Genomic DNA, 72089 nt, shown 5'->3' on the forward strand with positions numbered 1-72089 from the left:
TTGTCGCGGATCTTCGATTGGTCATAACTTTTTCGTTATAACTTGGATTTCAGTGTTCTTTATATTTTTAGAAACCTTGTTACAATTTCTACCACTTTGTTCATCCCAATTACAATTATTGATCAATTTATTTTTGACCTAAATTTGACTGGTGTCACATTATCCCCCCGTTAGAGGGAATTTCGTCCCGAAATTAAGTCTAAAGTGATACTCATGGACTAGGTCTAATCTTCCCTTTCCCAAGTGAATTCAGGTCCCCGGTTTGTAATCCAGCGAACATTCACTAACGGGATAAGACTTTGCTTGGTTCTTTTGGTTTCCCTATCCATGATTCCATTGGTTCTTCTACAAAGTGTAGACTTTTATTTTACTTGATTTCATCGAGTGAAATAACAAGTGTTTTATCGGATAGACACCTCTTTAGCTTAGATATGTGAAAGGTGGGATGAATGTTATTAAGTTTTTGTGGTAGTTTAAGTTTATAAGTTATAATACCGATTCTGGTAAGAATATCGAATGGTCCTATGTACCTTGAATTTAGCATTCCACGCTTTCTCAAGTGTATCTTGTCCTTCCGGGGTGAGACCTTCCTATGACAAGGTCATCAACCTGGAATTCCAAGGGTTTTCTTTTATTGAAGCCATAGCTTCTCTGATTAATCTGGAAGCTTTATGTCGCTTCCTGATTCGTATTTTCTTTTTGGTAGTTTCTCGGATGAATTCCAGACCAGCGAAGGTGCTATGTGGAATTTGGACCTCTAGCTAGTTGCGTATTACCTAATTTAGTCCAGTGCTGATAGGATCCGCACTTGCGACCACAGAAGGTTTTGAATGGAGCAACTTTTAATGCTAGCATGGTAAAGGACTCGACTAATTGGTAAATGGGTATTCCATATTTTACCATAGTTGATCGCATACGTTCTTATCCATTCTTCCCAAGGTTTCACCTGCTACATTTTCAGGTTTCAAGGCTTCCTGTTGAACCTCCTTACTTTGTGTGGACAGATTTGAATGAGTTATCATAGTCAATGATTGGCTCTACGACTTGAATACTCTTTCCGACTTAGGGTGTCAACTACTATATTGGCTTTGTCGGGATGATAACGAATTTCGAATCCATAGTCATTTAGTAGCTCGACCCACTGTCGTGGTCTTACGTTGAATTCCTCCTGGTAGAATATATGATGAAGGCTTTTGCTCCGAAGTTCATGATAAGCCTCATACTTGGCTCATCCACCATCACGTCGTGTATACAAGTCGTATATAATTTAGATTTCACAAAACATTCGGATGGGTGACTCTGCCCCATGTCCACAACCAAACAAGGAACAGGAGATAGGGCGGAATTACACATCCTTAATCTTGTTAAGTCTAAATTATATACCACTCTCGTGTATACACTTAGCAGCGATAGATTAACGTAATGAGTTCTTAGTCTCTATTCTTGAACTTGACCTGCGGTACAATGATTTTCCTATGAGATCAATTGGTGTACTTCGGTGGTTACCGACTTCTAAGACTACTTCGGTGCTTTTCGTTTGAAGTTTCCTGTCTACTGAGTAGGCTAAAAGGGCGTGGTACCCTTCGTATGGGTACTTCTGAAGTTTTGAAACGAGAGACAACCTAAGGGTTTGCGTTATGGATTGGAGGAATTTCATCTTACTGCTGATTAAGGAAAAAGTTCTCTTACACAGCATAAGAATTTTCACATGGTAAGGGTCAGGCCAAACCATGTCGAATGAGGATGTCGGAATTTTCTCGACGAAATAGATATTAAGTCGTTCTGGGAGGAATGATTACTAGGATGATATCCTATGTACCTAAGTTTTCAGCGCTTCCGGTTTTATTTTGTTATTACTGTTACGAATCCCCTTTTTGATTTAAAATTGGCGGGTACTACCAATACGAGGGTTCTGATAATTTGAAATTATGAACTTTCATGAAAGGATCCTTACTAGGTCTCTCTATAATCGCTTGGTGTATACAAGTCATGTATAATTAAGATTGGTAAGACCTTTCACTGAGCAACCCTGCCCTAAATCCACAACCAAACAAGGAACAGGAAATGAGGCGGGATTACTCACTCTAAGTCTACAAATCTTAATATAAATGACCCTTATGTATACACTAAGTCATCATAGCTTACCTGTTAGGGTTTCAAATTTTATATGAATGCTGTGATTTAATTTGAACGGGAGAGTAATCATAATTATAGATAATTATCGGGGTTTGGAAGCATACCAAAATATAGCAGGGTTCTTTGATGCTTCCCATGTATTGGGGTCAAACTCATCCTGCTCCCCCGCCGTTCTTCTCTGTTGGACATTCCCTCTTGTAATGTCCTATTTCACCACAAAGGTGACATATGGGAATGGTTCCAACATTGGTAGTTGAAGTGATGAACTCAACCGGAGTTCTACAGATGCGGGAGGTATGCCCCTTTAGGTTGCATCTATTGCAATGCAGCTCTCGGCAAACTCCATGATGATGGTAGTTGCACTTAATGCAGTGTGGGAGGTTTCCTAAGTACAGCGTGGTCGGTACTGGAATAACAGGGCTGATGGGGGTATTGACTGCCCCAGTTCGTTGCCCTCTGTTAGGTTCTTGAGTTAAACAACTCCCTTTCTTGTTCTCGAACTTTTGTTTCAGGATATTAGGCTTAAGGTTCGAAGTGTCCTTACAAATAAGCACTCTTTGCTGTACTTGGCCATCACCACGATCGGGGTTAACGATAGCATTACCACTAACATTTGCATTGTTAGCATTAAGGTGTGCCATGACAGCTACTACAGCTGCTGTGACTGCAGCTTGAAACGTATCCGCATCTATTTGAAGGATTGGTGTTTTGCTGGTGGGTTGGTTACGTTCCTTCGGAGGCATGATTCAGTTTCATGATAAGAAAATGAGCTCGTGAGCGACTATCATTGTCTCTAGATGTATTCTAACCATTTGTATCTATGTATAAATCTTTCGTTTTGTTATATTGTTCTCAATGATTCGACCTGCATCCCTATGATGCAGTCCTGGTAAGGAACATAAATAAGTTTCTAGAATGGTTATGAACTGAGTATCATTCGAACTAAGTTACCTTCGATTGGTGGATATCGTTTTCCAACTTTCGAAATGATTTGAAAACAATTCATAATAAAGTCTACATAAAATAGACTTATAAATTTGAGAAGTAATCACTATCAATTGAGATTTCGTGATCTGATTTATTGTTATTAGCCGTGACAGGAAAAGAGAATAAGCTCAAAACCTAATGTGAGTAATGTAATTACTAACTCACTAGGTTGTATCGATTTACTAGTTATTACTTAGATGAAAAGGTGCTCAAACACTTCTCATGAATCACACGTGGTTTTCTTTTGTTCTTTGTTCTATTCTGGGTGGTAATGATTTGTTCTCTCCTGGTATCTATAGGGTGTCCTTTTCCTCCGTAGGTATATTGAATTCCTGAGCTGTTTTACTTCCGATTCTGACACTGATCCCCATTACTTCGTAATGAAGATTTTAAATCTCGGAAGTTCATGCGAATCTCTCATTTGTGTCTTTAATAGGGTAAGTGCACTAAATGATTTCTATAGTTTATTTACTTATCATCTGTTTCTTTCTTGGAATTCTCCTAATGAAATTCTGTTGGATCCTCCTTGACTCTTCTATTGATTGCTGGAGTAACTACATCCATCTAAGGGGTTTACACGAGAATGGGAATGTCTAATGAGAAAATTTAAATTTTTACTAAGGTGATCCTTTCTGGTCCTTCTAAATTCATATGGTGTGTATCGATTATATAAAATCCAGATCAAATAGACCTTCGAATAAGTAATCCTACTCTAAAACCACATCCAAACAAGGAAAAGGAAGTAGAGTGAAAATCACATATTCTAAGTCTATAAAATCTCGGCTATATATAACCTTAACGTATCCACTTAGTAATTATAGACTTATCAGAAAAGATCTTTTTGACATTTCCCCAAGGTTATTTATGGTATCTAAAATACCTCCATGGTATTTTAATTATAAGTTTGATTCTTGGACTTCTAGATATAAGAACTTGACAAGTTTTCAGTTTTCTTGTTATGGCATCCTAAAATACTCTCATAGTATTTTAATCTTTATGTTTGGTTCTAGAATTCTTTTGGTACTTAGGTAAGTTTTAGACTCGTTGCAACACTACAATCACTCCCAAACACATGTTGGTCATATCTCAAATGAATATAGTTGATCAGGCTATATTGATCCCATATATGATTACGTCACTGTCTAGGTTTAACTGTAATGTCCAACATCCAAATACTTTTGTTTTGTTCTTCTTGTGATACTCATTCTAGTATATATATATTCTGCATGTACTTATACTTTTATAAAATATGGTTATATTTTAAAAGTATAACTCTTGGTCAGAGTGTTTTTATCCCAATGAGTTTATGGTTGTATATCTTTTATGACTGATATACTGAGTTCACTATAAACACTTCTCTTATAGCAATCTGTCACACCCCCAAACCAGAACGGCGGAAATGTTCGGGGGCGGAGGACTTCAGGTAAGCATCACAACACATGCAATATAGTAATCAAAGTACAAACAACCATTGTATTAATAAGTATAAGTTTTACATAAGTGTTTAAACATTACATATTTAAACACCAAAGTAGGTACAGTAGAAGACAAGAGTCGCGGTACGGTACTAGGTAGTCTTCTCAAAAGCTTCGGGAGTGTACCTGTCTACTGGATTCCTGAGAATACAAGTTATTTGGAAAGAGTAGATCAGCATTTAAGCTGGTGAGTTCATAAGTATTTTAGTTCTGTTAAGTATACTCTAAGTTCTTTGGAAAAGTTCACTGGTTCCTCCAGAAAATCCTATATTTCCTGAGGTGATTAACTGATAACCTTAGTAGTTTCCCTCTGTAATTACTTAGTTTATACTAATTATATATAACCTAATATCGAATGGACAGTTAAATGGGTGTATCTGTCGTAAGCCCACAACCAAACAAGGAACAGGAAGTAAGACGGAAGTCACACATTTCACTGTCAATCAGATATTACTTATGTATAACTATGATGTAGAAACTACGGAATTATAGAATTAACCACTAAAGGTCATTTGTGTTATACTAGTTTAAAGAGATTGAATGACTAAGTTCCATTTGATAAGTAGTTTAATTCCATAAACCGTTTCATTTGTAAAAGTGGTTTAATCCCATAAATCTTTTCATTTGTAAAAGTGGTTTAATCCCATAAACCGTTTCATTTGTAAAAGTGGTTTAATCCCATAAACCGTTTCTTTTTTAAAAGTGGTTTAATCCCATAAACAGTTTCCTTTGTAAAAGTATTCTTAGTTATACCTGTTCTATAGTAAAACATTAGTATTAATCCTGGAAAATATTATATTATCCATAATATTGCCTTGTGGTTTTAAATGTTCCAAAACTAGAAGTACAAGTATATTTACCATACTTGATTTCATGATACATAGTTTTTACTGTAAGTAAAAACTAACAGAAGGTATATTTGGTCAGGATGTAATTATCTTTTCTTATTGTTTTAAGAGAAGTATATTACGAAGTAATTTACTCGTTGTTTTATCCATGTGAGTTCTATTAACCATACTAATATGACTGATGTGCCTGCTGCGACGTTCTTCAGGCGTCAGACACGATATGATATTTGACACCATGGGCCTACCGGCCAAACTGTAGCGAACAGTAAAGGTGCGGGATTGTCAGTCCCATATAGATCTATACACAAATTCACACCCCCTACATGAGATTCTGGTTAATAAGTCAGGACTTAAGGTCGTACTTAGTATTAGTACACCATGAAGAGTCTCACAAATTTATTTTTTCAACGAGATTTACGATGTATTATTACCCCGTGATTGCTAACCCTGGTACTCTGTATTGTACCTTTGTTAATGCAACCCGATATGATGTATTATTACCCCATGATTGCTAACCCTGGTACTATGTATTGTACCTTTGTTAATGCAAACCCGGTATGATGTATTATTACCTCGTGTTTGCTAACCCTGGTACTCTGTATTGTACCTTTGTTAATGCAAACCCGGTATGATGTATTATTACTTCTTTAATATGTTGTTCATATATTAAAAGTATTATACATATCCTGGTATAGTTAAATGAATTTTGGTAATTTCCTTGGAAAGTATACAATCGTGAATCATACTTGTATATTTAGTTTTGAATAATAACTTATATCTATTATAATTTATATGTTCTATCTGATTAGCATGATTTCTCATGGATGAACACCTTTGCTCAGCATGATACAAAGGTAATAATACCGAATGTAGTAACCTTTTATATTCATATATATATATATATATATATATATATATATATATATATATATATATATATATATATATACATATATATATATATATATATATATATATATATATATATATATATATATATATATATATATATAAGTAAGAAGGAAACGACCTTCAGACAAATAACATCACCTTAATTCCACATCCAAACAAGGAAAATGAATAAGATAATTCATTAGTCCTAATCCCTTCAAATCTTATTTATATATTTATACATATATAAACCTGATTTTGGCAATTATAATTTGAAATAGTTTATAAAACCTTTTTCAAAGAATTTAACGGAGTTTACATGACTTTAAAGATTTAACATGACTTTAAGTCATTTTGGAAGTATTTGGTAATCCTTAAAAGCATAAGGAAACCCTTTGTGTGATTATTATCACATACAATTATTAACACAATTTAAATTGTGTCAACTTGTATTCCCCCCCTAAAAAACATATAAAACCATTTAAAAATGTATATTATAGGGGTATGAACTCACTTGATAAGTGGTGATTTGGGCAGCGTTTTGTTTCTATAGATGATCTTTCTTGGAGAAACCGTGAGTTTTTGAGTAAAAATCGGGCTTTATGCGGGCAACACTTCGACTGGAGAGACGTTATCTTCTCGAGAATTCCGGGGCTTGCTTCGGGTCTTAGATACGATATCGGGGCCTTGGGGGGTCGTAAGAAAGTTTAGGCGGTGAAAATGTGAAAAAGGGTGAATTTTGGGGTGAAAAACCTCTCAAATCCGAGAAGTCTCGCACCCTTTATATAGGGGTGCGAGGGTTCGGCCGAGGAGGAGAGTCCTCGGACAGGTGGCGAGGGTTCGGACAGTTGGCGAGGGCGAAGGCGAGTCAGCAGACACACGTCAAAAGGAGAAGCGAGGAGGGTGGCAGTCTCGGATGGGTGTCGGACTAGTAGAGGACCGGACTTCGGTCCAATCAGGAGGCGCCTATGACGACTTTGGACCAATCAGCGGGTGATACGCGTAGTGCGGTCCAATCAGCAGTGAACACGTGTCGACACGTGGAAGCCTCGCATGCGAGGGTGACGTGGCCGAAGAGGGTCCATGCGAAAATTCCCGGTTTTCAACATTTCTTGATTTTCGTGCCAAAAACTTGCGAAATTCATAACTTTCGCATACGGGCTACGTTTTTGGCGTTCTTTATATGCTCGCGTAGGTAAAATTATAGTCTACGACTTTCGTTTAGACTTCGTCGGCTAATTTAGACTTTATTTTTAATATTATTATTTTTAACAGATCGGGACAGGAAATCCGTTAAAAATTCATAACTTCTTCATCCGACGTCCGTTTTCATCTGTCTTTTTACCGTTGTACTACTTTTGACGAGACCTTCGATTCTCGTTTAATTTGTGTCGGCTAAATATCGATCGATTTATATTTCGAATTTTTAGCTGTCTACTGCTAAACCGAAACTTAGAAAAATCATAACTTCATCATACGAAGTCAGATTTTTACGTTCTTTTTATGAACGTTCTCGGTTTAACATATTCTACACCTTTAATTTAGATTGTTAAGGCTAAAAATCCTTTATCGAAAATTCACTTTTTACACTGAACAGTGTTTTTCCGGTTTTGTCGCGGATCTTCGATTGGTCATAACTTCTTCGTTATAACTCGGATTTTAGTGTTCTTTATATTTTTGGAAACCTTGTTACAATTTCTACCACTTTGTTCATCCCAATTACGATTAATGACCAATTTATTTTTGACCTAAATTTGACTGGTATCACAAATGAGCTCTAGATTTGATGGTGTTAGGAAAGCAAAAGTGTGAAATATGTATTAAGATGTGAATATAATGAAATAGTTGTAAATATATTCTATTAAGTTTTATTTATCTGTATTAAGTTGTGAATTTTGTAAATTAAATTATGAATAGACTGAATTAAATTGCGAATAAACTGAATTAAACTGTGAATTTACTATATTAAATTACAATTTTTTTATTATAATTTTTATGTTAAATTGTGAACAAGTGAATTAATTGTCAAAATAATATTATAGATTTTTACTTTTATCTTTTAAGATGTTGGTTGTAAAAGAAACTTTAAATAGACTCAAATAAACTATGAATATATTGAAATAAACTAAATTAAAATGTGAATTTACTATATTAAATTGTAAATTTTATATAATTTTTTTTTGTTAAATTGTGAACAGATGAATTAAATGTTCAAATAATATTGTAGATTTTTACTTCTATCTTCTAGGATGTTGTTGGTTGTAAAATAAAATAAAAATTTTGTAGTATACGACATATTTAATTATTCAAAGTGGCAAAACCATGGTCTTCAAATAAGAAAAAAAAACATGAAGTTGATAAAACCAAGACTTTCAAATAATAAAGAAACAAGTACAGTGTTTTTTTTCTTATGTTTATTAGGGAAGGACAAAAAGAAAAGAAAAAAGAATTTGTTTAATCATTCTTTTTACTAGTTAACAAGATATAAAAAAAGATCACCAAAGTTAAATATTTATGAACTTAAGTATATCTCTTGATATAAGAAAAAGTTGCAAAAAGATTGAGATATATTGTTGAAAGGATGTGGACATAAAGATACAACTACTTTTTGGTTTAAAACTTTTAAACAAATAATTCAAGAAACCTTTACGTAACAAATAAAATTTTACCTGATGATTTATAGACCACAAATATTTTATTTCTATGTTTTTATAATCACAAAATATTATTTTTTATTTTTTATTTTTTTGTACTATAGCAGCCGATCGTAAAGGAGGGTTTAAGGAGAATTTGTTTTATTTAATATTAACGTTTAATTCGTCCAAAATACCCTTAATGAAAAAAAAAATAGTTCTTAGAGTTCTTAATCTTTTTTGGTTCTCATTTGAACCACTCCCTATATATATATATATATATATATATATATATATATATATATATATATATATATATATATATATATATATATATATATATATATATGGAAATGTTAAAATGAGAACCACTAATAGTTTAGAAGCATTTTCCCTATGGATATTTTCGTCCATTTCAAAATCACCATTAGAAAAAAAAATCACTTCTTTTTACTCATTCATATTATATTTCTCATATTTCAAGTTCTGATAATATCTTTCATCTTTTCTAAATGCTCCAAAACCACAACCACCACCAGAGACCACCGCCGGAAATCGCCACCACCACCGGAAACCGTCACCACCACCGGAGACCACTGTCTCCCTCGTTGCACCAGATCTGAAGTCCTTCTACTCCACATTTTCCTCTTCTTCTATTTCTGTCAAACACCTCCGTCAAACACCGTCGTATCACGGTTGCTGCTTCAGATTTGCTCCGACAATGATCCACCAAAAACCACTGGATTTTCACTCAAATCTGGAATGTATCAGATCTGGAATCTATGAGCTTACTCGGATCTGGTTCACTTCCTGTCACACCCCAAAACCAGGATGGCGGAAACATCTGGGGGTGGATGACTTCATGAACAGTATCACAACATCATGTACAATAGTGATCAAAGCAAACACAATCACCATTAATATAATTGAAAATGTTACATTGTTTCCAAGTATAGTATATTTCAAAACCAATTACATTATGATGATAAAATGAATAGTACGACGCCGTAACGTCCCATCCTCAAAAGCCTTGTGACTACCTGTTTAACGGTTTCCTCAGAATACAAGTAGTTTTGAAAAGTGTCAACAATTAAGTTGGTGAGTTCATAAGAGTTTTGTATGGGAAAAATCTGTAATTCTTTCCTTGTAAAATGATAGTGTTTGTCCCAAGAAAATCTAATATTTCCTTAAAAATAAGTTGTAGTCTTAAAAACCCTAAGACCAAAAATGTATCAGTATTTCTATACTTAATAAAGTATTACGTATTTTTATTCTTATATAAAACCATTTGAACGCATGTTACCCCGTAAACTAAATGTATTGTTAATTTCCCATGTGAGTTATTACAACCATGCTAAAAACGAAGTTGGCCTGCTGCGACATTCTTCAGGCATCAGAATGTTAGACATTTGTCACCCCAGACCTGTCGGTCTAGCTGTAGCTAGCACCTTAGGTGCGGAATTGTCAGTCCCGTGTAGATCTATAAATAAGTATCATGTTCTCTTAGCGAGATTCTGGTTATAATTCAGGACTTTAGTGTGTACTCTAGTAGGTACGGTGAAGACTTTGTCTCACATAATTGTTTCAACAAGTTTACGTTTTGTATAATGAAAACCCTTTTATGTGTAAATATCACTTTTCCATAGTATTAATATAGTGTATATTAATTGTATACTTTTATATAATTATTCGTCTTGTTCCAAAATGTTATAATAGTGTTAATGACCCATAAACTACACCTATTATAGTTTATTATAAATATTTCGTCGTACCTATATATACACATGTATATAGGTTAACATGTTTAGATGTTCATAAATAACATAGATTATATAGCTAACACAACTATATGAACTTTTAGTATGATAAAGTCAGTTTTCTAGTTTTTGACTTTTTCTTTACGTCACCAAATGGTAAATATTGAAGTATAAACTTTGTAAAAATATATTTTATTACCTTTTTGTGACGTTTAAGTCAAGTTAACATTTTATGTTTAGAACAACATATTTTAGGTCAAATCTCACAAAAATGGTACCATAACCATGTTTTGACCATTGTTGTTAGAAAACCCTAATTTTCACATGAAATGATAGATTTTTAGGTTTTCTTTTTGTAAAACCAAATTATTGGTATTTATAACTAGTCTCATAACATATGTCCAAAATAACATATTTTGATTTATATCCCACAAAAATGGTGTAATAACTTGGTTATAATCATTTTTTCTAGAAAAGTCATATTATGTTCATAAAACCATAGTTTTTTATGACTTTTTCTTAAGAACATATAGCATGTTTATACTCATTTTTCATAAATTTGTATTTTAAACAACAAACCACACATAATTGTTCATAATACTAGGTAATAACATTATTTCATGTAGATAACATTTTTACACAACATGAAAGTAAAGCATGTATAACAACTTGTACAATTATACAAATTTACTTGTATTCTCCCCCTAAAACTTGGATAAAGATGAAAATGAGGGGTATGAACTCACCTTGAGTGTGTTTCTTGGTGGATAAAAAGGTGAAGATGAAAGATTTCAAGTCAAGAACAGTTGAAGAACACTTGATGATTGGAAGATCCTATGGATATTAACACACAATCATGTGTGTAATTGTAACAAAACTAGTATATATATATATATATATATATATATATATATATATATATATATATAGAATATCTAGATTAGTAAGGAAAAACTTACCAAAAGATCAAGAAGCAACTTATGAAGATTATCCTTGAGAGAGAAAGCTTGTTCGTAAGGAAGGAGATGAACAAAAATGAAGAAGATGGGATGGGGTTTCGGCCGAATTAAGGAGAAGAGGGAGGGAGGGTGAGGGGGGTGGGGTGGGTATAGGGGACATGGAGTGGTTTTCTTGAATTTAATATTCAAGCTTGTCTCACTTAATTAATTAATACTACTTTAATAAAGGTATAATAATCATAAAAGATTATTCTTGAAAGGTGGTCTTATTTGTTTACTCTGATAAAAAAATTGGTAATTTTTATAAAAGTTGGTGATTTTTATAAAAAGTGTGGTAAAAATGATATATAATTACTTAATTTGAATCATATAAATTCAAATTATTATAAAAATCATTATCATTAAAAATAATAACACATTACACGAAAGTTAGGATGATTCCTAATTCATTCCGTTAAAGTTTGAGTGTTTAAGCCGGGTAGAAAATTTGTCGCATTTGGTGACGAATTCACCAAAAATGTGAATATGTAATCTTTGTCATGCAATTTGTCATGTAGTATAAAGTTTATGAAGTCAACTACATTGTGTTATGAATATTATTTATACATAAATAATATATAATTGAATTATCGAATTTATGTTACTTATCGAATTTATGTTACTAACCCTAATTAGGGTTTATATTCAATAATTGGTAACAAGAGAGGTAGTTTGTATTATATCTTGCCAATATTATATTAGAAACATTAGGGAATATCATGTTTCTCCTGAAATTCTAATACGAGTTGAGTTGACTTGGTTGACTTTTGTTGACTTTGTTTGTCCAAAATTGACGATTGTCACATCATCCCCCTGTTAGAAGGAATTTCATCCCGAAATTAGCACTACGAGTGGGTTCTCAAGAGCTAGGGAAAAGATGTGGGTATTTCTGTTTCATTTGGTCCTCACGTTCCTAGGTAAATTCAAGTCCTCGCTTGGCGTTCCAACGGACCTTTACTATTGGTATGCGGCTTTGCTTCGTTCTTTTGACTTCCCTGTCCGTGATTTTCACAGGTTCCTTAACGAAGTTGAGACTCTCGTTTACTTTGATTTTGTCAAGTGGAATGAAGAGAGTCTCATCGGACAGGCACTTCTTCAAGTTGGACACATGAAAAGTGGGGTGCACGTTGCTGTGTTCTTATGGTAGCCGAAGTCTGTAAGCTACCGGGCCAATCCTGGAAAGGATCTCGAATGGCCTTATATACCTTGGATTTAGTTTCCCACGTTTTACAAAATGTACCATTCCCTTCCAGGGTGAGACATTCAATAATACGCGGTCACCAACCTGGAATTCCAAGGGTTTGCGTCGTTTATCCGCATAACTCTTTTGTCGGTCCCGATATACTTTTAGTCATTCACGAATCTGAATGATATTCTCTGTCGTTTCCTGCATGATCTCAGGGCCTGTAAGAGTGTTGTTAGACACTTTTCCTCTAGCTATCTGAGTGTCACCCGCCTCAGCCCAACACAGAGGTGATCTACACTTGTGCCCATAGAGGGCTTCAAATGGAGCAACTTTAATGCTAGGGTGATAGCTATTATTGTATGAGAATTCGATGAGCGGTAAGTGGGTATCCCAAGCTTTACCGAAGTCTATCACACAAGCTCTCAACATGTCTTCCAGCATTTGAATAGTTCTCTCGCTTTGCCCGTCGGTTTGTATGTGATAGGTTGTACTCATGTCGAGCCTGGTTCCCAAGGACATTTGTAGTGATTGCCAAAACCGTGAGGTAAACCTTCTATCTCTGTCAGAAATAATGGATATTGGCACACCATGTAATCGTACAATATCCTTGATGTATGTCCTTGTTAGTTTCTCAATTTTGTCTATCTCCTTTACTGGTAGAAAGTGCGCGGATTTGGTTAACCTATCGACAATTACCCATATGGTGTCAAGTCCACCAGTTGTTTTGGGAAATTTAGTTATGAAGTCCATGGTCATCCGCTCCTACTTCCACTCGGGTATATCCGGTTTTTGTAGCAAACCCGAGGGCTTTTGGTACTCTACTTTGACCTTGGCGTAAGTTAAACACTTGCCCACATAAGTAGCGATTTCCACCTTCATGTTTGGCCACCAATATAGTTTTTGAGGTCTAGATACATCTTGTCTGACCCGGGATGAACAAAGTACTTGGTCTTGTGAGCTTCTTTTATGATAATGTCTCTGTACCTACCAAATCTCGGTGTCCAAATTCAATTCATGAGATAACGAGCTCCGTCACCCTTGACCTCAAGGTTTTTATCCATTCCTCGCAAGGCTTCACTTACGACATTCTCAGATTTCAAGGCTTCAATTTGTGCATCATTGATCCGAGTGGACAGATGTGAATGGATAGTCATTGTCAATGATTTTACTCAGCGGCCCGAGTACTCCTTTCGACTTAGGGCATCTGCTACGATATTGGCCTTGCACGTATGATAACGGATTTGGCATTCGTGATCATTTAGTAACTCTACCCATCGTCGTTGACTCATATTAAGCTCTTTTTGATTGAGGATGTGCTGGAGACTCTTATGTTAAGTGAAGATCATACACTTTGTACCATAAATGTAGTGTCTCCAGATGTTCAAGGAATACACTATTGCCCCTAATTCAAGGTCGTGTGTGGAGTAGTTGAACTCGTGAGTCTTAAGTTGTCTTGAGGCGTAGGCAATGACCTTTCCTGATTGCATGAGTACGCAACCTTGACCCTTCTTGGACGCATCACATTAGACCACAAAGTCTCCTGTTCCTTCTAGAAGGGACAAGATTGGAGCACTGCATAAAGCTTGCTTTAGCATCTGGATGGCAGTTTCTTATTTATTCCCCCAGTTAAAGGTCACTCCTTTCTGGGTCAAGGCAGTAAGTGGCTTTGCGATGTTGGAAAAGTTTTGTATGAACCTTCGGTAGTAGCCATCAAGGCCCAAAAACTGACGGATTTCTGTCGGTGTCCATGGCGCTTCCCATTTTCAATTGCCTTGATTTTGGAGGGATCCACATGTATCCCTTCCTTGCTGACCACGTGTCACAAGAAGTCCACCTTTCAAATCCAAAATTCACATTTTGAAAACTTTGCATATAGTTTCTCCACCCTTAGCGTCTCCAAGACTTGTCGTAGATGTTGACTATGCTCTTCCTTACTTCGCGAATAGATTAGTATGTCATCGATGAACACTATCACAAATTTATCTAGGTAAGGTCGGCATACGCGGTTCATTAGATCCATGAACACCACGGGTGCATTAGTCAGTCTGAAGGGCATCACAAAGAACTCGTAGTGGCCGTAACGAGTCCTAAATCCCATCTTAGGAATATCTTCCTCCTTGACTCTGAGCTGATGGTACCCCGACCTTAGATCGACTTTGGACAAGTAGCTCGATCCTTGAAGTTGGTCGAACATATCGTCAATTCGGGGTAGGGATTCTAGATGGCGAGTTTGTTCAACTCCCGATAGTCAATACACATACAGAATGATCCGTCTTTCTTCTTTACGAATAGGAATGGTACTCCCCAAGGTGAGAAGCTTGGTCTGATGAATCTTTTACGTAGCAGTTCAGTCAGTTGACTGGACAGTTCCTGCATTTCTGACGGGGCTAAACGGTATGTGAATTTGGCTATGGTGGTGGCTCCAGAAATCAAGTTGATGTTGAACTCGACTTGTCGCACATGTGGTACTCCCGGAAGTTCTTTTGGGAATATGTCAGGAAAATTGCAGACTTCTAGAATATCCTTGACGTCCTTCACTTCTCTCTTCTCATCAATAACGTGGGCTAGGAATGTGTGGTACTTCTTGTACTGGTACTTTTGAGCCTTGATGCAAGATACGATTCAGAAGTTTTTGCCGGGTTTGTCACCATAAATGACAAGGGTTTTGTTATTTGGTAATTTAAGTCGAACGACCCTTTCGTAACACATGATATCGGCATGGTGAGGGCTTAACCAATCCATGCCAACGATCACATCAAAGCTTCCTATTGTAATAGTCATTAGGTCGATTTGGAAGGAGTGATTGTTTAGGATTAGGGTGCATCCTATGTATATGTCTTTGGTGCTTTCAGTTTTTCCATTAGTCATCTCTAATGTGAATATTTCATTGAGTGATTGAGGTTTTTTTTGAGTATGTGTTTAAACTTATGGCTCACGAAACTCCTCTTCGCACCGCTATCGAAAAGTTTGCATGCATATGAGTTATTGAGGAGAAATGTACTAGTAATGACAACGGGGTCCTTCATCGCTTCCTCGTGCCCCATTGTCAAGACCCTTCCCACGCCTTCGACATTCTTGTTCTTTGCCTTTGGGCACTCCCTTTTGAAATGCCCCGTCTCTCCAGATCCGCAACACGCCTGACTCACCCCAACATTAGTGGCTTGGGTGGTCTGTTGAGCTGGCGCCTTACAGAAATGAGTGGTATGCCCTTTCCTGTTACAGTTGTTGCAGTGCATCTCCCGGTAAGCTCCATTGTGATGGAATTTGCACTTGTTGCATTTAGGCAGGTTCCCATCATATTATTTAGTCGGTGCTGGGGAAGTAGGGACAGCGGCGGCATGGACTGCCACAGTTTGTGGTGTTTTGACAGGATCTTGAGTCAGTTGGCCCTTTTTCTTGTTCCAGAACATTCATTTGTTATCTCCCCTTTTTGGTTGGTCAGGTGTGGGTGTCATAATGCCCTGGCGAACTTCGTGGTCGACAAGCCTTTGTACCAAACGTTTGGCACTGTCATAGGTGGTTAGGTTAGCAGATACAACCATTCCTTGAATCTGGGGGGATAGTCCCCAGATGTAGCATTCCACCTTCTTGTCTTCCGGGGTTACCATCCCGGGGCACATAACTGTCAAGTCGTTAAACCTGGTAGTATAGGCGGTCACATCAAAGTCCGTTATTGTATGGTTCCAAAGCTCTTGTTCTAATTTCTAAATTTCGCCCCTCGGGCAGTACTCCTCCATCATCATGACCTTCAGATCATCCCAACTCATAGAGTTGGCCACGACGAGAGTCAGGGTTTTAACATGGCCATTCCACCGGGATAAGGCCGAGTCAGCGAAAGTACAAGTTGCGTAATTGACTTTACATTCATTTGGGCATGAACAGACTTCAAACACAGATTCAGTTTTCTAAAACCATCTCGTTAAGGTGATAACACCGCTGTCGCCATGAAAAGTCTTGGGCGTGAAGTTTATGAAATACTTGTAAGAGCATACTCGTTGGTGTCCTTGGCTTTCGCCATGATTGGAACTATTGGCACCGTTCCCGTTTTCATTTTCGTTTCCTTTTCCATTTTGTGCCATTAGCGCTAAATTGCGCAATGGCGGTTGGCACAGCGGCTGCCATAACAGCTTGGAATGTAGAGGGGTCCACCCGTGGAGTTGGTGTTGGTGGAACTGTTGGTGTTACGCCGGCAAGTCGGTTACTTCTACGTGGTGGCATTCTTCTGCCATAGGGATTAGAGATGAAATGATGGTAAGTCCTTGATAGTAGTTATAAGTCGGGTATTATCGAAATAGAACATCTCAGTTATATGTTTGTTTTTTCTCCCCTTTATTGTAACTTGTAAACATTTCATAAATTTTTTTTTACTATAATAAGTAAACAATTGCATAACAATTTATGAATCAATAGTAATACCCAACGAAATAAAATGCAAACCATTTCATTGATAATTTTTCATAGTAGTACATTGTTTTGGAGAATTGACCTTCATGGAGGTCTGTAATACACCTAAAACCCAAAATAAAATCGACAGGCATAACGACCCTTAGAACAGTGTAATCACTTATTCATAAGGTCGGACCTACATACATAAGGGAGTAGCACCAATGCTTACTCAAAGGACCTAGTCTATAACAAAAGTTAAGTAGCACAAACACTACTCATGGCGAGTGACATCCTTCGGCCCTCGAAGTCTGCCTCGATCATCCTCTGCTCATGTCGGCATGCCTGTCCATGAGCTCCCTAACCTCAGCTCGGGCAGTCGTGATATCCTCTAGAGGAAAATCGATAATCTTGCATGTCTGATCATGATCTTCATCTAGACAACGAAACCGGGCAGCGATGACCTCAACATTGGCCCCAACATCTAGAATCTGGCCGGTAGACGCCCTGGCATGCTCGTCAAGGCGCAAAATGCGGCGAATCATGACAGGGAGAGCCCTGTCGGCTGAACCGTCGTTATGGATGTCGTAGAAATCTTGGCACATACCGTATGGGGGATGCTGACCATGCTCGTGGCTCCATCTGTGCAGGTCCTCTGCCCAACGGGATGTCGAATCCTGGAGTGGTACACCTGTCAGAAAAATCGTGGGTCTACGAAAGGGAGGTATCCTCTTACGAGGAGTGCGCATCCATAATGGACCACCTAGATGGCGGTATACCTGAAAGCTCGGTTCGGGTATAGGATAGTGCAAATTGCGGACGACAAAGCGTAGGTCGCTGACCTCAAAATCAGCATTGGAGTCCTCCTCCATCAGGTCCTTGTCAATGTCCTCATCATCATCTTGACCTTCCTCCGGGTCCTCCTCATCGGTTGGTGTGTCAGCCTCGACCAGCTCCTCGAGCTCCTCCTCGATCCATACACCATTGCTATTATGGGAAAGTAAGGATCTCCTGGTAGGTGAAATCCGGCCATGTCGACTGTGCGAAGATAGAGGTATAAGGGGCACATAAGGAGTCTAGGTGTATGGTTCTATAGTATCATAAAATGCTCCTATAGTATTTTAAACTTTATGTTTGGTTCTAGCGTTTCTTTGTATGGGGTGTTGGTAAGTTTTAGACTTGTTGTTCACTACGACTATTCCCAAGCACATGTTAGTCATATCTCAAACAAATATAGTTGATCAGGTTCTATCTATCCTAGATATGATTACATAACTACCTAGGCCTATTCGTAGTGTTCAACTTATCTTTTTACTTTTGTATTGTTCGTGTTATAACACGGTTCTAGTATGTAGGTATGTACTTATACTTTATAAAAAAAAATCATTATATATTAAAAGTATACTTGTACAAAATGTTTTAGTCAGAGAGTTTTAGTCTGATTGTATTTATAGTTGTATAATTTACATGGTTTGATATACTTAGTTCACTATAAGCAATGCTCTGATATCAATCTATCATACCCCCAAACCAGGATGGTGGAAACGTCTGAGGGTGGAGGACTTCATGAATAGTATCACAACATAACATACAATAGTGATCAAATCAAACATAACTATCATAAATATAATTAAAAATGTTACATTGTTTCCAAGTAGTGTATGTTTCAAAACCAATTACATTATGATGACAAAATGAATACTACGATGTCGTAACATCCCATCCTCAAAAGCTTTTTGACTGCCTATTTAACGGTTTCCTGAGAATACAAGTAGTTTTGAAAAGTGTCAATAATTAAGTTGGTGAATTCATAATATTTTTGTATGGGAAAAATCTGTAACTCTTTCCTTGTAAAAAGATACTGTTTGTTCCCAGAAAATCCAATATTTCCTTAAAAATTAGTTGTAGTCTTAAAAACACTAAGACCAAAAATGTATAAGTATTTCTATACTTAAAATAGTATTATGTAGTTTTATTCTTATATAAAACCATTTGAACGCATGTTACCCCTTAAACTAAATGTATCGTTGATTTCACATGTGAGTTTTTACAACCATGCTAAAACCGAAGTTGGCCTGCTGCGACGTTCTCCAGGCGTCGGAATGTTAGACATTTGTCACCCCAGACCTGCCGGTCTAGCTGTACCTAGCAGCTTAGGTGCGGGATTGCCAGTGTCGCATAGATCTGTAACATCCGTCTCTCGAGGTATTATTTAATTTAAGTAATTAATATTTGCTAATTGGACTAATAATGGGATAAGTGTATTTTTGGAGTGGACCTTAGCAAAGTGGGACAAATAGTTGGGCTGCCCGTAAGTCGTACGCTGGGCGTAACCTGGCGTACGCGGGGCGTAGAGGCACGCATTGGATATGGGGGGACGCGCGCACGTACGCGCAGCGTACCAGGAGTACGCGTAGAGTATGTGAGCAGATGCCAAAACCTTAATTTTTATGGTTTAAGACATATAAATACCCCATTATAGCCAACCCTGGCTTCCTTACCAGCCCCTCACCCTCAGAAAACCCTAATACGCCCTCATACTCCATTGTTGTGTGTTTTTGGAAGAAGAGAAGAGGAGTTGAAGAAGAAGAACTTGAGTATCTTGAGCTCAAGGATCTCGGACTATTTCATCTTTTGGCACTCAAAGGAGGTATAAAGCTTCCAACTTTCCTCTTAGAAGCTTAGATATAGGATTATGGAGTTTTGGACCTTTTTAGGTCCAAAGGATGGATCTTTATCATGCAACTTCATTTTTGAGCTTAGGGTTTCCACCCTTGGAGCTCAAAGCATTCCTTTTGCAACAAAGTTTCAACCTTTAAGGCCTTTATGTAACCATGCATGAGATCTAGCCATTTCTATGGAGTTAGTTGCTATTATTCTATGTTTGGGCTCATTTGGTGGGTTGCAAGCCACCAAGTGATCGACTTTATGGATCAAGACATTGAGGAGGACTTCGATCTGTGATTATAGCCTTTGGATTAGAGTATTAAGCACTTAATGGGAAAAGTGACTTAACATGGAAGTACGTTGGGCGTACATGCAGGTAGGCGCAACGTACACGCCATTTAGCCAGTACGCTTAGCGTACAGGGGAGTACGCCATGTGTACTAAAAAATATTGGGCTTTTCACCTTTTGCGCCTCGGTTTGGGCCAACTATTGGACTTATCAGTTATTGGGCCTTAGTGGGCCATCAGAAGTCAGATTTTGGAATAAGGACATGGTTGGGCTTAGGGAAATCCCATTTGAGAAGTTGGGCCCAATTTAGAAATTTAGGCCATTATTGGGCCTTAAGTGAGCCATTAATGGGCTTAGAAAGATTAGTTAGAATTGGGCCTTGGATATGGTCCAAAAATTAGAGCAGGGGTAAAATGGTCATTTTACCCTTCGAAGGATTCTCAGTTTTCTGACTATGTATTATTGTATAGAGTTAGCCAGGGAGTCTTGGGAGCAGCCAATAGAGATTCCTCACACACGAGTTTAGCATCCAGTTTGAGTGGTGAATTTCTCTCCAGTAGGAACGGGTCTAAGGCCACAATGTCGGCCCGTTTATTTGTTAGTAGTTCCGGATTACGGTCCGATACCAGGGTGGTCCCGAGAAGAGTATGTGTATGCTTGATGTCTTTGTGATTCATACATGTTATGTTTTATGCGTCCCGGGGCAAGCCCGATACCGGGGCAAGCCCGATGTCGGGGCAAGCCTGATGTATGTTAGTGTATCTGTTATGTGTTATGTGTTCCGGGGTAAGCCCGATGTCGGGGCAAGCCCGATGCATGTTAGTTATATGTTATCTGTTATGTGTTCCGGGCTTCGGTCTGATGTCGGGGTAAGCCCGATGTATGTTATATGATTATGTTATGTGTTTATAATATATAATATGTTGCGTATGTGCCAGTGTAAGCCCGATGCCGGTGTAAGCTCGATGCCAGACGTTGTCTGATGCCGGGGTAAGCCCGGTGTCGGGCAGGAGTCCGATGTCGGGTTCGTCCTGATGCAACTGGGCGGTGTCCCAAAGTTTATGTTACATGTTATATGTGATGTGTATGGTATGTGGTAATTTGGGGGAGCTCACTAAGCTTCGTGCTTACAGTTGTCAGTTTGGTTTCAGGTACTTCAGCTAGCAAAGGGAAGGGCTCGGGATGATCGCTTGGCGCACACCATAATTTTCTAGCCTGGGAGATTTACTCTAATATTTGATATGAGATTTTGACATGTTGACAGATATTATGTTATTTTGAGATACATGTTTTATGATTTTATACTATGGTGATGATATTTATGGTTTTAATAATGATTTAAAAACAAAATTTTTGGACCGTATTTTTGGGATGTTTCAAGTTGGTGTCAGAACCTTGGTTTGAGGGATTCGGGCACACTCTCGGGTGTGTCTGAACTCAAACTAAGGACATGGTATGAAAAATTTTCAAAAGAAAATCATTTTTATAAAAGAATTTTAAAAGAGAATAGAACTTTGAAAAGAGAAAAAGGGTATGGTGCATGCAATCAGCCGAGCTCAAGTAAGTACTCCCAAACTACCCATACAAGTTTATGTTATGATATGTTTATCAGAACCGCATGCTAGTTTAGGACTAAGGATCTAGGAAGGATGCCTTATGTGACTATTATATGTGTATCAGCTTTATGAGAATTGCATGCTAGTTAGGGCTAAGGATCTAGGAAGGATGCCTTATGTGCCTGTTATGTGTATCTCAGCTTTATGAACCACATGATAATACAAATTAGACAATAATCGCCTGAATGTGATATGCTTGATTATGTGTACTCGATGCTCGAATGCTGCTTGCTTTGTGCTTTTAGGAGTTCTAGCTATCTCTTACTAACTAGTAAATGAATATGTTAAGTTATATATTGCAAGAATTAAATAATTTCAGAAGGTTAGGTCTAGCTCTATTGCACAACTCTTTCCTGAGTCCAACTGTTGTAGGGTAGGATCTCTCATTCGAAGAACTATCTAGTCTTAATGATATGTAATAATATTCATGAGCTAGTTAGGGAGAGGTAGCAGGGACTTCTTATGCAGCTGATAGCGGAGAGTGGATTGGTGACTACCCTAGGGAAAGCCTAGGATGAGTTTAGCATGGGATCACCAGTAGTAGTAGAAGGGACTTAGTGGAGTCAAGGCAGTTCTTGAGGAAAGTACGGATAGATGTGGAAGGTAGTATGGGCGTGTACTACTGAAAGCAGAGGATCCGTAATCGAATCAAGGGAGGCTAAGATGAATCTAGGAAACTTGTAGTATATGAGATCCCTCGAGATATGATATGTATACTAATGTTTGTTATGGTATATTTTCAGTATGGTGGTTCTACACACTAGACCAGTTGGCACTTCAGGCAGTGGTGAGGGATCAGGCTCGGGCTTTGGAGCCGGGAAGATGGATGAGCAGAAGAGGGAGTTTATTTCGTCTGAGATCACATGCAGCATTCTAGATCAGACTCTTGTTATCTTTGGATCGGTCAAGGAGGGTATTTTAGACCTTCTGGATGAGAAGCTCAGCGCTTTCCGCACTGAGATAGCAGCCATGATGGGGTCGCACACACTGACTTTCAGGGAGCTCAGGGCTTGTAGAGCTCCCGATTACCATGGGCCTGGTACTCCATTGCGAGTACTAGATGGTTGGCTGATGTCGCCAATGCATTCTGCACCAGAAGATGTCCCAAGGGGGACAAGGTTAGACTTGCATCCTGTCTTCTGAAGGACAAGGCATGCGACTGGTGGGAGGAGGTTGGTAGATCCATTGGGGATGATTCAGTTTTGGATGCTATGACCTGGAGTGATTTCTCAACCAGGTTCAGGGCCGAGTTTGCACCTGTGATTGAGGTGCAACAACTAGCGAGGGAGTTCCAGGATCTTGAGCAGACGACAAAGACTGTGGCGAAGATCACCCCTAAGTTTAGGGAGAGGGACCTTCTTGTTCTGCAGTATGTGGCGGATGAGGAGATGAAGAAGGCTCGGTATCACGAGATGATGAGGAGTGATATTAGACAGTTTGTGAGCCGCTCCAGCTGCAAGACGCTGGAGGACATGATTGGTAGGGCTCGAGAGATAGATAGAGAGAGAGAGAGAGAGAGAGAGAGAGAGTTAGATTTAGAGATGGAGAGGAAGAGGAAACCAGAGGGGGGTCAGTCAGGGAGTTCGGGCAAGAAGCCCAAGGTATCAGATCACAGATCTCGGAGCCAGCAGAGCCACGGCCGTTGTGGAAAATGTGGCAGGATGTACGAGGGAACATGCAAGGCGGGGAGTTCGGGCTGCTATAAGTGCAGCCAAACTGGTTATGTGAGTCGAGATTGCACAACCACTATCACCACCATGACAGCATCAAATCTGATTTGGTTTCAGTGCAATCAGAGGGGACACAAGCGGTCCCAGTGCCCGAGTTTAGCAACAGTAAGGAAGGTGGCCACACCTTCTCCTGCCACATTGAGGATTACAGATTGCCGCCAGGGTCGGGCTGAGGCGCCTACGGCGCGGAGCAGGGCCTTTCGGCACACAACAGAGGAGGCTCGAACAGCTCCTGACGTGGTGACGGGTATGTATCTTTCTCTTATCTCTTTATTGATATTGTTTGTTACTTATGTTTATATGTTTTGTTATAGGATCGTTCTTAGTGAACGGTATATCAGCTTTGGTACTGTTTGATTCGGGTGCCACCCGATCTTTTTTGTCGCTCGCGCTTAGAAAGCGATTTAGTAGAGCTCCAGGGGAGCTGGATTGCCCACTTGATGTAGAGATAGCAGATGACAGGACCGTCAGGGTTACGAGAGTTCATAGAGGTTGTACACTTTAGTTGCTTGACGAGCAGTTTTCAGTGGATCTAGTTCCTATTCCCCTGCGAGGGAACAAGGTTATAGTCGGTATGGACTGGTTGAGCCCCAATAGGGCAATGATCGACTGCACACAACAGTTATTTAGGGTTCGGACTCCTAGTGGGGTAGGGTTAGTGATTCAGGGCGAGAGGCCACAACGCGGACCGGTCGTATGTTTAGTAGCGAGGGCGAGGCGTTACCTTCAATAGGGTTGTGTAGGTTATGTCGCTTATGTGATGGATACCGTGGATAAGGGTAAGGATACAGTTGATGATGTACCGGTAGTGCAAGAGTACCCAAACGTATTCCCAGAGGATTTACCTGGGATACCTCCGGAGAGACAGGTCAAGTTTAGGATTGACCTAGTCCTTGGTGCGGCTCCGATAGCCAAGGCACCATATCAGTTGGCTCCTCCCGAGATGCAGGAGTTGTCTACACAGCTGCAAGAGCTTCTAGACAAGGATTTCATCAGGCCGAGCAGTTCACCATGGGGAGCCCCGATCCTGTTTGTGAAGAAGAAGGATGGGACACATCGCATGTGTATAGACTACTGGGAGCTGAACAGGGTAATGGTGAAAAACCGTTACCCACTTCCGAGGATAGATGATTTGTTTGATCAGATTCAGGGGGCATCTTGGTTCTCTAAGATTGATCTACGGTCAGGGTATCACCAGAAGCGAGTCAGGGACGATGATGTGCAGAAGACAGCTTTTAGGACTCGCTATGTTCATTATGAGTTTGTGGTGATGCCGTTTGGTCTCACCAATGCTCCAGCCGCGTTCATGGACCTCATGAACCGAGTGTGCAGACCGATGCTGGATCGGTCTGTAATAGTCTTCATTGATGACATCTTAGTTTACTCCAAGACTCAGGAGCAGCATGAGGAGCACCTAAGGGAGGTGCTGGAGACACTGAGGAGGGAGAGACTCTTTGTAAATTTCTCTAAGTGTGAGTTCTGGTTGCACGAGGTGCAGTTTCTTGGGCATCTCGTCCACCAGAAGGGTATTCTGGCCGCTCCGACCAAGATAAAGGTCGTGATGCAGTGGCAGATTCCGAGGTCTCCATCTGAGATTCAGAGTTTTTTGGGTCTAGCGGGTTATTACAGGAGATTTATCCAGGACTTCTCCAAAATTTCAGTTCCTTTGACCCGGCTGACCAAGAATTCGGTGGTATTCCGCTGGGGCCTGAGCAGCAGGCAGCCTTCGAGACCCTTAGACAGCGGTTATGCGAGGCATCGATTCTGACCTTGCCAGAGGGAGTTGATGACTTTGTAGTTTACTGTGATGATTCAATCACATGCTTGGGAGCAGTTTTGATGCAGCGGGGCCATGTGATAGCTTATGCGTCGAGGCAGCTGAAGCCTCACGAGGCTAACTATCCGACACACGATTTAGAGTTGGGGCTTTGGTTTTCACCCTCAATATTTTGCGGCATTACCTCTATAGGGTCCGATGTACCTTCTACAAGGACCACAAGAGCTTGAGGTACATGATGGATCAGCCGAATTTGAACATGAGGCAGCGTAGGTGGTTAGATGTGGTAAAGGATTATAATTGTGAGATCCTTTACCACCCGAGCAAGGCCAATGTGGTGGCCAATGCCTTAACCCGCAAGGCGGTAGCGGCCCCGATTCGAGACATTTGTCTGAGGATGACAATGATTACTCCGTTGTTGGAGCAGATTAGAGAGGCGCAGGTGGAGGGCCTGAAGGAAGAACACCAGAAGTGCGAGAGGATTATAGGCCGAGTGGCCTCATTTGATTATGACAGCCGAGGGTTGTTGACCCTGCATGGGAGGGTCTGGGTTTTGTACTGGGGTGGAGTATGGCAGTTTCTGATGGATAAGGCCTATAAGTTGAGGTTCTGCATCCATCCTGGGGCGACGAAGATGTACAGAGATCTTCGACCCGATTATTAGTGGCCCTGCATGAAGTGGGATGTAGCGTGGTAGGTAGAGAGATGCCTGACCTGCAGGAAGGTCAAGGCAGAGCACCAGAGGCCTCACAGCAAGATGTAGCCGTTAAACATCCCCGTATGGAAGTGAGAGGACATTACTATGGATTTCATCACTAAGCCTCCCAGGACCGCACGTGGGGTTGATTCGATATAGGTCATCGTGGATCGGTTGACCAAGAGCTCTCACTTTATACCGATTGAGGAGAGCATTTCAGCCGATAAATTGGCTGAGATTTATGTGAGAGAGTTAGTGGCACGACATGGAGTGCCTGTCTCGGTGGTGTCAGATCGAGATGTCTGTTTTACTTCCAGATTTTGGAAGCGGTTTCATGACGAGATGGGTACTCGTCTCCACTTTAGCACCGCTTTCCACCCCAGACCGACGGACAGAGCGAGAGAACGATTCAAACTCATGTGTTTTGGATTTCGGTGGCAGTTGGGATACGTATCTTCTGTTAGCGAAATTTTCGTATAACAACAGTTACCATGCTAGTATAGACCGGCCTCCCTTCGAGATGCTTTACGGGAGGAAGTGTAGGACGCCAATCTGTTGGGATGAGGCTGGTTAGATGGTCATGGGGAGTACGGAGGTAGTACTCAATACCACAGAGAGGATCTAGCAGGTTCGGAGCAGGCTCCAGACTGCTCAAAGTCGGCAAAAGAGTTACACTGACAAGCGGCGTTCAGACTTGGAGTTTCAGGTAGGCGACATGGTCCTACTAAAGGTGTCACCTTGGAAAGGTGTCATCCGGTTCCGGAAGCGAGACAAGTTGGGACCTAGGTATATCGGTCCTTTCAGGGTTATAGCCTGGGTGGGCAAGGTGGCATATCGACTGGATCTTCCGGCAGAGCTCAACCAGATCCACAACACTTTCCACGTTTCTCAGCTGCGGAAGTGCTTAGTGGATGAGTCAGCAGTTGTACCTTTAGAGGACATTCAGGTGGATGATAGCCTGAACTACATCGAGAGACCAGTGGCTATCCTCGACAGGAAGACGAAAGAGCTGAGGAAAAAGAGAGTGGAGCTGGTGAAGGTGCAGTGGCAGCACCGCAAGGGCACGGAGAGGACCTGGGAGCTGTTTTCGGATGCAGTAGACTTCGAGGACGAAGTTTGATTCAAGTGGGGGGAGAATTGTAACATCCGTCTCTTGAGGTATTATTTAATTTAAGTAATTAATATTTGCTAAATGGACTAATAATGGGACAAGTGGATTTTTGTAGTGGACCTTAGCAAAGTGGGCCAAATAGTTGGGCTGCCCATAAGTCGTACGCTGGGCGTAACCTGGCGTACGCGGGGTGTAGAGGCACGCATTGGATACGGGGGACGCGCGCATGTACGCGCAACGTACCAGGAGTACGCACAGTGTACGTGAGCAGATACCAAAACCCTAATTTTTAGGGTTTAATACATATAAATACCCCATTATAGCCACCCTCTGGCCTCCTTACCAGCCCCTCACCCTCAGAAAACCCTAAAACGCCCTCATACTCTATTGTTGTGTGTGTTTGACCTTTTGAGCTTATTTTGGTGAAGAAAAGCCTGGAAGAAGAGAAGAGGAGTTGAAAAAGAAGAACTTGAGTATCTTGAGCTCAAAGATCTGGGACTATTTCATCTTTTGGCACTCAAAGGAGGTATAAAGCTTCCAAGTTTCTTCTTAGAAGCTTAGATCTAGGATTATGGAGTTTTGGACCTTTTTAGGTCCAAAGGATGGATCTTTATCATGCAACTTCGTTTTTGAGCTTAGGGTTGCCACCCTTGGAGCTCAAAGCATTTCTTTAGCAGTAAAGTTCCAACCTTTAAGGCCTTTATGTAACCATGCATGAGATCTAGCCATTTCTATGGAGTTAGTTGCTATTATTCTATGTTTGGGCTCATTTGGTGGATTTCAAGCCACTAAGTGATCGACTTTATGGATCAAGACATTGAAGAGGACTTGGATCTGTGATTATAGCCTTTGGATTAGAGTATTAAGCACTTAATGGGAAAAGTGACTTAACAGGGAAGTACGTTAGGCGTACATACAGGTACGCGCAGTGTACACACCATTTAGCCAATACGCTTAGCGTATCGGGCAGTACGCCCCGCGTACTCAACAATATTGGGCTTCTCACCTTTTGGGCCTCGGTTTGGGCTAACTATTGGACTTATCAGTTATTGGGCCATAGTGGGCCATCAGAAGTCAAATTTTGGACTAAGGACATGGTTGGGCTTAGGGAAATCCCATTAGAGTAGGGGTAAAATGGTCATTTTACCATTAGAAGGATTCTCAATTTTCAAACTAAGTATTATTGGATAGAGTTAGCCGGGGAGTCGTATGAGCAGCCAGCAGAGATTCCTCACACACGAGTTCAGCATCCAGTTTGAGAGGTGAGTTTCACTCCAGTAGGAACGGGTCTAAGGCCACAATGCCGACCCGTTTATTTGTTAGTAGTTCCGGACTACGGTCCGATGCCGGGGCGGTCCCGAGAAGAGTATGTGTATGCTTGATGTCTTTGTGATTCATGAATGTTATGTGTTATGTGTTCCGGGGAATGCCCGATGTCGGGGCAAGCCCGATGTACGTTAGTGTATCTGTTATGTGTTATGTGTTCCGGGGTAAGCCCGATGCCGGGGCAAGCTCGATGCATGTTAGTTATATGTTATCTGTTATGTTTTCTGGGCTTCGGTCCGATGCTGGGGTAAGCCTGATGTATGTTATATGTGTTGGATTTGTGTCTAAGCCCGTAACTATATTTGGTATGTACTTGACCCGGTTGTGCATGGTCCTTTTGGGTTGCCTTCACCAAAGCAACTTGATAGGATGAGTTATGGAGAAAGAGAGGTTATTATGGTTTATTAATATATTATATGAATAATATATTAAAAGCGAAATCATATAGTTTAATTAATATTAGAGAAGAATTATCTGAGAATTAATTATGTGGCTAAAAGACATTAATTAATTAAAGGGGACTAGAACTGTCAATTGTGTGATAGTTAATATTGGGCTAAGAATCCTTATGGATTAGGGCATGGATGAAATTAATGAGGAGTCCATCTTAAATTTATCCAAGGAGGCCTTATACCAGAAGGTTATCAAGTTACTTTGGACCTAAGTCATCTAATTAGGGTTTTGACTGAAACCCTAGAAGCTCAAGTATATAAGGACCCCTAGGGCTAGCAAAATCGGCCACTTGATCCCTTGGAAGCTTGCAGCCGACTTTTTCCTCTCATCCTCTCTCCTATACATCATTCTATTGCTTGTGGTATTTGTGAGCCATTAGAGGTGCTAAACTTGTGACACTAAGCTTCTTGAAAATTAAAGGATTCTTGCAACCATTGAAAGGTATTGGTTTATTATAGATTTCGATTTCAATATATGCTAGATTAGGGTTTCAAGTCTTGGATGAATTACATGTACAATAGAGAAGCCTAGATCCAAGCATTAGGGTTTTTGTATGAGTACATAGGATTGTTCTTTTGTATAAAACCCATTAGTGGTATCAGAGCCTTGATTGGCTTCTGTTGTATTTGATGCTTTGTGTTTTCATTCTTGCTTGAAAATCGATTTTTTGGTCCTCTGACTTTGGTCCTCTGACTGACAGACTCGGCGAGTCCCAAAGTGGGCTCGACGAGTAGGATGAACTCGACGAGTCCAGTAAGGGACTCGGCGAGTCGGGCAGTTAGACAGAGGATATTTCGGGATTTTATGCCTATTTTGCTGTGGAATAATTACCAAATCGTGTTTAACTGATAAAATACGAATTTTATTAATATTGGATGATTATCCTTGCCAAAATAAAAGATATTTTCAAATTAATTGAATAGTTATTTCCTTATATGATAAATGTTAATTATTTGAATTTATTTGATCATTATCTTGCATAAAAATGGATTAGGTCAAAATTAGATAATCACCATAATTAATTGTTTAATTATTTATTTGAATTTTGATCCAGTTAGTTTTGAAATGTTTCAAAACTTTCCCTCAAGTTTTGTAATTTAATTTTTGAATTAAAAGTTTAAATTTGAAATTATTAAATTCCAAACCCTAGAATTTTACAAGTTTAAAATTCACCCTATAGTATTATAATATTATAAGAATAATTATTATATATATGTATAACTAAATGCTAGTCTTACCGTTAGTATGCCTCATTCACGAAGCCGATCTATAAGGGGGGTATAAGGATATGGCCTATAAAATGGCCGTTTAATGGGTGTCCACTCTCACCCACCGCTTCCTTGATTGGTAGAGGGTCGTTAGCCGAACGGGTAGGATAGGGCAAACCTTTACTCATTAAAAGTATAATGAATTTATAAAGTAACTAAATGTTTTTACAAAATTCCCAATCTTAGTTACTTTAGGCAAAAGTGAATTTGATGCAATTCCATGAAATTACACTTTGTACCCTTACTAAGAGGTTAGTGGAGCATGTGTGGTTAACCGACACACTAATTGGCTCTAAGCAAAGGTGGCAAAGGGTGACTCGATGTTTGTCATAGATCGATGAAGCGTGTGTGGTTAACCGACACGTCGATTAGGTGACTGTAACATTGGGGGCACCATGTACATTTGCATGGTTATTCACACCCGGTTTGTGATCCTCGGCATTCCATTCATAAACTTGTGGGGCATATCGAGATTTAAACATGCCATTGAAAAGTTCAATGAATCTCAAAAGATCTAGGAGTTTCAATACATTTAAAACTTAATTCTCTTTTGTTTTTCATGGTGGAAATTAGTGAATCGTCATTCACTTACCTTCAAATTATTTGCAATTTAAATTACGACATCCCTCTTTTAAGTTGTAAATAATGTTGTTGGATCCTAGCCCTAATTTTTCATTTGGGTGTTTAATTGGGGATTCTTATCTAATCAAACTTTGTCTCTTTTCCTTTTTCAGATGTCTAACTCAAACCACAATGCTTCAAGCTCAAACTCCTCTGGCTCATTCTCACTCATGAATTTGTGTGGGAGGGTAATCTTCGACGGAAACAATTTCAATGATTGGATCCACAACATAAGGATGGTTACCCGCTACGAGGACAAGGAATATGTCCTCGACAAGGAGCTGAAAGAGGTGGATATGAACACTGCTACTCCCGAAGAGATCATTGCCTTCGAGGCCCATGAGCGTGATGCCACGAAAGTCCATTGCATCATGCTGGCAATCATGACTGCTGAACTCCAAAAGTCCTACGAGGACTTCTATCCCTACGAAATGCATCAGGACTTGGTTGAAAGGTATCACTAAAGTGCAACGCAGGAGAGGTACAAGATCATCACTTCGGTGATCACGACCAAGATGAGAGATGGAGAGTTTGTCACTGCTCATCTACAGAAGATGTAAAGGTATGTTAACCGCCTGCTGAAGTTAAATGTTAACTTCGATGAAGAGCTGGCGATTGACATCATGCTTCATTCACAGCCACCCTGCTTCAACCAATTTTGCATGACCTACCACATGAACAAAGAGGAGGTCACGTTGAGCAAACTGCAAGTTCTATTGAGGACTGTCGAGAGTAACCTCAAGGACAAGTCCGTTACACAAACTCCTACACCTACTGCTGCCCCAGTTTTGGCAATTGGGCAAGGAAATGGTGAGAAGAGGAAGGCTCCTTCAAAGAGCCACCATAAGGGAAAGTCTCAAAATGGCACCTCTTCTAGTGGAACCAAGGCTGGTCCCACTGCACCCACCTCAAACCCAAAGGATACAGAGTGCTATCACTGCCACGACATAGGGCATTGGAAACGAAGCTGCCCAAAATATCTGCAAGATATCAAGGATGGGAAGATCAAGCCGTCCTTCGCAGGTATTTACACTATTCAATCTAATGATTCATCACATGCTATTTCTTGGGTTCTTGATACAGGATGTGGTTTTTCACATTTGTTCTGATTTGCAGGGCCTAAGAAGAAATAGGGATGTGAAGCATCGAAAGATAAACTTGATCATGGGGAACAGAAGATCGTCGACTGTCACCAATATTGGAGTTTACTCTTTAGTTCTTAGTAATGGATTACGCCAGATATGGTAAGAAACATCATTTCTTTTCATGGTTTGTATAGACAAGGATTTAGATATTCATTTGATAATGAAAAGGGTTCTATTAATTCTTATCTTAATGGTGTTTTCTATTTTGAAGCATTGCCTTGTAATGGAATATATGAAACTGTGATGGTTGTAGACAATTTAGGATATGATGTGTTGAATGTCAATTCTTCCAATAGTTTGGACAAAGCATTCTTGTGGCATTGTCGTCTTGGACATGTCAACACGAAGCGCATTGCCCAACTCCAAAAGGATGGAGTGTTGGAGTCATTCGACCTTAGGGACGATGACGTGTGCGAGTCTTGTTTTCTTGGAAAGATGACCAAGTCACCCTTCACTAGTTCTTGTGAAAGAGGTATGGGTTTATTGGATCTCATACATACATATGTAGGTGGACCCTTTAGATCCACCACAAGGGATGCAATCCGCTTCTACGTGACTTTTACCAATGATTATAGCAGATATGGCTATATCTACTTAATCAGGCATAAGTCAGAAACCTTTGAAAAGTTCAAAGAGTTCAAACAAGAAGTGGAGAATCAGTTGGGTATGAAAATCAAGATGCTTCGATCTGATCGAGGAGGAGAGTACCTAACTCTTGAATTCCACGACTACCTCAATGAATGCGGAATCGTTTCGCAATTGACACCTCCCATGACACCGCAGTTGAATGGTGTAGCTGAGAGGCGTAATCGAACCTTGCTGGACATGGTTTGTTCCATGATGAGTCGTGCTTCACTGCCTGTCTTATTCTGGGGGTATGCCTTAGAGACTGCCGCCCATATCCTTAACTTAGTCCCTACAAAGAAGGTTGCCAAAACTCCTCACGAGATGTGGACAGGGAAAGCTCCCTCGTTGGCACATATCAAAGTTTGGGGTTGCGAGGCTTTCATAAGAGGAGAGACTCACGACAAGCTCGAACCTCGTAGTGAGCGATGCGGCTACTTGCAGAATTCCTTTGGATATCTCTTCTACAGACCGAGTGACAATGTTGTCTTCGTTGCGAGGATAGGGGTTTTCTGAGAGCGAGAACTCATAAGCCAAGGAGACAGTCGGAGGCAAATCGATCTTGAAGAGCTTCAAGAGTCGAGCGATGAAGGAACCTCTAACATTGGTATTCAACATGAGGAGGAAACTCCTGTTGAACCGATTGGTATTCCACCTGTGTTATATGGTTTTCATATAACAAGTTAAGTTGATACGTTTATTATTGATAGTACACTAATAAATTTGGATGAACCTAACAGCTATAAGGAAGCCATAGCAGGCCCGGAGTCTGCGAAATGGAAAGAGGCTATGGACAGCGAGATTCAGTCCATGTATGACAACCAAGTGTGGAATTTGGTTGACAATGTTCCAGGTCGTAAGACAGTCGGGTGCAAGTGGATTTTCAAGAAGAAGACCGACGTGGATGGGAAGGTACACACTTATAAGGCGCGATTGGTTGCGAAGGGCTTTAATGAAACTCCAGGAGTTGACTATGATGAGACCTTCTTGCCAGTTGCGAAGATAAAGTCTATTAGGGTGATGCTAAGCATTGTTGCATTTCATGACTATGAAATATGGCAAATGGATATCAAAACCGCTTTCCTTAATGGGAAGTTGGCTGAGGATGTTTACATAAATCAGCCAGAGGGTTTTATCGATGCGAAGCATCCTAATAGAGTGTGTAAGCTTGAGAAATCCATTTATGGATTGAAACAAGTGTCTCGCAGATGGAATCTTTGTTTCGACGAGAAAGTCAAAGAGTTTGGCTTCCTACAAAGCGAGGATGAATCATGTGTATATGTCAAAGCCAGTGGGAGTATAGTTAGCTTCCTCGTATTGTAAGTCGATGACATACCACTCATAGGAAATGACATCCCGACGCTGCAGGGAGTCAAGTCCTGGATTGGGAAGTGCTTCGCTATGAAGGACCTCGAAGAGGCTGCCTATATTCTGGGAATAAGGATAATGAGAAATAGAAGTAAGAGACTAATAGGACTTAGTCAGAACACTTACTTGGACAAGGTACTAAAACATTTTAGTATGGAGAATTCCAAGAAGGGGGAGTTTCCAATCCAAAGTAATGCCAAGTTGAGTAAGACTCAAAGTCCGAGTACCGAAGTCGTGATAGCAGAGATGAGCCGAGTACCTTACACTTCCGTAGTTGGCTCGATCATGTATGTTATGACTTGTACTCGCCCTGATGTGGCCTTCGCTTTGAGCACGGTTAGTAGAAATCAAGGGAACCCTGGCAAAGCACATTGGACCACAGTCAAGAATATTCTTAAGTACCTTCGGAGGACCAAGGAATGGTTTCTAGTCCTCGGTGGGAGTGATGACTTAAGGGTGCGAGGGTATAGTGACGCTAGTTTTCAGACCGACCGAGACAACTACCGTTCGCAGTCGGGCTGGGTCTTTACCCTGAATGGAGGAGCAGTGACTTAGAAAAGTTCCAAGCAGGAGACCGTAGCTGATTCAACGTGCGAACCAGAGTACATAGCGGCGAGCGAAGCGTCAAAGGAGGCAATATCGTTGAAGAACTTCATTGGAGACCTTGGAGTTGTACCAGCCATAAATGAGCCTATAGAGAAATTCTACGATAATGAAGGAGCGGTTGCGTTGACCAAGGAATCGAGGGATCATGGTATATCTCGACATATCGACAGGAAATATCATTTTATTCAACATCGGGTAGAAGAGGGAGTCCTCATAGTGAATAGGATATCGTCAGAGGATAATCCAACAGATCTCCTTACGAAGGGACTGGGTAGGGTTAAGCACTTGCAGCATGATAGGAGCATTGGGTTGAAGGACGATATTAGTTTAGATTAGATAGCCTAGAAACGTGTAATAGATAAATTGTAATTAACATTTGATGATTAAATGAAGGAGTATTATTTATAAGTAAAGTTACTGTCTTATGTTAATCATTTAACTATTGTTTCACTTTGCATGTTTTGACTTCCTGAATAATAAGATTATTCGAACGTTCCACAGTCGCTCATACTTTGGGAGTAGGTATGAAAGAAGATTGTCATGAATTGGTTTGTAGATTGTCTAAAGTGTATTAGACATAGCAAAAATTTGCTGCAACGTTCATGAGTGCTTATGAATAAGATTTGAGCATTGGATTAGACACGCTCTTGCTGGCATCACTTCATGGAATTTATCTCGAGTGATCGCAAGACGATAATATCATATGGTCTTAAAACCTAGATATATGGTTTATTATTTGCAAGCTGGTTGTGCATTGTGATATTGCCATATTTATACATGTTTTTAGGCAATATTTACTTATATTTTTATTAATATTTTGGTTATTTGCATTGAATAATGGTACTTATGAGGATAAATTGTTCTTTGCAGCCAAGTAGAAGCATTTTTGAGAAAAGGACTAAAAATGAAAAAACATGGAACTTTGGAGGCTTGGAGAATAAAAGAAGAAAGAAGCTTACGTAATCTGCTGACTTCACGTCGTGAGCCTTATAGATTCACAACGTGAACACGAATCTTCCAGAAGATAGACATCACGAAGAAGAGTCCTTAGCCAACACGGAAATCAACTATTCACGTCGTGAGACTTATCTATTCACGATGTGAGTTCGGAAAAATCAGAAACTATATATACTCTTCCTCATTACGACTTAAGGGACTTTTTGGCTGCCTTCAGGGTTCCTGGAGACGATTTTTCAGAAGGAGAAAAGTTCTGGAATTGGCTATTAGCATCTAAGGAGAGGAGAAGCTCATATTAGTTTAAGAATTTGGTACACTTTAAACATGTCTTTAAATATGAGTTATTTGTTTTTGTTAGCTAGTATGTCTAGCTAAATCTAGCTGCTTCTATTAGCTATATGAAGCTGGAACTCATGGTGTAATACTTTAGCTTTGATTTGCTTCTTGGTTAAGATTTGTGTTAGATTGATTGAACCTAGCATGTTTGATTTAGTATTTGATTGCTTTGATTTCTTATTCTGTGTAGTTGATGACCATTAATTTGCATGAATTAGAATACATGGTAATTTAGTGAATATTAGATTATTAGAGCTAGGATCAAACCAATCTTAGTTAAGCAATTAATTATTATATTAGGCTGTGCTAGAGAACTCAAATTATGAATATAATTGTATTTTGTTAATCAATCTTACATAACTCCAATCCATTAAATAATTGATTCTGTGTTAACTTAAGTGTGAACATACTTTGATTTACATGAATTAATTAATGTTAGTAGATTTAGAACTAAATTGCTAATACTATCTTAATTGGTAACCAACAGCAATTGTCATAGCTAATTTATAAACCATCGAGGGAAAGTGGATTTGAACTAACAGAAGTGTTTTGTTTACTGATTGAATTTTGTGTTAAGAGATTAAGTTCACCTAAACTTACAAAATTAGATAAAACCCCCATCTTTGCTAGAAAATTAGGTTAATTTAATAGTAGATAGGTTAATTAATCAAAACCGTTCCCTATGATCGACACCCGACTTACCCGACTATTCTATAATTTGACTAGGTACACTGCCTAGGTGCAATATAGTTAGTTAAGTTAGTTAGGTTATAAATTTAAAACTAGGTGTGGCTATTTGCGCACATCACATTGATAATGCGTAAACGCATCAGTAACTTGATGTTATAAAACGCATTGTTGTGCATGATTTGATGAGTGAATGGTAAATGCATATAAGTCAAAGTTTATCTGTTCCTTTTATCCTAAGAGGGTAAAAGCAATATCTGGTCACCTCGATGATTTGGTTTGACTTATGTGTCGGGCTCGGTTAGGACTGAATTGATGTGTTCAATTAAGTTCTATGTCAAACGAATCAGAGATCGAGAAACAAACTGCTGGACAATAAGTACGACTATGTTCCATGTAATTCTCCACACGATATCTAGAACAGAGAACTACACGATCCCTTATCTAAAGGACATGTTACTGAAAAGATCAGAGTTCGACAGCGTCTTTGAGAGCTACGATTGCTAATCGGATTGTACTTGCACTATATTTACTAGACTTATCCAAGTGGGAGACTGTTGGATTAGTGTCTAAGCCCGTAACATTTGGTATGTACTTGACTCGGTTGTGCATGGTCCTTTTGGGTTGCCTTCACCAAAGCAACTTGATAGGATGAGTTATGGAGAAAGAGAGGTTATTATGGTTTATTAATATATTATATGAATTATGTATTAAAAGAGAAATCATATAGTTTAATTAATATTAGAAAAGAATTAATTGAGAATTAATTATGTGGCTAAAAGACATTAATTAATTAAAGGGGATTAGAACTGTCAATTGTGTGATAGTTGATATTGGGTTGAGAATCCTTATGGATCAGGGCATGGACGAAATTAATGAGGAGTCCATCTTAAATTCGTCCAAGGAGGGCTTATTCCAGAAGGTTCTCAAGTTACTTAGGGCCTAAGTCATCCAATTAGGGTTTTGACTGAAACCCTAGAAGCTTAAGTATATAAGGACCCTTAGGCCTAGCAAAATTGGCCACTTGATCCCTTGGAAGCTTGGAGCCGACTTTTGCCTCTCATCCTCTCTCTTATTGCTTGTGGTGTTTGTGAGCCATTAGAGGTGTTACACTTGTGACACTAAGCTTCTTGAAGATCAAAGGATTCTTGCAACCATTGAAAGGTATCATCTAAACTAGTTTATTATAGATTTTGATTTCAATGTATGCTAGATTAGGGTTTCAAGTCTTGGATGAATTGCATGTACAATAGAGAAGCCTAGATCCAAGCATTAGGGTTTTTGTATGAGCACATAGGATTGTTCTTTTGTATAAAACCCATCAATATGCTTATGTTGTGTGTTTATGATATATGATATGTTGTGTATGTACCGGGGCAAGCCCGATGTCGGGGTGAGCCCGATGCCGGGCAGGAGTCCGATGTTGGGTTCGTCCCGATGCAGCTGGGCGGTATCCCAAAGTTTATGTTACATGTTATATGTTATGATTATGGTATGTGGTAGTTTGGGGGAGCTCACTAAGCTTCGTGCTTACAGTTTTTAGTTTGGTTTCAGGTACTTCAGCTAGCAAAGGGAAGGGCTTGGGATGATCGCTTGGCACACACCACAATTTTCTAGCCTGGGAGATTTACTCTGATATTTGATATGATATTTTGATATGTTGACAAATATTATGTTATTTTGAGATACATGGTTTATGATTTTATACTATGGTGATAATATTTATGGTTTTAATAATTATTTAAAAACGAAAATTTTGGACCGTATTTTTGGGATGTTTCAAGATCTATACACAAGTATCACGCTCTATTACCGAGATTCTGGTTATAATTCAGGACTTTAGTGTGTACTCTAGTATGTACGGTGAAAACTTTATCTCACATAATTGTTTCAACAAGTTTACGTTTTGTGTAATGAAAACACTTGTATGTGTAAAGATCACTTTTCCATAGTATTAATATAGTGTATAATAATTATATACTTTTATATAATTATTCGTCTTGTCCCAAAATGTTATAATAGTGTTAATGACCCATAAACTACACCTATTATAGTTTATTATAAATATTTCGTCGTACCTATATATGCACATATATATGGGTTAACATGTTTAGATGTTCATAAATAACATATATTATACAACTAACACAAGTATATAAACTTTTAGTATGATAAATTCAGTTTTCTAGTTTTTGACTTTCTTTACGTCACCAAACGATAAATATTGAATTATAAACTTTGTAAAATTTGTTATTGCCTTTTTGTGACGTTTAAGTCAAGTTAACCTTTTATGTTTAAAACAATATATTTTAGGTAAAATCTCACAAAAATTGTACCATAACCTGGTTATGACCATTTTTGTTAGAAAACCCAAATTTTCACATGAAATGATAGATTTTTAGGTTTTCTTTTTGTAAAACCAAATCCTTGGTATTTATAACTAGTTTCATAACATATGTCCAAAATAACATATTTTGATTTATATCCCACAAAAATGGTGTAATAACTTGGTTATAACCTTTTTTGCTAGAAAAGTCATATTATGTTCATAAAACCATAGTTTTTTTATGATTTTTTCTTAAGAACATATAACATGTTTATACTCATTTTTCATAAATTTGAATTTTAAACAACATACCATACATAATTGTTCATAATACTAGGTAATAACATTATTTCATGTAGATAACATTTTTACACAACATGAAAGTAAAGTATATATATAACAACTTGTACAAGTATACAAATTTACTTGTATTCTCCCCCTAAAACATGGATAAAGATGAAAATGAGGGGTATGAACTCACTTTGAGTGTGTTTCTTGGTGGAGAAAGAGGTAAAGATGAAAGATTTCAAGTCAAGAACACTTGAAGAACACTTGATGATTGGAAAATCATATGGATATTAACACATATTAATGTGTCTAATTGTAACAAAACTAGTATATATATATATATATATATATATATATATATATATATATATATGTATAGAATCACTAGATTAGTAAGGAAAAACTTACCAAAAGATCAAGAACCAACTTATGAAGATTATCCTTGAGAGAGAAAGCTTGTTCCTAAGGAAGGAGATGAACAAAAATGAATAAGATGGGATGGGGGGGGGGGTTCGGTCGAATTAAAGAGAAGAGGGAGGGAGGGTGAGGGGGGTGGGGTGGGTATGGGGGACATGGAGTGGTTTTCTTGAATTTAATATTCAAGCTTGTATCACTTAATTAAACAATAATACTTTAATAAAGGTGTAATAATCATATAAGACAAAGGTGGTCTTATTAGTTTACTCTTATAAAAAAATTGGTAATTTTTATAAAAGTTGGTGATTTTTATAAAAAGTGTGGTAAAAATGATGTATAATTACTTAATTTGTATCATATAAATTCAAATTATTATAAAAATCATTATCATTAAAAATAATAACACATTACACGAAAGTTAGAATGATTCCTAATTCTTTTTGTTAAAGTTTGGATGTTTAAGTCGGGTAAAGAATTTGTCGCATTTGGTGACAAATTCACCAAAAATCTGAATATGTAACCTTTGTCATGAATTTTGTCATATAGTATAAACTTTATGAACTCAACTACATTGTGTTATGAATATTATTTATACCTAAATAATATATAATTGAATTATCAAATTTATGTTACTAACCCTAATTAGGGTTTATATTCAATAATTGGTAACAGGAGAGGTACTTTGTATTATAACTTGCCAATAGTACATTAGAAACATTAGGGAATATCACGTTTCTCCTAAAATTCTAATACGAGTTGAGTTGACCTGGCTGACTTTTGTTGACTTTGTTTGACCAAAATTGACGGTTTTCACACTTCCACTCTTCGCCTCTAGATCTAAGCTTAAACTACCGTCTTTTTCTCAATCGAATGCAGACGTCTCTAGCCATCGACCGTCGCCGCCTCTGAAGTCAACAAATCCTTGTATTTTAACTTAGATATGATCTGATCTGATTTGTGATGCTCATGGATCATAAGCTAATGTAAATGACACTCTTAGATCTACTCTACGACCAATGATAACCTTGATGCTCATTATGCATATTAAAAATCTCATATCTGATGTTTTTTGTGCGATTTCTTTATATATGATACCGCCTCCATCTCCGTCGATGACGGCTCCACTACCACCGCCTACCTACCTGTTGTTGCCTTCTACCACTAGAGAAAAAAAAACACTAACCTTATTGCCTCACATCACGATCTTCAGATCTACATTCTACGGTGACAGATCTATAATTTGCGCTTCTAAATCTACGATGTATGCTTACATATCTATGAGCTCCAGTACCTGATCTATGATTTAGGCCTCTAGATTTATGATTTACACCTTCAGATCTATGAGTTTCGATGAGATTGAGGGACCACAACTGATATCACCATCAACCGCCGCCATCGCTTTTGCCTCATTGTTCCGGTGAACGACCGACAACTCGCCTCTAGCTCTTTCTATCTGATCTCTAGTGAAACACCACCATATCTACATCAGGTATGTCAATTTTTATGTTGATTGTTTTCCTTCTGTTAAGGTGTGAAATTAATATGTTAATCTCTCATTTGTTGCTATTTTTTCTAATCGTAGTTTTACATGCTATTAAGTTGTGAATCAAAATTTGTTTTCTTATTTTATGGTTGTTTACTTGTTATGGCATGAATGAATTTAAAATGTCTGTTATTATGCTAATGTTTTTTCTCAAATAATGTGAATTTAGGTCTTTTTAAGTTGTGAATTGTGATGCTTTAATTATTGTTTAGTTGTGTTAATGTTAGTTTTAACTGTTATGAAATAGAAAATATAAGTTTTAAGCTGTGAATTCATTAGTTTTTATATGTTTTAAGTTGTGAATTAGTCTTTGAACTAGCCTATTAAGCTGAGAATATGACTGTGATTTTATAATTGTTATGTATTAAATTGTTAATTTATTACATTAAGTTGTGAATTTTATGTATGAAACTGTGAATTGACTGTAAGGATGTGAATTGATTGTATTAAGCAATTAATTAACTATATTAAGTTGTGAATTTTGTGTATTAAGCTGTGAATTTATTATCTTAAACGATGAATTTTTTAAATTAAATTGTGAATTGACTGTATTAAGCTGTGAACTGATTGCATTAAGCTGTGAGTTGAGTAAGCTGTGAATTTTTTTTAAAGAATTTTGTGTTTGCTTCTGAAATATGAAAAGAAAGAATCATTATACACATATATGATTTTCTCTAATTTTAACTAAATTATATAAAATTTAAACTATGAATATTGTGTAAATTTAAATTTAAAAGCAACACTAGAAACCATATCTAAAGGTATAAATGTTAGTTTTAAGTTAAGAATATGACGTTTCTGTTTGTTAAACTGTGAATTTATTGTATTAAGTTGTGAATTTTGTGTATTAAATTGTGAACTGACTGTATTAAACTATAAATTGACTGTATTAAGATATGTTTTTTTATATAAAATTTGTGTTCAAATATGAATTATTTATGTTTGAATGTTTGTATTAATTTTCTTGTAAATATATTTATTTTTTGTGTTGTATAAATATGTAAGAATGTATTAGTTTTCATAATTGTTTTGCATTAAACTCTAAATTAGTGAATTAATAGGTTTATTAAATTGTGAACGTCGTATTTAAACTCTCAATATATGATTTTATATACAGATATAATTTGGATAGAAGGATGATTGTGATGGTGGCACTTATGGTTGATGGTGACGTGTGATAGTTGGTGTTGGTGGTAGTAGAGTTTGAGTTTGACTTCTTTAATTATGTGAATTACTATATAATTGACTGTATTATGTTATGTTGTAAACTTTATATATTAAACTAAAAATAAACTGTATTAAGTTGTATATTTTATATAAATTTTATGTTAAAATATGAATGAATGTATGCATGAAAATATTAAACTGTGTATTAGTGAATTAATGTGTTTATTAAACTGTGAATACGATTTTTATATACTATGAAAATGTCTTATACATAATATTTATTTTAAAGAAATCTACAATTTAGAAAAAACAGAAAATTGAATTTGTCAAGACATAAATATATTTTTTTATTAAAATTTTTTATATTTGGCTACAAAAATAAATTGATATGTATTAAAAAGTATTACCAATGAAATGAGAACTACAATCTTTGTTCTATTAAGCTGTGAATACGATAAAAAAAGCCATTGAATTTAGTGTTAGTCAAGCGGTGGTCCGACGACGGTCTGGCGGCGGTCCGATGATGTCACACCCCCAAACCGGAACGGCGGAAATGTTCAGGGTGGATGACGTCATGTACATTATCACAACAATTGTATAATAGTAATCAAAGAAACAACAACCATTGTATTGATAATATTGTATTTACATTGTGTTCAAAACATTGTTTGCTTGATATCAAAATTATAACAAAAGCTAAGACGTGATGCTACTATGCTCCATCTTCGTAACACATGTGAGGGTACCTGTCCACTAATTTCCTGAGAATACAAATGATTTGAAAAAGTGCCAACATTTAAGTTGATGAGTTCATAAGTATTTTCTTTGAAAAGATATGTTCTTTGTAATTGAAAACATTAAAGTGTTCTTCCAGAAAATCCAATATTTTCTTAGTAAATAAGTTATAGCCTTAGTACTCTAAGACCAAAAAGTATAAGTTTCTTATGCTTAAAATTTATAATGCGAAGTTCTAATTTATGTAATTGGTATGACCCGTACTGTTACCTCCTATGATTGCTTAGTGTATACAAATTATATATAATTAAGATCGAACGGACAGTCGATTGAGTGATTCTGCCCTAAGCCCACAACCAAACAAGGAACAGGAAGTAAGGCGGAAATCACACATTCCACTGCCTATTGGATCTTTATATTATATAATTCTAATGTATACATTAGTAATCATAGACTTTAGCAATAAGGGTCATCGATATATGTTTTTCTGAACTTCTATTCGTACCGTATTAGTAAGTAGTATAATGTATTGCTTTTTGTGTAACTGTGTGTAAGTCTAGAAATCCCGTAGCTTCCTTCTATAATTCCTTAGTTTACACAAGTTATATAAAATCAACGTTCAATAGGTCGTCGAATGTAATGGATCTTCCCTAAGCTCACAACCAAACAAGGAACATGAAGTAAGGCGGACCCAAAAATTTTAAGTCGATCGGGTCTTATTTTTATATAACTCTAGCATATACACTAAGAAATTATAGACGAAAATATGATTTTATGTTGTCCTAAAATCGATGTGTATGAAATATTGTACTTGCAAATAACGTAAGATAGTTTTATTATTTAAATAAAACCATTGAAAGTATGTTTGCCCTGTAATTCAATTGTAAAGTTAATGTTCAAATAAAATTATCTGAAAATATATTACTCCGTAAATATGTCGTTGTTTTCTCATTGTGAGTTCTTATAACCATACTGACCCAGTCGGCCTGATCGCGACGTTCTTCAGGGTTCGAAATGTTAACGACATTTGTCACCCCAGACCCGTCGGCCTAACTGTAGCTAACAGTTAAGGTGTGGGATTGTCAGTCCTAAATAGATCTATACACAAATATCTCGCTATCCCTACAAGAGACTCTGAGTATAAGGCAGGACTTTTACTAGTACTTAGATAAGTACGCGAAGACGACTCACAAATTGTTTCAACGTGTTTACGAGTAATAAACTGAAAACCCTTTTAGTACGTATGTTTTGTTTCCGTATTGTAACCTGAACTTTTTAAAATAGTACGTATGTTCCATAAACTATACCTATTATAGTTTATATGTTTGTTTCCGTTGATATGAAAACTGTTGCGTCTTAACATGTTTTGTAAATAATTGTAAATTTGATAGTAACAATGTTTTGTGTATTTAGTAAATTTCACGTTTAAATGCATATTAACGGTAAGAAAACATAATAAGCAATTTATATTTTTAAATACAAGATTTCTTGTAATTTACTTTTATTCCCCCCTAAAACAATTTAAAAATCGTGAAAACGTAGCATAATAAACTCGCCTCGAATGCGTGTTTTTGGTTGGGTACAACTTGGTCGTGATGATCCTCAGGTTAGAACACGTATAATTTCCAAAATCCTAATAATATTTAAACACATAATATTGTGTTCAAATTAGTTAATCTAATAAATTAAAGTGTTAACTAACACTTGTTTATATTAAATACTTACCAGGTACAAAAGAGTTCCTGGGAATTTTGAATGCAGATGTGAAGTGCTCTTGGGTATGATATGAAGATTTGAAGGTTAACTGGGTAAGTGCTTTGAACATATGAAGTTTGCCTTATGAACTTTGAGAGCAAATGGAGGATTTCGGCCTTGAGATGTAAATTGTGAGGTTGGTTCTCGGTTATGTATATATATGGGATTGAAATTGATGTCATGTTTACGTTGGGATATGTAACTTATCCTCTTGGAAAGAGTATCAACCGCCTAAGTGACTAAATATCCAGATATTTTAGGTGGTTTTCGGCCATAAAGGGGGTAGATTTCGGTCTAGCATGACCGAAATCACTTAGCTTACCCTCAAAGTTATTGTTTTCGGTCCTAGCTCCCAAAAGGAATTGTTTTCGGATTAATATATATATATATATATATATATATATATATATATATATATATATATATATATATATATATATAGCAAACCTTATCAAGAATGAGATTTCGGTCACACTTAGACCGAAATCCCCTTTTGATCTTTAATTCCAACCGAAAACCTATTTGTTGTAGATTCCTTGGACGATAATCTCTATTATAAGGTATTGTATTATGGTTTTAACTTTAAACTTTTGTCTAATGTTGATTTATACTAACCTAAATTAACTTAGATTTCAATCCAAGCTTAGTTATTAACTTATAAACATGCCTTCATGGTTATAGATGACACAATGCATCAAGGTTTCAATGTGGTTTCACTTGTACTCTGTTAGGGTTTAGACCTTGCTTGCTCTAATATTTTCGGATTGTGACAGATGATGGTCCGACCACTTTCCAACGAGTGACAACTAGTTGTAAACTAGAGAATGAAAAAGTTTGCTTAATATAATATTAATGTTTGATTTGTCCAAAATACACTTAATTAAAACATTTTAAAAAAATGGTTGTTAGGGTTCTTAATCTTTTTGGGTTCTCATTTGAACCACTCCCTATATATATATATATATATATATATATATATATATATATATATAAGATTTGTTAGAATGGGGTCCCTATATTATAGAATAATGTATAAAAAATCCCTAACTGACACATATATATATATATATATATATATATATATATATATATATATATATATATATATATATATATATATATATATATATATATAGAGAGAGAGAGAGAGAGAGAGCTTTATTTTCAGTGAGGACTATGAGGACTAATCGTGGTTGTTCATTTAAAAAACGAGTGGCTATGATTTTTTGCAATTTATTTTTATTTTAATTAATACCGTCGGTAACATTTTTGTCATTATATCCAAATTTTTGGTATCTTCCTGCGAAGGGTAAATCTTTTGTAGGCATGATTGTCCATCTCATTTTAGAAAACCCTTCCCGATATCTCACTCCATCCCCCCTCCCCCTTATAACTCCTTCTTCATCGATTCTCACTGTTATCATTAATTGATCATGAATTCTTCGTTCGAGCTCGAAATATTGTTCAAATCTTCCTTTTTAATCTTCATCGTTGCCTTCTTGCTGTTATGGAAGCATGTAATTTTATGTTTTTAGTTTTTATGTGTTTAAGTTCCTTTGTCTTCTGTTTTTGCTTAATCGAAGTTCTTAATGCATCATATTGTGATCATTGTTGTTCAAATTGTTCGATTACTTCTCCTTGTTTTATTTTTTTCGTTTTTATTATTTGTGAAATCCTAGTTCATTGTATATTCGATATTCGTGTTTTTCTGTTTGCTTTGCTTCAATTTTATATTAATCGAAGTATTTTAAGTTTTGTTTATTGTTTATTGTTGCAGAAATTATTAGATTAGTTGATATTATCACTTTTAGATATCGTTTTTTTGTTTATGTAAACATAATTTTATCAAATTTCATGTTTATCTGTTTGTCTTTAACATCAAATATTAGTTTGTTATGTTAATATTTTGTTTATGATGATTAGTTATTGTGTTTCTATTGATTGGTTTTCAGATATTGATTCATGTTTGTAGTTTCTATGTAGTTAGGGTGGTGTTATTATCTGTTTATGCTTTTACTTAAAAATGATTCAAAAAAATGTAGTTGTTATCTATCTACATATAAGGAATTCATAGTTTTTTATTTTAGCACTATTAAATATCACTTTAGATGTTTACTTTGTTATCTTACGTAACCTAAGTTATTCTTTATGTTGGAAAATATATTTTGTAATCAATGAAATCATAATACTCTATTGAATTTTTGTTTTCTTAATTCTTATCTACAACAATTGTTTTTTTTATTCCTTGATTTTGTGTTGATATTATTCTTTTTTAACATCATTTTCTATTGTGTTGTATATATATGTAGTTGAATCAAAGAAAAGGAAGAGATTATCTCTTCCAAAAGATGAAAAAGATAATTTTGTTGATCTTTCTTCTAACATAAAGGCTTCATTAAGGTTTAATTTTTTGGTAGATATTTTATCTTCTTCCAAGGGAACTTCATCAGTTAAACTTGTTAAAGTTAAAAAAGTTTCCAAATTCATTACAAGTGTGGACGAAGATGATGATTTTGTTTCCGCTCCTGTTGTTGGTCAAGTAAATGTTACGAAGGCTGAAATTACATATAGGAATCCTTCAGGTTTAATCTCTACTATCTACAGAAGCCTTAATGATAATCGGAAAGTTGTAGTTAAGGAAATAGGGTTTGGATTTATTGAAGACTTTGTGGTTAAGAAATTTAGTAGGGATTGTTCGTGGGTTCATGGGAGATATGTGGAAAAGAGAAATGTTCTTTGTATCAGGAACAATGAGATTCATATTACTATGAGAGGTGTGCATGACATGTATGGACTTCCAATGGGTGATATTCCTATGAATTCACCTAAGAAAATTTGCTTTGCGATTGCTGTTAATTAAAACTGTAGGAATCAGTTTTCTATGATTAGGATTAGACTTGTTAATCTCATAGAATTTTTAGAAAAAAGTACTGATTCGGGTTTTATGTTTAGAATGAACTTTTTGGTTGTATATGTGACCATTATGGTTAATGATCCAAGTATGACTACATGCCACCAACATTTTTTGGAAAATTTTGAAGAAGAAGTGTCCATTAAAGATCTTGATTGGTGTGGCTTTCTGTAACATCGTGATTTTTCACCCAAATTTTTTTTGAACATTTTTTAACAGAATATGTTAGTGAAAGCCTTATTTTGAATTTTATGAAAACATCACCAATGTTACCTTATTAACAAAAACATCCTTCATCAAAATTAAATTTCATTAAACCAACCACAAACAAGTTCTCAAAACCGTAAGTAAATGAAAACTTAACGACATATCCAAAGTGGTATCATCACTAAAATACACTAATGTAACTACCCTAAAATGCCCCCATCCTCTCCAGGCATCATATCACACCACTTGTTCCAATGCAAGGCAAATAACAAGCCAATAAACAAGTGTCAACGTAAGCTAAGTAAGTCAATCATAGTACAGTGTTATGGAGCACACATATCCCAAATGGGTCAGACAAGACATCATATAAACATGCATTCAAAACTCACTTAGTATGGCATCAGATATATCATATAAACATCACATACATTACTTACATCACATACACCACTTACATCACATGAATCATAGTGAAGCTCATTAATATAATTCATCATTAAAGCCTTTTAGTTACGTTTCATTGTTCATCTTTGTAACTAGTTATTACTTCATATATCGCTATAATAATATAAGATAATATTAATATTCATTTTCATCATTAAAAATTACTCTCCTTTTAATCATCTTTGTAATTGTTATTTTAAGACTTCCTATTCATGGGTCTATATATTCATCCGTAACCCCAAGGTAAGCATCCATTTCACTGCTAATGTGACCGGCACGACCCAATGCACTAAATGAGGCACAACTCTCATCCGTAACATTGCTCCCGGTTTGCTGCGTTAGCTACTCTGACGTTGCATATACACGTGTTGTCGTTAGGGTTCGGTCCAAGCGGTGCCAATTCCACCGTGTTACACCTCCCGAATACCATGTGATGTTTGCGCCGAATTTCCTCGTAGAGCCAACATCCTTGTAGTTCACCTATCTTTAGGTGAACCATGTGTCGAACTGGTCGTCTTGAATAACCATCTGACTGGCTTTCATCATAGACCCAATATTATCTGACTTTCCTCATAGAGTCAGCCCTAACCGGCTATCCTCGTTGAGCCGAAACTACTTGGCTATCCTCGTAGAGCCAACACATATTGGCTTTCCTCGTAGAGCCAACCCTAGTTGGCTTCCCCGAGGAGCCAACCCTAATTGGCTTTCCTCATGGAGCCAAGGCTACCCTTCACCCCGCTAGTGTAATCCCATTTTAATTAATTTATTATTAATTAATCTTTAAATGAATTACACCTTTGACCTCCCTAAGTAATCATGCATATTTATTAACATCTTTTTCTAGCATATTACTTCTCATGTAAACATGCAAACAAGTAAATACAAGTTAAAACATTTTACATCACATACAAGTTCATGCTCATATCATCATTATGGCTCGACAATATCACTAGCATGCTTTGTCCTAAACATCATAGACAAGGGTTTCCAAGAAAACATGGCATGAATCACTTAAAATCAACACAAGGCACTCTTTCTATCATGACCCTAACACACCTCTCACATAAAAAGAATAATAATCCAGCATATAGCATCCTAAATTCTCATACACATAAAGAAGCATAACAACCAATATCATATCACACACAATAGGGGCACATGCAACCTAAATAGCCTAGGTTCATTCCAATCCATCTAAGATATGAAATTCTCTAACAAAGTACTTTAAAAATCCACAAGATTAACTCACCTTTGTCAAAAATGAGTCCTCTCTACTCTTCAAGTCTTGTAGGAACTGAAGTATCAAACCTTACCCTAGTAAAACACAAATATATATATATATATATATATATATATATAGATATATATATATATATATATATATATATATATATATATATATATATATATATATATAGCGTTTTACTACCCATACATGCAAATTAGTCATTAGGCAAAATTTTCAGATTTTGACTTGAAACAACAGCCTTCTCAAAGCCACTTTAGTACCACTTATACCTATAAAAATTTCATCTTTTTCACATATTCAGGTAACTCATACTTTTATCTTTAAAAGTACTACTCACACAGGTCCAACCGATTTTTCTACAATTTTCTATGAATTTTGAAGAACTGCATATCCGTGTAGCTAATTTCCGACCAGTCAGTGAAAATAGCGATTTTCACCTTAGTTAGAGACAATACCAGGACCTGGGAAACATCATGGACAAACTAGACCCAAAATTAAAACTTTGAGAGTTTACAGATCACCAATCCGACTTCTGATGATTTTTATATATTTTTTTTCAAAACAGGGACAGATTGGTAATTTTTCAGAATTTCCCAGCAATGCATTTTAAGGGTTAATTGACAACTTAACTTATTAATCCATAACCAAATTCAACTATAAAGATGGAAATTGAGTTATTAACAGTAGAAACATGTCAAGAAGTTAAAGTAACAATTCCAACATCAAGCCATGATTCAAAGTACATTGCCTAAATGGGAAAAACAAAGTACTTTGCTAAAAGAGAAAACACCACTAGGGTTTGAGTTTTCGCCACCATTAAGCATCATATTAAGACCTTTCGGGATTGTTTTGAAGACCTTTTGGATGGCTGAAAACATGGTCTTTTTACAGAAAATTATCCTCTGGAATTTAGATAGAATTCAACATGAGTTTTAACAACAAAGAAGATAATGACTCCAAAACTTTGAAAAATTCATGGACTTGATTAACAACACTTTTAAGTGTGTTCATGACAAACTTTTGGCAGCAACAAACCATCAAAATACACCCAATAAAACTAGAATTTAACCATATGAACATTAAAAGTTTGTAAGGAGGAAGATGATATGATCAATAACACCAAAAAGAAAGGAATTGACAATGCTATTAACTAATTCTCATCAATTGATGAATGGATTTCACATATTTGAGAACTTAAGCAGTATAAAGTGTTAGTCTGATTTGGTGAATATTTAGTGGAGAACTTGATATACAATGGAGATCGACCATTTCAATTAGTTTAACACAGTTTTCTCCTTTTGCATGTTTAGAACCCACTTCCTGAATATTAATTTATTCAAAACTCCACAATTGGTCATACTCCAGGGAATGAATATTGAGTTAATATTGTCATGAAGTGTTAGCAGATTGTCTATAGTAATTGGACATAGCAAGGAGATTGTGACTAACGTTCATAAGTATTTAAATAGAAATTTAAATATTGGAACAACCCACACTCATAGAGATTACTTCATTGATTCAATCACGAGTAATTCTAAGACGATAATATCTTTTATTGTTAAACAGAGAGACATTGAGCTCTTTGCATACAAGTTGGTTGTGCACTAGTCTTGCTGAACTGCTATCCATAAGTGGTAGTTATAACTGGTTAGTCCATGCATGATTTGACTAGTACATGGAAATTGTTTAGTCAAAGTGTATATGTTTCTTCTCCCTTAATAGTATAGGTGATATCATTCGGCCCCTCGATGATTTCATGCTGATATCTAATATGCCTGGTCGGGTCCAGACTGAATTGATGTGTTCAATTAGTAGTCTGATTTGATAATTGGAAATCAAAAATCAGGAAACATAAAGTTGAACTATTAGGTTGATTCATAATCCATGACTCAATTCACAATGATATATTGTAGAAAGAGATGAATAATTGATCACTTATCTAAGGGATGATACTTGATAAGATTAGAGTTCAATAGTTGTTGTGGACAGTACGCTTTGTTCGTTATTCGAAGATCATTTGACCAATAGTAGTTGATGAATTGTCCAAGTGGGATATTATTGGAAATAGGTGTACAATGTCATAAATAAATTGGTGTGACTTTGAGAATAATAACAAAGTCATTTTTGGGTTTCCCTCAAGAGTTAAAATAGCTAGAATGGATTCAAGAGATTAAGATAATTAGTAAATTGATTTCTTACATGTTAATAAATTACTTAGAAACTAATTAGAATTGATTAATAATTAATTAGAATTGATTTGGAATTAATTAGAATTAGTCCAGAATGGATTAAAGGTGTAGGGACTGAATGTTAATTGTTTAAAAGTTGAACAAGAGGAGCATTCTAAAACCCCTAAAGAACCCCTAACCTTTCACATACTTCGAGAATCCGATTTCTGTAGTATCCTCTCTCCTAAATATTCTAGGGTTTTAGTCTTTTGGGTATGAGCCATTAGAAGCATTCTACTATGGGTGCTAGTCCTTCTAAGTGATTGCAAGGAATTCGAGATCTACAAGTGTTTGTGTGACAAATCCGATTTTCTTAAATGTTTGTATTCAAATCCCTCTCACTTAGTTTGTAATGTTAGTTTTAAGAGTACACTATATAATAGTAAAACTTAGCTCCTCGGGTGCATGTACACTTAGGTTTGTTTTTTTAATGATTTTGTTGACTTAATCCAGTGTATAGTTGCATAGAAAACCAAACAGTTGTGTCACAAAGTAATGTTGCAAGTCTTGTGACTTTGAGATAATCAAATTGAATTTGAGTAATTTAGGAAGTTTGGAGAAAAAACTTAAAATCATAGTATGTGGTGTTTAAATTATAGTTGACTTTGGGTTAATCAATAGCTTTGTACTTAAAAGTCTTCGACTCTTTGTTTTACCATTAGATCTTAATGGATAGTTTATAACTTCCATTAACTGAATGATGAAGCTAAGAGGATTCATGCACATCGGTGTGTATTTACATTAATGTTGGTTAATGGTAAGAAGTTAGTATCACAAAGTTAGTATAAATCGCCAACACCGGAATTTAAACCTGAGACCTCCAATCTAACCTCCAATCTAAGAGGCAAAGCCTCTACTGTTGGTGATTTGTATCACCAATATTACTTAAGTATAATGGGATTAAATTGTTCACCGATGTAATCTTAATAAATATTGAACAAGTAAGGATGGTGCGGCATGTAGACTTGTTTGAGTTTATTATGATTTAAAGTACAGTTGTATTTAGTGGAGAAGCCCTTGAACCATAGGGTCCAGGGGCAACGCCCCTGGTAGCGGGGTCCAAGGGTTGGCAACCCATGGCGGGGTTCAAGGGGCATATTGTGACATTTAAGGTTGGTCAATATATGGAAATCCAAAATTATGATTTCAAACTCGGTTTTGACCCTGTTTTAAACCTGATTTATAGAGCTTTTGTTGGTTTTGTAACTCCCAATAAGACAGTTTTCATCAGTTTTCTTACACTAGGTTTATTACCCGTTTTTGGTTATTCATTTTTTGGCACACATATAAGATCATAAGCTTCTTCATTCTCTGTTCTAGAAATCACTGAGTTTTATTGGTTGAAATTTGGTTTGTACCATCAAAATATTTCAAGTTGGCTAGTCCTATATTGACTTTAAGTTTGCATTAATGATTGTTCATAGGAAAGGAGCATAATTGTTTCAGCTTTTGAAACAAGAAGTGTGGATGCTGAATGGAAGAGTTTCTTTCCTTTTTTTGTTTTTTTTAATAAAATCGTCCATATTGTGACATATAAGGGTGGTCAAAATATGAAATGGAGGTCGTTTGAAGAGCTAGATGATGATTGAATGTTAGGTTTCAGTTCAGATTTAAGGCTTTTTGGTATGAAGCTCATGGGGTTTTCACGTGTTTTATTGAATTAAAATGTATATCCACTTATTGTAGCTTATATATAAAGCAGGTTGTATTTTGTAGCTTATATACAGCAGGTTGTATTTTGTAAGTATTGTTAATATGCTTGGATGCTGGATTTATAGTAATCATGAAACCAAATTTGTGTGAATATTTTTCATCCAGACGAATTATCATGTTCATCATTGTTTGTAATTTATAATAAGTATGCAACAGACATTTTTTTGCCTTCTCAAAAAACAAAAAGAAACTGAAATATAGTTTCGGGTTTTGGACCAAAAAAGCATCTATATAATGGAAGCATCTTGTCACAGCTAGCAGATTTGAACCAAAATCTCAAAAGCATCATGCCTAGAATAAACCAACTTTTTTCATGGAATGTTCATAAGATATGCTATGATCATGCCCATGATAAAAGGCACCCTGGATGCACCATCAGGACACATGCATATGCCTGGGAAAGAGAGGAAACAGCAAGCGTATGGTAGAGAAGAATAACAGTGCTGTTCTCCTTCGGCAGAATCTGTGCACTTCAATGAATTAATTTGGAGTACTTCTGCCAAAGGAGAATTGCCCTGCCATTCTACGTTTCTTCCAATTTCCTTTTTTTTTTCTATTTTTTTCTGGTGATTTAGAATGCACTGGTAAGAAACTAAACCAATAATGGTGATTTTAATTGTTAGCTGTGACTACGTACGGCTTTTCATTCATTGTTTGTTGAGAGGACTGGAAGAGAGGCTTTTACTTATTATGAGTAGCATGGTATCTGGAAAGTATAGAAAATTGTATGATTAGCGTACGTAATGTGAGTTACATGAGACCATTCATTGTAAAAATTCTCACCAACAGTCTATATATTTTAACTATATATTAATCTGGCATCCTGAATACATCCAACTTCTTAATTTCTCTCCTTGCTTTCAGTCATTTGAATAGCACTCATCTAGTCATGATTTTCAGTTTGTTACATTCTAGCATTATATGTTTCTTGCAATATACTTACGGGATATCTTATTTGATGATTAATTACACGATAATGTTTACGATCGAGCAAATGATAATAACACTTAGAACATCCTTGTGATTTGTGACAAATATGCATGGTGGGCTAGGCATCATGGTGCTTGAAAGTAAATTTGAAGGGTTTATGCTAGTTCTTGATTGTGATGGTTTGTGTTTACATGATCATAAGTTGACCTAACAATGTTAGTACAATCCCTCCAAACTAGGACATAACGCCCACCTCTTTATCGTTTTGAAGAGTAGCTAGCTAGGTGGACAAAAACTGCAACAAGATTGCCATGACACCCTTCCCTTCTTGGGCCAATCGGATCTTTGAAATCACCTTCGTGGCCATTAAGAGAGTTGAAATATTTCTTCCATTAGTTAAGCCTCATTATCCATCAAAGTGCTAGAAATCATGATGGGATATGACAAGTTATGGAGCTGGGCTGAAAAGTACTAGAACTTTATGTTAGTTTACGGCTAATATAATTTGCATCAAATCCTAATACAAACTTAAATAAAAATAAATTAGCTAACATATTTAACCATATACAATAAACCGATTGTCATATATAAAATATAGTAAATTAATATATGTAATCAATTCGTCCTCAATATATTAATAATTATAATTATTAAAAATTATAATATATAATAAATTACTAATATATTAAAAAAAGAAAAAAGACATGAACAAATTTAATTTAATCCCCACTAATAAATGAATCCTTTTTTGCCACTTGTCATACTATCATTTAATTTGTCAAATGTCATTTTATAGTTATTTTGAATTAATTATTTTTCCACATAACATTTTATGAGCTTTTTTCTAATTTATTAAATTTCACATAATATTTTAATGTAATAATTGCAATAAATATAGTAATAAATGGATATCAGTTTCATTAATAAACTTACCTTTTAATTTTAAAATTCTCAAAATTACAACTCATTAATTTCTTTTATTTATTTAAATTATTTGTTTAAATTTAAAAGATAAAAAACTATTTTCATTGTAATAATTCATTATTTTTCTTATTTTTTTATAAATTCAAAGTTCTAAAATATTTTGACATTTATATTTAACTTTTTTTTAAAAAAATTAACTCATGTAATACATGGGTCTCACAACTAGTGATTTAATATATACTAACAAAGTGTTTGTTGCCTATTAGGGTAGACGGAGTCGAGTTTTGCAGATCAAAAATTCGAGCTCGGGAAGGTACCGTGACATTGCAGACTCTTGAAATTTGTAAGGTCTATTATGCAATCTAAAATTTTTTGTTGTATTTTTTTGTAGTTGTGGTTTATTTGTTTGTAAGGTAGATTTTGTCAATTTGGAATCCTTGGTTTGTTATTAATAGTGGTTACATGGTTAATATTGTAATTATGGGAAAGACTTGGACCGCGACTCGTTTTTTGGTATCTTAGCAAGAATAAATACGTGGATCCTGATGACCCATGGGTCATCAGGTAACCCAACTATACGAAGGTAAATGAAGGGCAACCGGGATCATTCAACTCACTTTTACTTTCACACATTCTCATATTTCTAGCTAGTTCTCTTCTTCGTTTCTCTAAGACAATCAGGGTTTCATACCAGTTGTTTTGGTCAAAAATTACACAAGTATTAATCAACCAAATTGAATGAGAGACTGTGATGTTCAGATTGTGTAATAGCAAATGGTAAAAGAAAGTGACACAATGGTTTACAAGGAAAGTCCGTGATCCTTTCTAGGATCTCCGACATAAAACCTTGGGAGGTGATAATGATCACCTGCCTTGATGATTTTATTTTAATATAAAATGAAGATTACAGCGAGTTCTTAGTGAGAATGAGTAAAGAATTTCGTAGACTAAGCTTAGACTAAAAACAGTGGGTCGTGTCCAGATTACAAGTGTCAATTTATAGTTTAAACTAGCCAACAAGATGTCTGATATTTTCGGGATCCTCTATGACTAGCTTCATGAACGTTATTTGACCAAGTATTCCGGGTCTTTAGCATAGTTGAGATGATTCTTCGTTGATAACTGGTCTTCCATTTACTACTTATGCACACGTGTTAGTTATAGACAAAATATGACCGTTATAAATATTAATAAAAATAATAACGACACTTAGCCGGGATCTTGAAGTAGTTGAGGATCATGGATATTTGAGGATCCTTAATATTGTAAGGATCCTGGCCCTAACAATTGCCCCCAAGTTATTCCAGAAAATATAAGGATTAGTTTCGTAAATATTAAAGGAATAACTTAAAGTAAATAGGTAAAAGGAGAGAGAATAGTAATTTTCAGTTTTAACCCATAATGACTAGGTAATTTGAAACCCAACGGATAGTTTACTAGCCGTTAACAGTCAAATCATATTTATTGGTCCAATATAAATATGAGGGATTAGTTCCATAATTCCCCATCCGTTCTTCTTTGCTTTTCTCGTGCTATCTTGTGATTGGAAGATAATTTTTCTTCTAGGTATTTATTCTTTCTACCATGGGTCAAAAAATCGCTGTCTCTCGTAAAAGCATCTTGGCCCTTCCCGAAGATGATTTTATCGACCAAGGTATCCTCTCTTATGAGGAGACATACTCTTTTGGCGATGATGACATTGAATCTTTAAGACTCAATGGGGTCTTTCCTCCCAACGCTATTTTCAGGCCCTTCGATCCCCTTATTTAGCCCGATTTTGTCTCCCCCACTTGGGTGTACTTTCTCGAGTATCCTTTCTCCTTAGGCTTAAGATACCCTTTTCCCAGGATCCTCTCCAAATTTTTTAGGGCGACTGGGATTTCGTATATCCAAACTATGCCAATTATCTGGAGGATCCTATATTGGGTCGACCAGATAGATCAATCAAAAGGTCTTCACATAGGCCTTTCTGAGTTGGCCTGTGTATACGATCTTACAACCTTTGGGAATTCTCATTTCCTCCTCAAGGTCAAAACTCTCAGATCTTCTCTGATCTTGAAAACCAAGCACAACGATGGAGCATGGAAAGGGAGATACCTCTTTGTGAGACGTGACTCTATTCTCGATGGGGATCTCTTACCCACATATTGGGTTAAGAAGGGTAGGATTTCAATGCTTTTCCTTGTGATCTTGGAATCTTATTCTTATTTTGTTTGTTTCTTTGCAGCCTTCAAGTTCGAGGAACTTGTTCCCGTCGCTGAGGATTCTGAAGAGAAGATTGAGAAGTTCTTGGCCTTGTATGAAGTCGAGAGATCCTTTCGATTCGATCAAGTCGTCCCTCAGGAAAGCTCCACCGCTACTGACCTAATGACGATGGCAGGGATCCTTAATTTATTCATGTTTGTGGTGAGGATCCTTATTAATCTTTTCCTGTATACAGGATCCAAGGTCACTCGCTCCAGTGCTCGCTTCACTCTTGCTGATCTTGATACGGCTATGTCAGGAGATCAGCTGGTGGTGAAGAAGGAGAAGAGTTTGTCCTCTCTTCCTCCTAAAAGGTCAACCATGGATTTGACAGTGAAAACTTTGGGGTCTCGGAAGAGGATGACTGCTGAATCCACATATTTATCTTTAGAGAGCCTTGGAGCTGAGGAAGCACTCCATAAGTTTGTATCTTTCTCTCAGGCTTTAAGTGTTGATTTCACTCTCGCTTCATTTTTCATTTTGTTTTTCACTGACTTACTATATCTTTGCCACATGTCTCTGATCATGTTTCCGCTGATCTAAGGATCCGGGAGGAGAGGGCTGAACAAGTCCTTCAGGGACAGGAGAAGATGTGGAAGACGACCAACGAGGATCTTATGAGGAGGGTGAAGTTGCTTATCATGGAAAAGGCTGAGAGAGAGGAGGATCACGTACACGAGATGGAGGAGGTGATCTCCGATGCAAAGGTCAGTGTTGCGGTGGCCGTTTGGGAGGCCAAGATCTGTCTTGCTGAGGATCTTAAAAATTCAGGATCATGGGACATGGTTGGTTGACGCGAGGCATTGGCTAAATTAACTGGCAAGCCTGCCACCGCCAGTCAGGATCCTGTACTGCGGTTGGCCGGGGGAGGGGGGGAGGGGGAGGGGAAGAGAAGAAGGCCGATGATGACCAGGCTAAAGTCTAGGCCTTTTTAGGTGATTAGCGTAGCATAATCTTTTGACGCATGACTCTTGTCAGGTTGTAGGCCTTTTGGTTTTGAATATAATGGTTGATCTTTCTTACGTCTTTCTACGTTTCCTGCGTAATACAATACTAAGGTCTTTGCATAGTTAGGATCCTAAAAAAATGAATAATTCTTATGACAAAATGGCCCGATAAGGATTAAAAAATAGCAATAGATGACTTTGTTAAGTAATCTAAAAGTTTCTTTTATAAGTTTAATGATTAACTTGCAAATCTTAAGAGTTTTTAATATGCTATTGAAACTTCTTTAAAGATATCAAAACAGCGGATGACTCTGAAGTGACGAAAGTTCATAAGTCAGCGATTGGTTTAGGATCCTAGAAAGTTTAGGATCCTTGATTTCACTTATAACTTCAAAGTTAAGGAAAGATGGAACCTGATTGTCTTCGAGTTTATCTTTAAGCTTCATGAGTCTTTGAATTTCAGAATTTACTGAGGATAAATCCAAATTAGGAGAGAAGTTTAGTTCACTGTTGAGAATGAGGTTCCTTACCAACGAATGTCGATGAAGATCCTTAAGGGCAAGGATCCTTACTCTCAGAGATCCTTAAAAATAAGGATCTTAAATCTCATATGGGAAATTTCCCCTTAGGATAAACTATTTAGATTATAGACTTTGACAAAACAGATAACATGTTAATGTTATATTCTGGGGAGGATCCCAACCTGTGATACAATTCGTGGGAGAGATCCTTATTTAAAATAACATGAAAATGTTACAATTTGATAGTATTCTCTGGGGGAAATTCCCAACGTGTGATAACATGAAGATCTTATGTAATTTCTGGTGTAAGATCCCAATATTTGATAACATGAAAATGTTATAAACCTTAAGTAATCACTGGGGTGGGATCCCAATTTCTGGATAACACGAAAATGTTATAAACCTTAAGTAATCACTGGGGTAGGATCCCGATTTCTGGATAACACGAAAACGTTATAAACCTTAAGGATCTCAACTTGTGTTCAAAGATAAGAGGGTTGCCAAGCCACTGAATCATGAAATGATCCCTTTACCGGTATCCCACAGTTAGATATCATGCGTCCAGGCGAGGTGTGTAAACCTTAGTTCGTGTGAAAGAGGTAATTAACTCTTTAAGCCTTAGATGGGATTAAGTACCCTTAAGCGTGGGAGAGATGATTAGCCTTTAGCTCGTGTACATGATAATTTGGAGATTAAATATAATGGAGTTTACCAAGTATTGAGATCTTCATCCGTCTAGATCCTTGTGTTTCGGGGTGTTCAAACTTGAGGATCTTGATGTTCTAGGATCTTCGATTGTGAGGATCCTGACGCTTCAGGATCTTCAATCTTAAGGATCCTTAACCGTACGTTGTTCTGCATAGCAAACGTTAGCTAGGGGTAGGTGTTAGTCTAGCTAACGCCCCTCCGATGCTTAAGTTAGTAACGTATTCAAGGAGAAAATCAGTGATAAATTTTAAGGTAAAGAACATGTGTACCTTAGTTTTGTTGTGGATCATTCGACCCTACTTACATGTAGTATGCTTTGAGGTGTATAGCCTTCCAGGATCTTGGCAGATGGTCTCCTTCAAGTGTCGCTAACCAATATGCTCCTTTTCCCGTTTCAACATCTATAAGATATGGTCCTTCCCATTTAGGAGTCAGTTTTCCTGCACTGGGATCCTTGGTGTTTCGGAATGTTTTCCTTAATACCAAGTCTCCTATTTGAAACCTTCTGACTCTTATGTTCCTATTGTAGGCTCTGGTGATCCTTTGTTGATGAGCAGCAATGCGTATTTTGGCAAGATCCCTAAGTTCGTCAATAGTGTCAAGATCCTGTGCTAGGATCCTGTTGTTATTCTCTTTGTCTTGCAGCAAGTATCTTTCCGTCGGGATCACTACTTCAGTAGGGATTACTGCTTCTGTCCCAAACACCAAAGAATAGGGAGTCTGACCTGTGGCCACTTTGGAAGTGGTCCTATCTGCCCATAAAACGAAAGGAAGCTCTTCTGCCCATCTTCCCTTCCTTTTGTTCAGCCTTTTCTTTAAATTTTTTACTAAGATTTTGTTGTTAGATTCTGCTTGACCATTATCTTGGGGATGGACAGGAGTGGACATTATCATTTTGAGTCCCCTGCTTGTGCAAAAGTCTATTGTCCTTTTGCTTATAAATTGGGATCTGTTGTCGCATATGATTTCAACCGGGATCCTGAACCTGGTCAAGATATTACATTTAATAAATGATACTACCTCTTTGTCTCTTACCTGAACAAAAGCTTCAACATCGATCCATTTGGAGAAGTAATCAGTCATCACCAGCATGAAGACTTTTCCTCTTGGGGCCACTGGTAATTTCCCTACTATATCCATTCCCCATTTCATGAATGGCCATAAGGAGATAATAGGATGTAGAGGTTCTGTCGGTTGATGCAGGATGTTGTTATGTCTTTGGCAAGCATCACACTTTTGATCATGTAAAAAGGAGTCTTTCTTCATGGTTGGCCAGTAGTATCATGTTCTTAGTATTTTGGAGCATAAGGATCTGCCCCCGGTGTGATTGCCACAATCTCCTTCGTGTATATCCTTTAAGACTTCTGCAACTTCAGGATCTTCTAAGCATCTAAGGTATGGACCTGCCATAGATTTTTTTGTAAAGTTTACCTTGGATTAACACGAATCTCGAGACTCTCGTCCTGAATGCTCTTTCACTTTTTTCTTCTGTCGGGATTGTGCCATTTTAGAGATACTCCACAATGGGTTGGGTCCATGATCACGGACTTCTTCGAGGATCATGTCCGTCGTGATCTCTTTGAGGAAGGATCCTAGAGTCAGGATATTCAATAACTGCTATGCTTGTCGAATGTTTAGGATCTTCTGATTTGTCGGAGAGGGTTTCTATGGCTGGGGTTATTATATGGGTTATATGAATCTTCGTCTCTGGTGGGATCCTAAGGGAGGATCCAAAATTTGCTAATGCATCTGCTTCTGTGTTTTCTTCTCTAGGAACTTGGGTTAGGCTAAAGTTTTCGAAGTCAGAAGCTAACTTTTTGTGGATCTCTAGATATAATGCTAATTTTTCACCTTTCACTGCATAAGATCCATTGTAGTGATTGGTTAGTAATAAAGAATCAAAAAATACCTGAAGATCCCTGATTTGAAGATCCTTAGCCAATTGTAGTCCCAAGATGAGTGCTTCGTATTCTGCTTCGTTGTTGGTAGTGTTGAATTCACAACTAACTGCCTGGGGTATGATGTCCCCCTGTGACGACTTTAGTATGATCCCTAAGCATGTTCCTTTCTGATTCGAAGCTCCATCTGTGAACAACGTTTATTTTCCCAAAAGTTCATCTTCTAGGAGTTGCTTGGCTTCCATGTCCACTTCGTTTTGTAGATCATCACTAAAGTCAGCCACAAAGTCTGCTAATGCTTCTGATTTTACAGCGGATCTTGGTTCGTATCTGATGTCAAATGTGCTTAACTTCACCGACCATTTTGCCATCCTTCCTGGCATTTCTGGTTTTCTCATGACATTCTTGATAGGATAGTTAGTTTTTACACGTATAGTGTGTGTTTCGAAATAGTGTCTTAATTTGGTAGAAGCAGTTACTAACGAGGTGAGAGTATCTGGTTTCAGGATACAAGAGACTTTTACTTACATAGTAGATAGGATGTTGATCCCCATTAAGATCCTTGACCAGAACGGGACTTACCGCGTTTGAGGATACTGAGAGGTAGAGAATTAGTGGTTCTCCATCTATAGGCTTCACTAGTAGTGGAGAGGAGCTTAGATATTTTTTGAGTTCCTAGAAGGCTTTCTTGTGTTCCTCCTTCCACTGAAATTTCTTGTTCTTTTTCAAGATATCGTAAAAGGGCTTGTACCTTTCTGAGGATCTCGAAATGAACCTGTTAAGTGCTGTTACTCTTCCGGTTAGCCTTTGGATGTCCTTTGTTGAAGATGGGGATCTTAATTCCATGATTCCTTTGATCTGTTACGAGCTTGCTTCTATCCCTCTTTTGGTTACCATGTATCCAAGGAACTTGCCTGACTTCATTCTAAAGTGACATTTGGGTCGGTTCAGCTTCATATTGTATTCCTCCAGGATGTCAAATGCTTCCTTTAGGTCTCTGAGGTGATCTTCAGCTTTCATTGACTTCACTACCATGTCATCAATATAAACTTCCATGGTGTCCCCCAGCTTGTCTTTGAACATCCGATTCACCAACATTTGATATGTCACACCTGCATTTGTAAGACCAAAAGGCATTATGGTGTAACAATATATACCTGTTGGTGTTATGAATGCAGTATCTTCTTGGTCTGATGGTTCCATTTGGATTTGTTGGAATCCTGCTGAAACATCCATGAAGGTCAGGAGTTCATGGCCAGCCGTTGCATCTATCATAGAGTCAATGTGCGGTAGAGGGAAAGGATCCTTAGGTCAAGCCTTGTTAAGATTCGTGTAAGCTACGCACACTCTCCATTTGCCGTTTTTTTGTACGACAACCACGTTAGCTAGCCATCTTTGGAACTTTACTTCCTTGATCATCCTTGTTTTGAGGATCTTCTCCACTTCTTCTTGGATGATCTGATTCTTTTCAGGTGAAAACTTTCTTCTCTTTTGGTGTATTGGTCTGAAAGAAGGATCAATATTAATTTTATATGTAATAATACTCTTGTCTATACCTATCATATCTTCGTGTTTCCATGCGAATGTCTTGCTTCTGGTTCTTAAGAAATTCAATAGATCCTGCTCGATCTGCTCATGAATTGACGATCCTATGACGACTTTAGCTTCAGGATACTCGATGCCCAGGGGCACTTCCTTTACGTCTTGTTCCTTTGTCTCCAGAACAGGTCGTACCCACTGCCTTAATTGCTATGCTTGTTGGGGTTTGGTCGTAGATTTCATAGAGGTTTTGTAGAATTCTTTCAATTCTTGTTTATCTCCCATGATGTTCAATGTTCCCCATGGAGTGGGCAACTTCACACACTGATGGTATGTTGATGGTACCGCTTTCATCTCGTGGATCCATGGTCTACCTAGTATCACATTATAAGAAGATAAGGTGTCAATAACACATAAATTTTGTATAGAGTTTACCCCTTCTATGTATATTGGTAGCTTTATTTCTCCAGTTGTGTGTTTTGTTTCCCCACTAAATCCTATGAGGACTGAGGATCTCCTGACTATCTCTGATTCTGGGATGTTCATTCTTTTCAGCGCGTCTAGGAGTACCATATTGACCGAGGATCCTCTGTCAACAAGGATCCTTCTGACGAAATGGTTGGCCATGTACAGTGTTATCACGAGTCCGTCATGGTGTGGATTTTGAATTCCTTCCCTGTCCGTCTCGTCAAAAGTGATTTCTTTTTCACTGCTAATCATGGTATTCTTCTGTGGACTATCCTCCTTTTCTATTTTAGAGACCTTGGCGTGTCTTTTAGCCTGAGAATAAGAGGTACCATAGATGTTAGATCCGCCTGAGATAACCTTAATTATCTTAGCGTCAGAGGTGGAGATCCTAGTTTCTCCGAGATCTTGTGATCATCCTGGCTGTTCTCCTTCTATTTTTCTCTTTTTCTCCCGAGGATCTCTTTGAGGTGTCCTTCACTAAGGAGGTAGCTGATTTCTTTTCTTAGGGCTATGCAGTCCTCCATCATGTGGCCAAAGTCTTCGTGGTAAGCACACCATTTGGACCTGTCTTTCCAAGCGGTGGACTTGTTGTCTCTCTTTGGCCATCTTGCTTTGTCTCTAAGATCCTGTATAGCATGAATTACCCCTAAAATATCCACAGAAAAACAATAGTCAGTGATTTTAGGAAGCTCTTCTTCTTCTCCTCCATCTTCAAGGGCATTAACCCTGTGATGATCTGGTTTGGAATAAGGCTTCGATTTGTAGGATCTTTGAGTCGAGGATTCAACCATCCTGTTGGGGTTCTCATATTGATCCGAAGGGTTGCTTCTCTTATGGATTTGTCTATCCTCTTCGAGCATTATGAACCTCAATGTTCGGCACCTGACTTCATCCAATCTTTTGCATGGGGTCATCACAAGGTCTTCATAGAAGGGTGAACCCTTTCTTAGTCCCATTTTAAAGGGTTCTATAGCAGTGGCCATGTCAATGTTGGGGATGCTCAGAGCTTCCCTGCCAAACCTGTTAACAAAGTTCCTAAGTTTTTCCTTAGGATCCTGAACCACCCGGTAAAGATCACTAGTGTGTTGGATTATGTGTCTAAGCCCATAACTATAATTGGTATGTACTTGATTTGATATGTAGCATGGTCCTTTTGGGTTTCCTTCACTCATGCAACTTGACAGGATGACTAGTGGAGAGAGAGTAGGATTTATTATATGATTAATAAATTGGTACTCAGAATGATTTTATTAATATATTATAAGATTAATATATTATTTGGAAATCATATTATTAATTAGTAATTAATCAGAACTTAGTTTGATATAAATTTTAGGATTAAAAGGAACTGATTAATAATGGAGGAGCTATTTTGAAAATCATTGATAGTTGTGAAACTAGGCTCAGGACTCCTTGTAAGTGGAGTGGACGAAATTTATGGGTTACCCCATAAGATTTCGTCCAAGGGCTTACCAAGGAGGTCCATGGGTTGCTTTGGGCTTAAGTTAGGAACCAGGGTTTCCTTATTCAAGTCCAACTTGAAGACCAAGCAATCTAGCCTTAAATAAACCTCCTAAAACCCTAAGGATTTCGGCCCTATGGATTCTAGACAGAAACCCTGGCCGATTTCCTATCTCTCCTTCTCATCCTTGTTGTGTTGAGTGTTTGTGACTCCATTAGAGGTGCAACACTTGGGGCACTAAGCTTTCAAGAGTCAAGGATCGTTCTTGTTATTACAATATAACAAGTAAGGTAATTTGTCAACCCTTTTGTATATATGAATTTCGAAATTATGTATGCTAGATCTATGGTTTTGCTTTGGGTAATTAATTTTCATGTATAACTTGAGAAAAACCTAGATCCAAAGCATTAGGGTTGCATGTGCACCATAGGAATGTTGTAATGCTCAAAAACCCATCAGTGGTATCAGAGCCTAAGGTGTTTTTCTATTATATTTGATGCATTTGTGATTTGTTCAAAGCTAGAAGAAAATCGCTTTTGGTCTCTGCCCGATGAACACAACGTGTTCATAGTTGAACACGACGTGTTGGTCTTACACGACATGTTATGGCATGACACGACGTGGCGACTCGTCTGTTGGCAGATTTTTCGGATTTTTGGCCTAGATTAGATTAGGATAATTACCATAAGTTGTTTTTACTGATTAAATTCGAATTTTCTGATATAGTAATGAATATCCTCGTGTAATTAAAAGATAATTGTCAAATTTTAAGATAATTATGAGATTTTGTGATAAATTAATTATTTGTAAAATTTGATTTGAATTTTCTTACCAAGTAAAATGGATAAGGTCAAATTTATGATATGGATAAAATTATGTGATTTATTTAATTGTTTTAAATTTGATCTAGAAGTTTTGAAAAGTTTCAAATGCTTGCTTGTACTTACTCATCAAATCAAATCAAACATAACAATATGTTTTATAAAACTTCGACTCAAATGCTTACTTTTATTTACTCATCAAATCACACACAACAATATGTTTTATAACACCAAGTTACTGGTGCGTTTACATATGTCAATGTGCAACCGACTTGTAAATTACAACTCACATGTCTTGGTTTAAAAAATATAAGATATTATCGTCTTGCAATCACTCGCGATAAAATCCATGAAGTGATTCAGATGAGCGTGAGTTTAATCCAATACTCGAATCTTATTCCAGAAGTACTCATGAACACTGCAAGAAACTTGTGCTATGTCTAAAACACCTAGACAATCTACAGTTAGATTCATGACAGTCTTGCCTCAATACCTACGTCCAAAGTATGATCGATTGCGGATAGTTTGAATAATCTAGTTATTCGGGAAGTCAAAACATACAAAGTGAAACACAAGAATAATCGAATCCAATATGGTCTCAGAACTTATGAATATAAATAAAACACCTTTTATTTAATCACCATATTGATTACACATTATTCATTGTATAATGTTTCGATTAATCAACTTAATACTTGAATTAAAACAATAGTTATGCCATGCTCTAAGCATGCACTGTAATTTTGCCTATGGTCCTTACTTTGTGAAATAGATCAATGGACAACATTTCAATGATGATCATTTAACAATTCCAAATCCTTATCATAAATGTAAGAATACCAAATTCTTGCCATTTGCTATAATCTGTTTAGATTCTAAACTTATATGCAATGATCCTCTTGTAATGACTATGCACAAAAGTCACAAAGACTTAGCAACAGATATTACAAAGTATTCCAATGGAGAGTAAGTCCATGGAAACTAAGTCTCACATTCAAAGTATATTCCTTTGAACATCCTTCTTGCATTAAGTTTTCTAATCTTATATAGATTTAAAGAGTAACTTCCAGTTATGGAAACATTTCCATATTCCCATTTTGACTATCACTTTTGAACAAGAGTTGCCTCTTTTCAGAATATGTCAATATAGTCCTTCCAAAATTTACAATATACTTCCAACTGTCCATAAGCAACCAATCTTTGGTAAACCTCAGATTGTCCTCGACAATTGCTTAACCATTTTAGTCGTCTCTCGTTCTAGTCCCTTTTCCCACTTAATCCCTTAGGCATTTGGAAAATTAGAACAGATTAATAATATAGTATATATGTAATCAATCCTATACCCGAAGCATATGGGATACGATACATAATGTTTCACATAAAGACATGATACTTTACCAGTCTCTTGCTATAACATTTCCATATATAGAATTTCCTTATGTCGATTCTTTTCAACATAATATTCATATATATCCTTGACTAAATTTGATTAAAATCTCAATCTAAGCTTTTAGATTTGAAATGAAGTATGAATTCCTCTCCCTTAATTATAGCAAAACAACTTTTCAAACCCTGCAACTTTGCGAATTGAAACTTTTGTTTTCTATAATTAACATTGCTAACTCGCAACACTTACCATATTAATTATGCTCCCACTAGCATAGTAATTATTATCTTAGTAGCATAACACTTATGCTCCCACTAGCTTTTATATGTACCCAGAAATCAGCTGGACTTCTAGAAATCAATACTTGTTGACCTTCTTACCAAATTTCAGATTTCTGATACAAGATGCTTCGATAAGACTTTATCTAGGCTTCTTAAACTCATACACCTTTCCTTAGATAGCTCACATGTGTGTCTAAACTATTCATAACTCACAGCAAAAATTCTCAAAGGTTTAAACTATTTTCCATTTCTCACAATTCGAACTATGAAGAGGGATGCTGTAATCATAATCTAATTTGAGAATGCAAATATCACAACTGCTATCTCCTTAAAATCTACTTAGTGAAAGCGTTTCCTCACAATCATTTTCATGAATTGGAGAGAAACCTTATGACACTTAGATTTTATGGTGTATGTGTTCCTATCCATGTGAGTTTGTCATAACAATAATCACAAGACAAGGTTAGTGACAAATCCAAACTTATATGGACTGAACCTGTTCAATCTTAATTTCTTGCCACCTGGCAGCTCAAGGGCCTACCATTGCTTCCAAGTTGTTATGCAAACAGTTGAGAACTCATAGAACTCACATGCATATTCAACTTAATTGGAATGGGCACAGAAACAAGAATATGTCAACACGATAGGTTACAAACCTCAAGTCGTGTGCTAGTGATTAACAATAGGTTTATTCTTGATTAGTTCTTGAAGCTTTTCAAGATCTTTAAGACTCCCACTAACCTCTTGACATATAGGATTCTCTTTGTCAAGAAACATTACTTGACAAAAAATATTCAAGAGTTAGTGCGGTTTCTTATCAAGACAAACACATCACACAATTGGTCTTAGTTGGTCTTTGTTTTATCCAAAACATCACAACTTACCAATTTCAAATGTACAAGAGTTGAAAACATTTTACTCTACCTTTGATAAGTGTTATAAACCTTCTTAAGATTTTGTCACTCAAGGCACAATCTTGGAGTATGACTCTAAGACTTGATTTTGGAACGAAGTATGATTTATCTTCTTGATTTAACCATTTCAACAATTCACGATTCCTCTTCTTAGCCATACAAATGCATTAAGATGTCCTTAGAGGATCAATTGTGATATGGTTTCATAATCATTAAGATAATCATAAAACACGATACTCAAGTACTCTTCCTTCTTCTCAGATTGGAGAAACTTTTTATCTTTCTGCCTAATTTGATTCTTCTTATTCGTTCTGCCATACATTGAAACTTTTTCAATGATTCAGAATTTCACTTAATCTTGTAAACATAACCATATTTACTAAACTTTAGTAAATCATAACGAATAGTCTTATCGTTCTTTGTGGTGGACCTGATCAACGCACAACCAAGTGTACCCGATCCCCTAGTCCTTCACTTGACTCACATATACATGTGAACAAGGAATTAGTCTTAATTTCGCAAAGATGAAGTTCTCATTCATCACACAATACAAGTTGCATGATTCCAAGTTTCTATCCAACTGAAACTTAGGTGATGAGAATCTTTCCTTATTTGGTAAATCTTGACACTACCACAAACACAAGAATCAAATCCATTTCCAATATTGCTATCAAAGGAAACATATAAACAACAATTTTCACAAATGCCATTGTAAGGAAACTTAAAATAAAATCAAAGTTTATTTATTAAAATTGCGGAAAACTTTTCTATAACATCCCAATTTTCAAGGCCAAAAACATTACCAATGTCAAATCAATTTATAAAACTGTAACAACGTGTCTCAAACCATATCATCAATAGTAACAAAAATCAGAGTACAATCCCAAGAAATCCCATAGTGCGGAAATCATGCATGTGTGTGATGTGCCGCTACCGCGCCAGCTCCTTCCCCTTTGCCGAAGAGGTACCTGAAAACAAAACTGAAAACTATAAGCACGAAGCTTAGTGAGTTCCCCCATCATACCTCATACCATACAATCACATAGCATACATACTGTCGAGCAATTCTGGGGTGCCCGACCTACCCGGTCCGGCCATTCTGGAGTGCCGACCTACCCATGTCAAGCCGTTCTGGGGTGCTGACCAACCCATGTCAAGCCATTATGCGGTGCTGACCTACCAATGTCAAGCCATTCTGGGGTGCTGACCTACCCTTCGGTCCTAACAACCGAAATACGATGACTATTTCACCTCCTACTACTACCACATAATATCATATCACATAAACATATTGTCAGGCATATATGGGGTGCCCGACCTACCCTTCGGTCCTAACAACCGAACTGGGGGACTAATCCCCTCCTACTACCTCTATCACATATAACATATCTTGCTAGCACATGCTCACATCAGGTAGTAGAAAACCTATATGAATATCACGAAGACAATCATCTAACAAACAACTCCTACTACTGGGCCGGCGTTTGTAGCCATAGACCCACTTCTACTGGAAGGTAACTCACCTTAATGTCGCGTAGTGTCTGCACTGATCTCGATGTGGAAATCGACTCTCCTCGACTCCTCAATCCCTACACGACAACTCTTCCAAGTTATCAACTCATGCTCATACTCGTAACCCTTACAAGGGTCACTCAATCCTAGTCAATGTCAAAGTCATACCCATGGTCAAAGTCAACTTTTGGTCAAAGTCAACATCTGGTTGACTCGACTCGCCGAGTTGGCCCGCCAACTCATCGAGTCCTCATGACCACACAATGCCATCCCGTCCTTCCCCGTCGAGTCTAACAAGAGCTCGACGAGTTCGCCTTCAACAACACATCGTACAATCTTCAACCGACTCGCCGAGTTCGTTCTTGAACTCGCCGAGTTCATCTTCATCCATAAGAAGATGTTCAGTCTATGACTCGCCGAGTCCGTCTTCATAAGTTGGGAGATTGCCTTGGACCCACCGAGTCTGTTCATACACTCGGTGAGTCCCATGATTTCCAGGCCCAAGACAAACCCCTAGCAGGCTGAGTGTTCCTTCCATTCAACCAAAACCATTTTCAGAATACATTTTGGGGAAAAAACGTCCCGACTCGCCGAGTCCCTCTTGTCCCAAACTATACAGTCGATTTCAGTGGGTCTTAATGCATCCCAATCATAGATCTGACCTCCTAGGGTTTCTTTTATACGTAAAGCTACGAACTTGATGTCCATGCATGGGGTTTTTGGCTCAAAAGGCTATAAAATGGGGTTTATATGATGCATGGGTCTCCCATGGCCATAAAGTTGGCACCTTTCTACCATGGGAACCCTCAATGGTTCCAGATCTGAAGCACAAACCCGCATATACAAGCAAATCTGAGTATAGCCTCTCAAAAGCTTAGAAAAGTTAGAAAAATAGCCCCAAAACAAGATCTAGGAAATTAATGGTCAAGGTTCAAGCTTCTTACCTTGAATGGACTGAGAATGAAGCAAAACCTCAGGATCTACTAGCTTCCTCTTGATCTCTTAAGCTCTCTCCTTCTCCTTCAACTTCAAACGCACAAAAAAAAGGCACAAAAGAGCTCAAAATCTTTCAAAAATGGTTTAGGGTTTCAATCTAGGGTTTCTCTGAGTTGGGAGGGTGATGGAGGCTGGGTTGGGACAAGATAAAGTGTTTAAATAGGGTGCAAACCCTAAATATTAGGGTTTTGTCTAGACAGCTCCTACTCGTGGAGTCGGTCTTTCGACTCGTCGAGTAGGTCACTTAAACCCCCGATCATAAGTCGAGTCTACTCGACGAGTTGGGCCACCAAGTCGCCGAGTCCCAGAGTAAATTGCAATATTTCTTGAAATTAAATACGTACCAGGAATCGGGTGCTACAAATCTCCCCTACTTATTTTAGACTTCGTCCTCGAAGTCTGCTGCTGAATCTGGAAAAAGCTCGGGGTAGTGCTCCCTCATCTCTTCCTCCGGCTCCCAAGTCCATTTCGATCCCTTGTGGTGCTTCCATTTCACCTTCACCAGCTCCACCCTCTTGTTCCTCAGATCCTTCGACTTCCTGTCGAGGATCGCCACTGGCCACTCAATGTAATTCAGGCTATCATCCACCTGAATATCCTCCAAGGGTACCACTGCCGAGTCGTCCACCAGGAACTTCCGTAACTGGGAGACGTGAAACGTACTATGAATCTGACTGAGTTCGGCTGGCAAGTCCAACCTATACGCCACCTTGCCTACCCGGGCGACAACCTTGAAAGGTCCAATGTACTTGGGGCCTAACTTGCCGCGCTTCCTGAATCGGATGACGCCTTTCCAAGGCGACACCTTCAAGAGGACCATATCCCCGACCTGGAACTCCAGGTCCGAATGGCGCTTGTCGGCGTAGCTTTTCTGCCGACTCTGAGCAGTCTGAAGCCTACTCCTAACCTGCTGAATCCTCTCTGTCGTCTTGAGCACCACTTCGGTGCTCCCCATGACCCTCTTTCTGACTTCGCCCCAACA

This window comes from Lactuca virosa, chromosome 7, assembly GCF_052849685.1.
Source record: "Lactuca virosa cultivar CGN04683 chromosome 7, Lactuca_virosa_CGN04683_v6, whole genome shotgun sequence".
NCBI lineage: Eukaryota > Viridiplantae > Streptophyta > Magnoliopsida > Asterales > Asteraceae > Lactuca > Lactuca virosa.